Source organism: Ursus arctos, unplaced genomic scaffold, assembly GCF_023065955.2.
Source record: "Ursus arctos isolate Adak ecotype North America unplaced genomic scaffold, UrsArc2.0 scaffold_29, whole genome shotgun sequence".
Lineage (NCBI taxonomy): Eukaryota > Metazoa > Chordata > Mammalia > Carnivora > Ursidae > Ursus > Ursus arctos.
In genome coordinates this window covers 10047321-10108268 of record NW_026622974.1, presented here as the reverse complement: position 1 = coordinate 10108268, position 60948 = coordinate 10047321, and the positions used below count along the sequence as shown (strand labels likewise).

The following is a 60948-nucleotide window of genomic DNA, read 5'->3' as shown; positions in this document are numbered from 1 at the left end:
ATCCATTCCAAAATCACTTAAAGTGGTAAGTTTTACTATTTAGATTGATTGATTTGATTTAAAAACCTTAAGTTCTACTCAGATGACCTATTTCTGGAAGTTTTTGTATTTTTGGTTCACATTTTAAGGTGAGAGGTTAGTTTATAATTATTGACTGTAATTACAGACAGTTTGGTGAAAATTTACCTGTGTTCAGGCTTTACCAGCATTTCTTTCTGCCAATAATCTTTAAGCTGTTTGTTGTATTTCTTGAGATGCCTCCCCAGGGGCAGGGGAGGATATGAGATTATATTTTGTTCATCTAGAGATTTGATCAGAACTAAACAAATATATCCAAGGGTCCTAATTCATTGACCAGGTGGCCACCTTCATGAATAAACTGTTATATTTGTCTATATTTACAGATTACTGAATATCCCAAACTCCAATGTTATCTGATTCCCAAGAAACAATCTTGGAGAAGTTTGATATTCTCATGTCCCGAAGATGGTCCATAGAAGTGACTTCCTAACTGAAACAGTAAGAAGATTGCACTTATCGTCTTGGATGTAGTGAGAGAGGTAACTGTGCAAATTAATAATAATAGTACATTTTATAAAAAATCAACTATTTAGATAATAATTTTCATTTACAACCTACTAGAATGGAACAAATTTTGGGGGTGAAATTGCCCTCATTTAGATAATGATTTTCATTTACAACCCACCAGAATGGAACAAATTTTGGGGGTGAAATTGCCCTCATCTTTTAAGTAGGAATAACCAGTGATCATCCAGTACCCTGTAAATATAGAAAACATGCCCAATCATTAGCAAAGGTAGATAACTGGTCAATAAATCAGATTGTTTTCATATGTTTATTTTAATTTTGATAAATCCTCTAGGTGGATAATACTTCATATTGAATCATAGAGTTTAAGGAGCTTGCCACAGCAACAAAATAAAAAGCAGAATCTGAATTCAAATTCGTATCTGCTTGGTGTCAGAGGCCACACGTTTTTTTTCATTATGCCACACATTATGCATCAAGAGCTCTATAATGTGCTTCAGACCCAGAAATTAAATATCATAGTATACTATTATGGTCCATGGTAAACTCTCAGTAATAATAATAATAATAATAACAGTCATATTGCACGTTATCAAAATTATTTTCCTTGAAGGAATCAGTATAAAAGCATGGTAATAATCTCTACACTCTCTCCTGAAATAAGAGCTTTGGAATGAGGAGAACTTGAATTCTCTCACTTACCAACTATGGGACCTTGGATGGATCACTTACTTCTTTTTTTTCTTTTTAAGATTTATGTTTTTATTTGAGAGAGAGAGAGAGCACAAGCAGGAGAGGAGCAGAGGGAGAGGGAGAGAGAGAATCTGAAGCAGAATCCCTGCTGAGTGTGGAGCCTGTGCAGGCCTGGATCTCACGACCCTGAGATCATGACCTGAGCTGAAACCAAGAATTGGACACTCAACCGACTGAGCCACCCAGGCACCCCTGATTACTTCTTAAAGCTGCAATTTCCTCATTTGAAATATTGGAATAATAGTAACATCACTAGGCTCTATGATTATATACTGCATTGCCTGTTATTATATAGCAATTTGAAACAATCCACTACAAGTTATTTTAGTTCCTGACACACCCTGTTTGGTCTGATTGGACTCTGTCGCTCCCTCTGCTCTTTGTACTAGAAAAGGACCCTATTTGACAGTAACACTATTAAGTGTGGATGCCATTGAAAAGATGGCTCTGAACCTAACAGTTACTTTCCATGCAAAGAAATACTGCTCATTGTTTTGTGCCTGTAGCTGCCCCTTTTAGATTATTCCCAAGTTCAGGACTTGGTTCAAGAAGGTTTTCATTACTGCTTGCCAGACAGGGCTAACTGGGATTGTGTTCTGCAACCCACAGCCATGCCCAGCAGAGAAGTCAAGTAGCTGTAATCAGAACACGAAGTATCACGGCATTAAACCGTGTGTCAGTAAAGAGCACTAGGAAGGAGCAGACTGAGGTCCTAATTGTAGCTCTGTTGAATCTGAACTGAATCCGAATGTGAACGCTCTCGGTCCCAGTTTACTTATCTACAAAATCACAGAATCACAGCATTTGGTACCTACAGTCACTGGGTTCCCCAAATTCTAAGTTACTAGTAATGGACTGTCCAGAAATAAAATATTCAGAGGACTTCAATCATTTATCTGCACCTTCATTTATTCACTGATTTAAGCTTGTTTAGTGCCGGCACCGTTCTTTCTAAACATTAAAGATCCCACAGTTGGGGGCAGGAGGCGGGAATAGCGTCCTTGCTTTCAAGAATTTTGAATTCCTTGAAGACAACAAATGATAAACTAAAAAGTAAATATAGAACATGATGGTAACTTTTAGAAAACTTGAGGAAATATTGTTATCAAGAAGGCAATTATAAAAAGTTGTTCAATTTAGTCTATTAAACTAGTGCCTTATTCACAGTCATTCTAAAACAAAAAGGACAGATAAATATTTCTTTCTTGAGCAAATCAACTAGAATGGGCTATAGCCCAGATGTATAGCCCAGATGCATGGTTAAGAGTCAGTAGCACAGGATCACCTGGGTTAAGCGTCTGCCTTCAGCTCAGGTCATGATCCCAGGGTCCTGGGATCATGTCCTGAGTTGGGCTCCTTGCTCAGTAGGGGGAGTCTGCTTCTCCCTCTGCCTGCAGCTCCCACTGCTTGTGCTCTCTCTGACAAATAAATAAATAAAATCTTAAAAAAAAAAAAAAAAAAGAGTCAGTAGCACAAAAAGGTGGAAAATTTGATTACAGCAAAATAGTTAAAGAAAAGAATACAGACATAAACAAATGAGAAAGCTTATCAGGAGTGAAAAAGGGAAAAAATGGGAAAGGAACGCCAGGCAGTGAATTTTAAATCTATGTTAGAGCTGTGTACCTATCCATTTTTAACTCATTGCAACAATTGAATAATTTATGTATTTCTCTCAGTTTAAAATGCTAGGATCTGCACATAGCCCTCAAGTTAAAAACCAACGCTCTTTCCATGGCGCTGAGACTCCTATGAAACTCTTCTAGGAGAGTGGAAGGGTAAGAACTTATCATTATATAAGAACCTTGAAATTCTTGGTGTGACACTGTTATTTGACCAGCCACACGCAGATCACAGGGTATACTAGGAAACAATACAATTCTTTTTGTTGTGAAAGTATAGATTTCACATTGAAGATTGAACATATTGTATTTCTCTGAAATTTCAAGACAAATCCTTGCTTTACATGAAGGGAAAATCCCTCCTCCAGGCTTTATTGGATAAAACGGATTGAACTGAGAAGTGAAAAGAGAAGGGGGAAGGAACTCAAAGAAGGCAAGCATAGCGTGTAGGGCTGAATTCATTTTAATTATGAAATAGATGGCTGACAATAAGATAGGGCAAATATTATGAGCAATGCCTTCATATTTCTGATTTGCACTGGAAGTCGCTGACTCTGGCTGGTTGCAATTGCGAAGATTTCTATTATTTTGATAATTACTTCCACTTAAAGATAATGAGTGCACTTGACTCTTCTGTCATAGTTCCAATTCTGAGCCTCCTTCTTCTTTTTCTTTTAAATATTAAAATCTTCATGACTAAAGCTTCCAAGCAACATTTTCCTCCAGGACCCAGACCTTTGCCAATTATTGGAAATCTGCACATTCTCGATCTGAAGAGGCCCTATCAAACTATGCTGGAGGTAAAAAATGATTGTTCATTTCACACTTATTTATAATTTTCTGCATCGTTCTTACCCTCATGGGTTTCTTAGCATGCACATACTTAGCACTGGTTCATATATGTATAATGAAGTAATCAGATAGGATTCAAAGTTAATTGAGGTATTTTATCTAATTTTTAGTTTTTTTTTTAAATTCAGATATATAAAAATATTAGTAAATATATTTCTATTATTTAAAGTGGTATTTTTATTCTGAAATATTTTTGATCTGTATCCTTTATTTCAGCCTCTTTGATCTACATATTGCATATTCTATATCCATATTCCATACCCTACATATTTCACTCTGAAGGAACTGAATTATGATCATAGTCTTATTCTAGAAAATTTTAATTTTTATTCAAAACAGTGTGTATGAAAGGCACAATCGAGAGTATGGTCCCAGCAACTGAGACCCAGGATTATCTGTCATTAATTAGCTGTGTGAATTTAAAGAAGCATTCAGTGTCTATTTCCTTGTCTGTACAATTACAGGGCTGGACCAAATACTGGACAAATTTCTCTAATTTCCACTTCAAAGATTTTACCGTTCTTGACTGTGGAATAAGATGGATGGATGGATGGATGGATGGATGGATGAAAGGAAGGAAGGAAGGAAGGAGAAAGAAAGAAAGAAAGAAAGAAAGAAAGAAAGAAAGAAAGAAAGAAAGAAAGAAAGAAAGAAAGAATATTCATAGTTTGCATTTGGCCAAATATTCCAATTTTTAAGTTCAAAGGGCAGATGATTGAAATTGAGTTCTGCTATATTCTATAAATTCTAAGTTTGAAAACCATAACAAGAGATATACTGAAGAGAAAACCATTACGTTGCCTCTGCGGGCAACATCATGGCCATCATCATCTTACATTTGTATTCGACTTCTTATTTTACAAAGGACTGCAAGGATTTCACTTATTCTTTACAACCACCCTCAGAGGAAAATAAGCATGACGTTTTTATCTCAATTTTACAGATATGTGACCCAGAGCAATTAACTTATTAGTAACTAAAATCCCAGGACTTGCTTTTTCTGTTGTTTTAATGCCACTTTACGGCTTTCTCCTATACTCAAAGGTCACACAACAGATTGACTTCTCAGGAGAACAAGACCTTCTCTCAACAGAGTCCTTCATCTAATTCCATATACGCACCCTATTTGTTTCCTAACATTCCTGTTTTTTGCTTACATATTAACTCTCTACTATAATTACTTTAATAGTAATTGCTATTACTATTAATCTCTTTACTATTTAGATCTTCATTTTTAATTTTTACTTCTGTCCTATTGTTCTGTGTTAATTTCACCTATGAAATGTGTTTTCCACACTTCCTCCTAGCCTATGTCTCCATTTTTTTCTTAAAATTTACCTTTCTAATTTTTGTTACTTTTCTGAAACCTGCCGTATCCACTTTATCCAATTTACATACAGTGGTTCACACCTGAGAAACTGTCCTCACAGCTCAAATTCCTATTTTAATTTTTACTTACCTGTAACATTAATTTAAATTATATCATTTCCTAAATTATTGACCCCTTCTGCAATTCCTATTACAATCCTAATGTTATTTTTTAAATTCAAGTGTCTTTTTCTTGTGGTCATCATCTGTCACCACACAACGTTATTACAATAGCATAGACTCTATTCCCTATGCTATACTTTTCATCTCTGTGACTATTTATAATCGCAGGTTTGTACCTGTTAATCCCGTTTATCTATTTCATCCATCCCCCAGCTACCTCCCCTCTGGTAACCATTAATTTGTTCTCCACAGTTAAGAGTCTGTTTCTTGGTTTGTCTCTCTCTCTCTTCCCCTCCCCCCCTTTGCTCATTTGTTTTGTTTTTTAAATTCCACATATAAGTGAAGTCATATGGTATTTGTTTTTCTCTAATTTATTTCACCTAACAAAATACCCTCTAGGTCCGTCCATGTTATTGCAAATGGCAAGAATTCATTATTTTTGATGGCTGAGTAATATTCCAGTGTGTGTGTGTGTGTGTGTGTGTGTGTGTGTGTGTGTATCATATCTTCCTTATTCATTTGTCTATTGATGGTACTTGGGTTGCTTCTGTATCTTGGCTATTGCATAATGCTGCAATAAACAGAGGGGGTGCATATACCTTCAAACTAATGTTTCATTTCCTTTGGGTGAATACCCAGTAGTGGAATTACTGAATCATATGGTATTTCTATTTTTAATTTTTTGAGGAACCTCCATACTGTTTTCCATGGTGACTGTACCAATTTACATTACCATCAACAGTGCAAAAAGGTTGCAATTCTAAAGTTATTTTCCAAAGTCAAGTTTCCTAAAGAAAGAAATATTAAAAGTCCATTTCTCATTCTTTACCTAAACCTTAGTTGGGTAAAAAACACAAGCTCTGCAGCCAACAGACCTGCATGTATATCCTTTTTTGAGCATTGCTGTTCACTGTGTGACTTCTTAAAGCCACAGTACCTTGCCTATATGATGGAAATGATGATAGTATCTACTTTTCTGGTTTATAATGTGCATTAAAAGAGGTACTGGCAATATAGACAGCAAGCAATAAATGAATAAATGAATCACTCTTGTTTTTAATTATCAAAGAAAATTTAATGTTTTTTTGCAGTAAGAAGTGTCACACAGTAGTGCAGAACTACCTAGGCCCTAATATGGTCATAGCATCCCACATAGGGTAGGGCATGAATATGGTGTTCTGGTAGTCGGGGTGGTAGTCAGGAAGTGCTTTGTCTTCCCAGAGTCCGAGGTGGGCATTTTCTAAGACCAAACAAAAATATGATATAGAGAAACTATGAGTCAATTCCATGATGTCAGAGCCCTGCTGCTTGAAATCTGAAACAAAATGGAGCATAAGGGCAATTGGTGGATGATCATAATTATGGCTGAAGCAGGTGTAGCAACCAAGAAGTATCTTTAGTGAACTCGTCCAGTATTGTCAGTTCACAAGAATATAAAACTAATTAATTTGTCAGAATTAAATTATCAAAGATCAAGATCTAGTTCATTTTTATTACAGTACCTTGTTTTAGTTGCTTCTCTTTTTCTTATACACCCAAGCTCTCCCAGAAATATGGCTCCATTTACAGCATCCAAATGGGTCCAAAGAAGGTGGTGGTACTCTCTGGATATGAGACAGTGAAAGATGCCCTGGTCAGTTATGGTGATCAATTTGGGGAACGATCTCAAGTGCCTATTTTTGAAAGACTTTTTGAAGGAAAAGGTAATAAACTCTAAACTTAAAATATATCCTTATGATTAAAATTATTGAATCAGTTGTATCATATTATCTTTAATAATTCCTTTCATGATTTAATTTTCCCTTCATCAATATACATTAGACAATAGAATTTACTTAGAAAATTTATGATTTATGGTTTTATTCTTATTGTACATGATAATTCTATTAAACAAATAATTATTAGCCAGAAGCTATGTGAAAAGCACAGTGCTAGGGAAATACAAAGAGAACAGAGGCCATTAGCTTAAGAGGTCACCATCTAATGGTTGACACTGATCGATCAAACAATAAGATAACGGTAGTGTTATAAATAATACTGAACCATATTTTCACCTGGATAAAGTTGTTGTATTTTGCTTATGTGTGTCTTGGATAAATACCCTGAGGAAATCCAGATGCTATACTTTTATGTCATTCCACTAATATAATAACCCTTTAAATTATTACATTAACCCTTTAATACTAATTTAATAATCTAAAAATGCGAATGGTTTCATCTTGACATTAATTATTTTTAGTGAACTAACATTGGTGTCTAGTAAATACTAGTAAGCCATTTTAATACTTCAACCACTTTTTGAAAAATATTTCTCACGCTATCTTTCTCCAAAATTGTTTTCTTTGAAATATTAGTAAATGTTCTGTGCAAAAAAGCAGTGTCAGTGAAGTGAATTTGAGAAACACTATATATTAAAGGCCTCTCTCTGGACTCATGGGGTGCCGATTAGGATTTGAAAACCTCTGAGAAAAACACCAAAAGTCTATTTAATTTTATTTAATTCAGTTTTCACGCTTATTAGTCCTTGGAACTTTTTTTTTCATGAATTCTAATTAACATGCAGTGCAATATTGGTTTCAGGAGTAGAATTCTGTGATTCATCACTTACCTACAACACCCAGTGCTCATCATAACATGTGCCCTCGTTGACACCCGTCAGCCATATAGCCCATCCCCCACCCACCTCCTTTCATCAACTCTCAATTTGTTCTCTACTGTTAAGGGTCTTTTATGGTTTGTTTCCCTCTTTCTTTTTTTTTTTTTTTTCTTTTCCCCCCTTCCCATATGTTCATCTGTTTGTTTCTTAAATTCTGCATATGAGTGAAATCATATGGTATTTGTCTTTCTCTGACTGACTTACTTCACTTAGCATAATACCCTCTAGTTCCATCCATATTGTTGCAAATGGCAAGAGTTCATTCTTTTTGATACTGAGTAATATTCCACTGCGTGTGTGTGTGTATAGATGATAGATAGATAGATAGATAGATAGATAGATAGATAGATAGATAATAGATGTATATATATACATCAGTCCTTGGGATATTTCCTTTTCTTGGAATTCCCACTAACATCTCATAAAATCAGCATTGAGGAACAACAGTTCATTCAGTTCCTGATCTTTAGCTCCCAGGATCCATCTTCTTTTATTCCTTCTAAAAATTTGTGACACTTTTTGTCTCTTGCCTCTGGCATCTCTGCTCTTTTTCACAATACTTCACACATTACTCCCTGATTTTATGATTATATACAAAATTGTTTTAATTTGTATCAATATCAAGTCTATTTTTTTCCTTAGCAAATAATTCATTTTAAGAATCAAATAGTCTTTCTTTTTAAGTGATTTAACTGGTCATAGGAAAATTACTCTTTGTTCAAAGAGAAAATGATTAATTTTCTGCCCCACACCCTGTCTAGTAATCCACCCAAATGGGTACAAGCATTCTTCAAACCAATGTTGTATAAACAGAAGGAAAATTTAGTGTTTTCATTACCATCAGACCCTTTTGGAGTATTACTTCCCCTTAATAAATTATTTTGCCATGTAACTTAAATATATTTCAAACTTTGGTGCCAGTATTTAAAAGAAGTTTCACATTCCTTATAATGTTAAATTAATGTTCTCCACAATTACATGGCGGGGCTATCACTATTCCCTGAAAATTACAGTGACGTCTGTGGGCCCTTCATATTCTGCTACTGTGTTCTCAAATGTAAATTTTTAAATGTAAACACGAGAGATTTCGAAGAGTCCCATATTTGTTACAAAAGAGTTTTATGAAGTACAGGATCCATAGACAGAATAATATTATATTAATGTAAGAATTAAATGTGAGCAGAATCTAACCTTCGCCAGTATCCTTTCAAAGGAAGGCTTAGCCTCATATGAAGTGGCAACAGCTGCGCAGGAGAGATCTCTCTCGTTGTTTTGGATTTCATGTTGACACTAGCAGTCAAACTCAGAAAGTCCTCCCCTGTTTCTTGCACCTTCATAGAAAAACGAGAGAAATGCCAATGGAGGAAGGGCCAGGGCTAGGGATGGAAACACAGGGAGTAATGCCACTGTCCCCACAAACTGACCATGGAAAGATGTGGGCCACATTGGCAACCCTCTCTCTCCTTATTTTTCTGTAAGTTAGCATATATTCCAACTCTTCTGAGAACCTTGTTTATTATTTCCCTTAGGCATGCACAAATGCACATAGCTGTGTTATTCAATAAATATTTATCAAGCACCTAGTATATGCTACAACAATACGTGTTTCTAGAAATTAGTATGCATAGCACTAATGTGGAAGCTGGGCTCACCTCTTGGTAATTATTTACTCCTAACTTTTTTCTTGGCTAAGTCTTGTGTCTGTAGTCTACATTTTTTCCTAGCAGAAGAGACTTTGTCTTCTATTGTTCATCAATCCCTTAACCACACCTAGCATGACGTAAGCATATAGTAAAGACTCAAGAATTGCTTAGTAAATTTGTCAGAGAAATAGAACTAAAACCAAAATCTTCTCCCAACCCAGAAATCCTCCTCTCCACAAAGGTAAGAAAAAAAAGAAAACAATTTTATTGTTGAATCGGCATCAAACCAAAACGTGATGTGTATCACAGACAATCCCCTAAGAAATTGCAAAAACAAAAACAATCCCACCCTTTTATATAATCAAGCAGACACAACCCATTACAAAAATGTTCTCGCAGGAAACAACAACTAGTCCTCAATAACTAAGAGGGCTTGACAGTACCATTTGTCACACATAGTTCATCCTAGATTCACCCAGTAATTGGAGTGACCATGTGTGTTAAATGTCTGCCTACAAAAGAATAATAAAGTTCTTATATCTTTATGATAGGAGGTAGTTTTGCAACTTGGGGCAAGGCACCCACCAAAGTTAGTCTCCTACCCTCCCACAGAAACTGGGAGAAAGGGGCACTCTCTTCCTTGATGTTTATATTCTGAACAAATGGCCCCCAGGTCCCTGAGAAAACCATTGCTAGGCCATAAAGCTGACAAAAGACCTAACTTTCAGAAGAAATTATACATCATATGATTATATATATATATATATGATTTAAAAAGAGGAAAAAATACTTACAAATCTTCTTAAATAAATGCTTTGAGAGAAAGAAAATTCTCTTATTTTCAACAGGGAGAATAAAGCTTCTTTTAAATTTTATTTGGCCTTGCAAATTCAACGTTAAAAGCTTTGAGGAAATAATTTTAAAACACTTTCGTCATTATAAGGAATTGTCTTCTCTCACGGTGAAACTTGGAAAGCTATGAGAAGGTTCAGCTTGACCACCTTACGGAACTTTGGAATGGGCAAGCGGCTCATAGAAGACACAATTATAGAGGAATGCCAGCATCTCGTACGGAGCTTTGAGTCTCACAGAGGTGCGTAGAATGAACCAAATCACGTCTTATTTTTCGTGAGAAAGAGGCTAAATGCTCTATTTTATTATTTAGACATAATTTTGGTCTTGTAGGAAAATTACAAGAATTTACAAATAATTCCCCAAATCCTACTCTTCTGTAAGATTCCCCAAATGCCAGCATTTTATGCTTGCCTCCTCTCTTCTCTTTCTCCTTTTCTAAACTGTTTGAAAGTACTTTGGAGACATGCTCTCTCTTTATTCCTAAACACTTCAATGTGTTCCCTTAAAATAACAAACACATTCTCTCACATGCCCAAAGTACGATTTTCAGAACTCCAGGAATTAGTATTGACTCAGTAATCCCCTGAACTTATTTTGCCAGATTTTGCCATTGTCCCATTAATGTCCTGAATAGCAAAAGAAAATCCTGACACACGCATTACATTCAGTTGTCATGTCTCTGTTGCCTCCTTTCATCTGGAACAGCTCTTCAGTAATAGGTATGTTTCCGATCTCTGTAAATGATATACAACTAATTCTATGTTATTTTAATATTTTCTCTATTTAATACTTTAATTATTTAACATCTTCGAGTTAAAAGTTTTCTCATTGCCTTAATAAATTGAGCTCCTTCCTTACTAAAAATATGCTCATTTGAATATTATCTTCACTGATACAGGTAGTAATAAGAGAAATGGCCAAAGGTAGACTAGCCTGAGATGAATACAGAGAAGAAACAGAAAGCTCAAGGACCCGCAAGCTGGATTAGCAGTCCCTGTACACAAACAGAGCCCGTTAGCAGCTCGCGGAAAGTATCTACAGGATAACGTCTATTCCTTCCGCAGTGTTAAGCTCCTAACAAATATTAATTTCTCAGGGCTTTGTGTACATAGCATCCCATACACCCTTACATTTATATATTAAAAAGAAAACATATTCTCTACAGAAACTCCCCCCCAGGCCTTCAGCCTCCACATTTAAGGTAGGTGCTGATGTTCAAAGTAAATCTTAGCATTCTGGTTGCTAAAAATGTACATTGCCTGATACATATTTAATAACCTAAATAGTTTTCAATGACAGTGAGGAAAACAGATCCCAGTAACAGAAGAAGCTGAAACAAGAGGCTCTAGACGAAGTTCTTTCAAGTTGAATTGTTTTAATCATCTAGATATCCTTTTTTGTATTTTTGAACTTGATTGTAGCCTTCTAGGTTGATATTTTCTCACACACACACACACACACACACACACACTGAAATGGCCCTCCCTCACCTGGGACATTTTCATTTCTTTAACTGAGTCAATTGTAGATTTTCTTTGATATATGCTTTTAGATTGCCTTGTGGCAATCTTTTAGCCAAATTCTGAATATTTTTCAAGGCTCATCTAGTCTCATCTCTCCTTAAAAGGCATGGTCACCAACAATCTCGTTCCTTTATGAAATCTTTTCTTGACAGTCTGTCCCCATCATTCCAGAACCGGTTTAACACTGTTTATGTGAGTATTCCTAATCTGATTAATGGATTCTCTTGTAGGAAAGCCCTTTGAGGTCACAACAGTAATGAATGCTTCTGTTGCTAATGTCATTGTGTCAGTGTTACTTGGAAAACGGTTTGCTTACCAAGACACCCAATTCCTGAGACTCTTAACCTTAATTGGTGAAAATGTGAAGCTCGTTGGAAGTCCTAGGATTGCGGTAACTGTATCTTCTTTATTCAATTTTACTTCCTCTAAGGTACACTAGGTTGTTCAAGAGACCATGAAAAAGTATTTGTCAGAGAATTGCCATTTCAAAAATGTGCACTTTCTGGAACATTCTGAGTACAGAGATGTGACAAGCCCACTTGGTTAACACATCTTCTAATTCTCCCATCACAAATTACTGCATCAGGGTGCCTGGGTGGCTCAGTCAATTATGCATCTGCCTTCGACTCAGGTCATGATCCCAGAGCGCTGGGATCGAGTCCTGCATCGGGCTCCCTGCTCAGCGGGGAGTCTGCTTCTCCCTCTCCCTGTGACCCACCTCCCCTGCTCCTGTTCTTTCTCTCAAGAAAGATAAAATTGAAGTCTAAATGAGATGCTATTTCTATAATGCTTCCAGAAATACTGGTGTCATCCCCACTATTGCCTGCATTACATATGTATATTTAACTTACTTTGTTGTTTTTTATTCTTTCAGCTTTTCAATATGTTTCCGGTTTTGGGGTTCCTTCTAAAAAGTCATAAGACAGTACTCAAGAATAGAGATGAATTATTTGCTTTTATAAGGATGACTTTCCTAGATCATCAGCATAAATTTGACAAAAATGATCCAAGAAGTTTAATTGATGCCTTTTTGGTCAGACAGCAGGAGGTAATGGTGCTTTGCTCAGGGGTTACCTTCACCTATTGTTTATTATTTGGTTTAATTAGTTGCATCTGGAGCAAAAATATTTCTTGCAAAGAAGAAAGATCACTGGATTCAATTAAGTTAATAATGGTAGATATGTACCCTACAAAGAATGCTATTTACTACATTTTCCATTCTCGAATATTTTCTACTGCTTTTCCTATCACTCTCTGAAAAAAACTAGGACATATAGAAGATGTCAAATGTTAGCTTTTAGAATGAGTACAGTATTCCTTTTATTGCAATCTTGAAAATGTGTTTCAATTGACTAACCCAACAAAGATTATTTAGTGCAATTTTTTAAAAAAGAAACAGTGTTGGGCATATTCTAATCACTCATTTAAAAACTAATCTCCAAATGGCTAACAGCCTTTCCTATTGTTAGAATTATTTATCATCACTAGCATCTGGGATGTGCTTTATTTGAAAACTCTGCACAACATCCTCATAATAAAAAAAAAAAAAATCCACTCTATTAAGGAAAGAATGCCAAGCTTTGTTTTTTTAAATTGATGTTAGGTTATCTGCTATGATTGTCCAGTATAAAATTTTTATCACTAATGATTCCTTTTCCCCTTTCAGGAGAAAGGTACATCTACTGCCTATTTCAGTGATGAAAATTTGGTGGCACTTGTTAGTAACCTGTTTGCAGCTGGTACAGAGACCACGGCCTCCACGCTGCGCTGGGCACTTCTGCTCATGATGCGATATCCTGAGGTCCAGAGTAAGTCTCTTAAGATTCAGGGCATTGCCTGAAGGAAGGTCTCAGACATCTCTTGGGCTGGAAAACGCAGAATTCTATGGCCACACTGGATACCTTTAATTTATACCCTTGAGGACAGTGTGTACTTTTAGTTTCCTTTTGACATAAGAAAGTAGATTTTGCTCTCCAAGCTTCCTGAGACGGTCTGCAGGTGTTCCTCCGTGCAAGTCCCCAGAGGGGCCTCAGCGATAGAGGTCCAGGAGTGCAAGCAGTGCGGAGCAAGGATGAGTCCGAATTCAGAGAGAACTTCAGTTTGATTTTCACATGGAAGGAAAACTGAGAAGACTGTTCCAGCATCCCCCTCACCCCACTCTAATCACTCTGCATTTTATCCAGAAAAGGTCTGTGATGAGATCACCAAAGTTGTGGGGTCAGCCCAGCCTCGAATTGCACATCGAACTCAAATGCCATACACAGACGCCGTCATTCACGAAGTACAGAGATTTGCTAATATCCTGCCCACAAGCTTACCTCATGCAACAACCACAGATGTGATGTTTAAAAATTACTATATTCCCAAGGTAAGGGTTTAAGAAGGGGAAATGAGGGGAGAGGCAAAGGATGTCAGCTGCTCAAAATCACATAAGCACTGAAATAAACTGTCCCAGGCAATCTCAGCCTGACTTCCTTCCTGCCTCCTTCCCTCTCGCTCCCTCCCTTTCCTTTTTCCTCCTTATCTTCCTCCTTACCATCCCACAAAAGGTAACTGAGTGTGTCAGTATGTGTCTACACAGAACAGGGGGTAATTACTCTGTGCCACTTTATAAGGTATTATTATTTCTATGTGGTAGTTGAGGAAATTGGGGTTCAGAGAGTTTAAGCGAGGTGGGGGTGGAAGGGGGGCAGAGTCCCTGGAAAGGTGTGCCACCATTTTAGAGCCCAGTTTTCACCACGCAGGGCCCCTGACAGCAGCACTTCCGGCCTCCCATCCCTCCTCACCCAGAAGCATGCCTAGGCCCTCTGCTTCTCAATCTTATGACCTCTAGATGCATTCTTGTGCTTCCCACTGGCAAACTGAAGACATAGGCATAGATCTTTGCTAAAAGTACAGTGAAGGCAGAAATTGGCGTAGGATCAGAGTTTGCCCATAGCACTAATTCTTTTCCTTAAAGCTTAGTCTGGTCACTGCTTCTGGGCCCATCTCTGCATGAATCCACAGGGACCACTGATTATGTGGACCCCCTCCCCACACTATCACTTGCTACCCTGTGCGGACCCTACAAACAGGGGCAGCATTCATTTTTGGAGTTTCTCTTCTCAGCACACATTAAGCACACTGTTGAATTGAATTAATCAGATTAGTAGCTGATGAAAACAAATATAACCGATATCAAAAAGAAGAAAAAGAGACACCCCCCCCCCCAAGCAAGCTATAATCACGGCAGGATTTTGGTTCTAGTTATCTATCTGGCTGCAAGCTAGGGAGAGCGTTGTATCAGAGCTTTGCCGTACAGGGGGTCTCACATGCCTACCATGCTACTGGCAGCTAGGCGCCTCGGTTTCACCGAGCTCCAATGGAAATAATCTAGCTTAGTCATTATAAGGAGGAAAAATCCACAATGCCCAGGTACATATACTTATAAATAAAAAAGTAAGAAACAAAGAGAGCGACAAAGGGAGCTGTAAAATAAAACCCTTTAAAGCAGTTGTTTGCTTTTCGTGACTCAAAAGCTATACAGATTCACGCGCTCAAGCAGCTAGCCACAATGATAGTGTTGCCCAGCTTTCTTCAAGAGGAAGCTGTGATTAACCACGACGAAGTAGTGACCACTGTCCTTAATGGAGGAGCTGGTTCTTCTTCTTACTGTTTGAGTTTACGTTTTCAGAATAGTCTTTCCTGCATCGCAATTGAAATTCCTCTCCTTGATCGTCCCCGGTTGTCTCAGAGCAGGTGGCAGGCTGGGGAAGGGGGGCAGGTGACTTTCAAGAATTTGCCTTGATGGGCTCCCTAGATGTGGCTTGTCTACCGGCTCAGTCCCTGCGGGTAAAAGAGCAAAACCTCACTGAGCCTCAGACCTGCCAGGAACTGCACCAGGGTCTGTCCTACATAACGCCACACCTGAGGCTCACAAGTCATCCCGTGAGGGCTCTTTAACTCCCTTCACATAAATTTAGAACCTGGGATATAGCAACAGTTAAACAACATGCCGTTATCACATAGCAAACACAGGACTGAGTAAGAACCCGTTTCCAGTTCTGAGTCCAAGGCTTGTGTTTTTTAGGAGGGACTGAACAAAAATGTGGTTGGGTAGGTGAATGTTCCACACCAATCCCAAGCCCCTACACCCCCTCCTTCCAGATTCTTCTAGAACATGCTGCTTCTGAAAAATTACCAACCGAGACCTTCACACATTTTTAAAGAGCCACCTTTTTAAGAAGGAATGTAATCTCTGTCATTAATAGCACTTCTGTTTTTAGGGCACAGAGGTCATCACTTTGCTCACCTCTGTACTTCGGGACCAAACACAGTGGGAAAAGCCAGACACATTTAATCCTGAGCATTTCCTGAGTTCCACCGGAAAGTTTATCAAGAAAGAAGCCTTCATGCCCTTTTCATTGGGTAAGGTATTCTACTTTGAGACGGGTGGTTTGAAAAATCTGGAGAGATTTTGCCTTCTCTGAGGACTGTGCTTCGGTTTTGTATTTTTTTTTTTCCATGTGGCACTAAACATCAGAAATATGGGAGAGCGGAAAGGGCCTTTCCTCCCCAGGCTTTAAATTGGCTGTAAGACATTAGGCATTGGAATGGGAACGGAATGGCATTTTCTTAGGGAATCCTTGAAGATTCCTTGCAGCTAAGGGGGACAATGGGCAACCCGCTTCACTCCAAACAGAAAAGCTTTGCTTTATTTTTATTTATTTATTTTTTTAAGTAGACTCTATGCCCAGCATGAAGCCCACCGCAGGGCTAGAACTCAGGACCTTGAGGACCAAGAGTTGGTGGCCTAACCAACTAAGCCACTGAGGCACCCCTGAAAAGCTTTGCTTTAGTATGTATAAATGCCAGTGTTTCTCTTAGAATTTCTTGGGTAGGGGAGGGAGGGAGGGAGCTTAGGGATGGGGAAGAGAAGGGAGCTTTCCACTGGAGTACACTTTGGAATCCAGGGAACTAAATGAATTTACTCTATAATTTTCTGTATTCTTGAGAACCTGAAATGAATTCTCCATGCCTAGAATCTTAGCAAAACTATACCAAAGGCGGTTTGTCACCTTGTGCCTTTCCACTTACACAAACAATAGGTAAGCGTTCACTCCAGATGCCCATTCAGTGATAGGTAAACAGCAGTCACCCAAAGGATAGACTTTCCTTACCTACTGATAACTAAGGGATACAGAGAGATATAAAGTACAATGCATTCTCCTAATTTTTACACGGAAACACACACATAGGATGATAGACAAGAAAACAGTACATGTGTTAATGACTCCTACTTTAAATAAAAATGTAATATCACATCTGGAACCAGAGTTAAAGGAAATGAAAAATAACCTACATGTAATTCACGGTGTTATGAACTCGATTTTTCTTAATGCTTGCATTGTATTTTGAAAAAAGAAAGCCACAGAAACATAAACAATGAAGGCACTTCACTATATCTAATTCCAAACCCTCATTTTACAAGTGAAGAGATGGAGCAATTCGTTTATCACATAATGTTGGTTGTGGTTTTTTTTCTTGACTTCTTTATCAGATCTTGGATTTATTGATGTTTAGAGAGAAGAAACGATGTTCCCCTTGACACCCTCTTTTCTCCATGAACAGCAATTACTGTTTTTCTGACCAACTTTGTCTCCGGGTCCTCCATGGTTTCTCACACCCCTGGGCCTGGAGGCTTCTTTGGACAATGAGACAAGCAGCAAATAGTCCATATTTTTGCAGAGTGGCCCATCTTCAAACAAGTTTGGCAAAGCTTACCTCAGGAATTCTAAACATCTCCAGATATACTGTGTGTGTGTGTTTCCTGCTTTAGGAAATCTAGGAGTAAGGATACTCTTTTTTTATCATAGACAAACAAATGGGAATGTTCTTAAAATATAACAACCACAAAACTGTCACAGTAAGAAAAAATTTCATAAAACCAACGTTGAGTGTGAAGTCCTCGTGTCCGTCCTTACTTACTGCAGTAAGATAGAGATTCTGGTCTCTGGAGGGCTTATTTGAATCTTTGATCACGATCACTCCTAACTAATTTTACATACAGCATTTCTTTTTAAGATAGACAAGATCATTTGCTATGTTTTCACCTATTAATCCTTAAAAGTAAACTAAAACGATACATGCTTTGTCTTTTTGGGCAGCTAGACTCTTATCTTGAAACTGAATAAACCTAAATATAGGGTAGATAATTCACACCTTCAGTTTCATTATTTATCGTCCATTTAGATGACACCACTCAGTCATACATTTCATTCTGGGCAGGTGGGAAGATCTGATCCCAAAAGCTAGATTAAGTGGGCTCACCGTGGGCTCCCTCAACACCCTATCGTAGCTTGTGACACTGTATAATATTTACCTAGTTCCTTGTTGGGCACACCTACTGGGCAGTGAACCCTTCCAGAGCAATAGTCTCAGAGCCAAGCTAAATTAAATACCTGTATCTTGTTGACATTGTACATACATTGGTGGATCGGATTGTTAGCTTTTGTTTAATAACCATTTTCAAACAGAGAGAAGTAGTATGCATTGCCTTTCACCCCTAAAAATCCTGCCTCACTACTAGGCATTGTGAAAAAATGCCCCCACTACCCTTTGTGGAGTTCATCTGTTTCCTGGAGTCCCGTATAAACCAAAGTACGACTTTCCTTGAGTTGTAAAATATCTACATTTATTTTATTTTTTTTTAAAGATTTTATTTATTTATTTGACAGAGGTAGAGATAGCCAGCGAGAGAGGGAACACAAGCAGGGGGAGTGGGAGAGGAAGAAGCAGGCTCACAGCGGAGGAGCCTGATGTGGGGCTCGATTCCATAACGCTGGGATCACGCCCTGAGCCGAAGGCAGACGCTTAACCGCTGTGCCACCCAGGCACCCCTAAAATATCTACATTTAAATATTGTTCTGAACATTGACGTCTTTTGTGACTCACTACCTGAGAGTTATCTTCCAAATTAGATAAACAACAACAAAAGAGATCTATCTGGACTGTCTGCAACATTTCATTGGCAGGAAAGAAAACAAGGGGCTTAGGATTCACAGACTCTGGGAACAGGAATGAAAAGACAAGGTTGGTTCTTCTGAAGGACTGGAAGCAGAAATTTTTCAAAATACTATTATCTCAATCAAATATATTATCTTTGTTCTACAATGTAACCACAAAATTCATTAAATTTGAGCCAGAAAAAATGTACCATTCTCAACCCAGTATATCTTAAGAAATATATATAACCCATTAAGTCCCCCCTTGTTTCAATAAAAACTTACCTAGAAGACTTCCTTCCTCAATTTTACTGACTCTACTTTTCAGATATCTTGACATTTTCCCCAATAAGTCATCTTCCAAAAGTAGTATGAACCAAGTCTCTTCTTAAAATGCTTCAGCATGACCTAGTGTCTTCTTAGCCTCTGGCCTCAGGTCTTAGGCTCCATGACTCATGCTCTATGCTCTGGTCAGAGTGAAATTTTTTTAGCCCTGAAATACTTCACAACCCCTTCCACATCTCACTGCATCTTTGCCTGGTGGACTTCTCACCCTGGGCACAAGAGCTGAGATATAAAGTTCTCATACAAAGAAGTCCTCCTCCCTGACCTTTGCCTCAAATCACACTGGGTATCTTTACTATCTGTTTTCATGACACACTTGGCTTGACCTATCGTAGCATTTTTCACACTAAAATGTTAATGTTTGTTTAGCTGCTTGTTTCCCTCGTGGGAGCTCATAGGAAGAGTTAGCATATGTACTTGATTTTGTATTTCCCGGGCTTTGGCAGAGCCCATGAGGCTCAGAAGAGTTGAAGTGATGAATTCACACATTCTTAAGTAGGAGAAATCACACGAGGACAGCTTTTCTCTTTGTCCAGATCGTGTTTCAGTTTTCCGTGCTCACGCATCTCATAACCCTCCACCACGTCCATCTCTCCAGGTCCCCGGATGTGTGCTGGTGAGTCACTGGCCAAGATGGAGCTTTTCCTGTTCTTCACCAGCCTCATGCAGAAGTTCATCTTCCAGCCACCCCCCGGGGTCTCCCATCTGGACCTGGACCTAACCCCGGACATTGGCTTCACCACTCGACCAATGCCTCACAAGCTGCGTGCTGTGCTCCGGGCCTAGGCTCTGCATTGCAAGTTACAGCCAAGGTTCTTGATGGGGTCCTTTGCACCAACTCCCTTTTCTCCACTTTGCCAGCTGTGATATTCTGCCAAGCACTTCAGCTTTATTTAAACAGTCAGCCACATCATTGCCGAGGGTTCTCATATTAGGTCAGACTGAGTTCCTGGGCTAATCAATGTAGTGGAAGCATCCTTGCTGTCATTCTCTAAGACAGAACATGTGATAACTAGAACCTTCACTTCCTGCTCTAAGGTCTTGCTTTCAAACGCAAACTGTCCTTTTCCTCCAAGGCATATGAGACATGTAAGCATTACCAATCAGTGGTTTTAATTGTTGCGGGCAGGATGACTATATAATGCTTTGTTCTAATATGCCCATGAATATCTTCAAAACAGCGATGAAGAAAATTCAACCTTTAAGTGAGGATTGCACTAAACGTAAGACACATAAGACATTGGTTTCATTCTGTGAATAACCAAAAATGGTTGGTTAACTACACATAATATTGCTTACGAGGACTGCCAGTCTGCTGAGGTCAGCACACTCCTGCTCCTGACATAACTAGGATTTGCAGACCCCACTTCCCTGTGGCGGGTGCTACGGAGTCCCGGTGAAGGCGTATGCAAGAACCACGGTGGCTGAACACCAAAATCAGTCAGTTGTGATGAGGTTGTGGAATGTAGGGGAGGTTCAGTGGGGTGGAGTCTGGAGCCGGCGACCAAGAAAGAATTCTTGAGGCGTCTTTGGTGCAAAATTTGTGGTATATTAAAGCCTGGAGACAGGACCCGTGGGCAGAAAGAGCTGCTGCCCCGGGTTGTGAGGGGCGGCTAATTATATACCACGGGGTTGGGGGAGGTAAGGAAAAAAAGGGAGGTTGAGAAAGTACTTTCATATGTTAAAGAAGACTCGCAGGACACTGGAGGCCTTGCTATTGTCAAGTTAAGGTTGTTGACCCCTCTAGAAGGTGTTAATAGTAAGATAGTCGGGAGATCCCAGGAGAACGTTACTTTCCTCCTATCACATGTCCTTGTCAATGGGCTTCAGGTTTAAAAGAAATTCCATTTTATTTACATTTCCTTCTGCCTCAGCCTCCCTCAATTTTATGGTGGGGGTGGTAACGTTAGGGCTTCAGGAAACTGAATTATGGGTCTCTGGAAGTTAGGCTATTGATAAGAAAGCTTCTTCCTTGTCACTAGGACATGTGTAAACTGAGGGAGACTCAGGTCTTGCAGGACTGTGATCTCTGTCAGTTAACCATTTGTTTTTCCTTCCCCAAGCTTTAGCGCAGCCAGGAGTGCCTGAGGAATGTCACGTACATCCATCCCATGGGGCGGGGGAGGGGTTGCAGGGAGTCAGTTTCTGCTTTGTCCTCAGCTTACCTTCTGTTCCCTCATCAGTTGCCCTGAGACACAAAGCGTCTTCGGCCTTCAGGAAGTCAAATGTTATCTCCCCGTCATCAACATAAATGCTTCTCTCCCGCTCTTATCTGATCCCTGTCATGGCAAAACTGGCACTGGATAAAGTTAATCCATCAAGCAAGACTTTGAGGCTATCGTCATAGAGGAAAGCCCGGAACTTCGTCTGAACTCAACTCCACTGAAATCTGGGGGGCAGGGTTTTTAAGTGTTGTGGTGAGCTAGTAGAAAAGATGTTAGTGGGGAGATTGAGCAATAGTCTAGGACCCCTACACTGAGTTACTCCCTAATGCGCACATTTTTTTCTCTAGGATTAGGTCGTTAGTATTTCCGAATTATCCTCCATTGAAGTTAGGCTCCTACCCTTCTACCGAGACAAGGAGATAGCTGAGTTAGGATAAAGTGAACAAAACAACAACAGCACAGATAATAATAATAACGTAATATAGCTAATTTTGATTTTTAACTTACTCTTTTAAAAAATCCCACGAGGCTGATATTATTTATCTGGTTGTAGAACTCTGACCTACAACTTGTGGAGCAAGTAGTTTGGGAACCACAGCCTCTGCTGCCAACAGCTCAGAAAGATGAGAACTTGGTCAGTGACGGCCAGCTTCCCTATTCTTGTACCTTTCCAGCTCAGGACACACCAGAGAAAGCCCTAAACCAGTCACGTAAAAAGTTTCTTTAGCTAGCCCACCTCCAGCTTCTCCATGCTAACAGCTTCCAACCAGAGCATATGTGAACCCTTCCTTTTTCACTATTGTCAAAGAAAAAATGTACCAGACAGATGAGAACAGGCAAGGAAGAATTTATTCAAGACTTTATAAATAAATTTAAGCATTTATTGCAATAGGAGAGAGAGACCGAACTCAGCTCCCTTGAAATAAAAGGTGGGGGGAGTTTTTAAGTAGTGGGGTAGGGTAGTGGAAAAGTACTGGAGGACATTGTAGGGGAGGTTAGTCAATTAAATTAATCCATCTTGTTTGCTAATTGATACTTATTAAAGTAGGCTCTTACCCTCTCACCCTGTCTTTCTTGATTGTAATTTCTTACTCTTTCCAAAGTAAACTGCACTGTTTTCTCCTCTTATCTTCATCTAGCAAGGTTATAAAGATTTACTCTCCCTAATTAAAGAGCAAAGTACTGACTAGAGTTATAAACATGTCAGGGTGTCCAAGAGTCACAGTCTTTGTTTTCTCATCTGAATCAGTTTATTCACGTCCAGTCTCCACCTTTCTCCCACCCCCTTGCTGTTCATTAGCAGAGAGTGCTCAAGGCTGACGAGTCCTGACTCAGCCCGCCGAAGTGTTGGAACTGTGCTTTCTTTAATGACTTCCTGCCCTGCTTCCCTCAAGGGGTTTTTAAGTAAGTATTGTCTCACCTTCTGAGATAATAAAAGAACCACATTTCAGAAACAATTTGAACTCCAATTGAATCAATGTTTCATTACAAAACTTTAGAATAGTAAGACTCTTTAATATAACTTATAGATTTTTAGAGCTCTCCTTGCCAATTCACAAATCAATATCTGTTTCACTCTTTTGTCATCTGTAAATGCTTTTGCAACTCTACAAAGTATCATCTCCATGGCACTGTTAAGGACTGTTAATGAATGGGGAATAGAGAGAAAATGAAAACTTTCTAGGTTTTGTAAGTGACAAAGTAGGATATAGAACGAAATATGGCATGTATATATAACACTTCTCAAACTTTAGTGTGAACCACCCAGGGATCTTGTCGGAATGCAAATTCTGAGTCAGTAGATCTGGACTGGGGTCTGAGATTCTGCATTTCAAAAAAAAAAAAAAAAAAATTCTTAGGGAGGCTCATGCTCCTGGTTCCCCCTGAATAGTATCAGTATATCTCAGTTTATAATACTCAGATTTATAGCTTATGCCAAGAAAATGTATGTATATAGGTACGTATATACACATAAAAAATAGAATAAAATACACATAATAATAGAGTAAATTACATAAAACAAGGCTGGAAATGTACCAAATATTAAGAGATTTGGGGTCATGGGTGAATTTTTCTTTTACTCCCAATTTTCTTTTTTCCTAGCAAAATATTTCCTCAAACTTTTCTTCAGTGAATACAACTTTTTCTTTTAACAGGAAGATTTGTCTTTCTCCTTTTTCTTTCTTTCTTCCTTTTTTTTTTTTTTTAAGATTTTATTTATTTATTCGACAGAGATAGAGACAGCCCGCGAGAGAGGGAACACAAGCAGGGGAATTGGGAGAGGAAGAAGCAGGCTCCCAGTGGAACAGGGAGCCTGATGCTGGGCTCGATCCCAGAACCCTGGGATCAGGTCCTGGGTCGAAGGCAGACGCTTAACGAATGAGCCACCCAGGCGCCCCTGTCTTTCTCCTTTTTCCTAAGCAAAGAAGCACATTAAGTATTGGTGATAACCCACAAGAATAAGAACAGCAACTCAAACGTAAGGAATCTCGAAGGTAGTGGACGTTGTGGACAAAGGTGTTCAGAGAGGTCAACACTTGTCTCATGGTGGTTATGTGGTATTTGCCTTATGGTCGGTCGCTTGAGTGGCCAGGTGGCTTCTGGAGGTCCTTGCTATGATTCATCCACCTACGGCAATTTTTGATGGTCACATTTTTCCACAAAGTGGGAGTAAGACCAAAGAGCAAAGACCCAGACATTCTGAGAGATTTCTTCATTTTGGGGACACTTGGATTTCACTTTGGATTCACTCCCAGGACACTGTGAATGGGAAGAGAATCCTCAGGTTCCTCACACAACCGGGTTCTGCTTGGATCAGGAAAAACCTGTGAAGCAAATTCAACAGGACTTCAACTTATTACTTCGTATCAGGGAGATAATCAGTTTGAAAGCAATCTGTAAGTACATTGTAGGCACTTAACAAGGAAGTTGGTGAATGCTTTAAAAATAACTTTTAGGGACTCCTGGGTGACTCAGTCTGTTAAGCGTCTGCCTTAGGCTCAGGTCCTGATCCCAGAGTCCTGGGATCCAGTCCCACATGGGCTCCTTGCTCAGCAGGGAGCCTGCTTCTCCCTCTGCCTGACGCTCCCCCTGCTTGTTCACTCTCTCTCTCTCTCTGACAAATAAATAAACCTTTAAAAATAAAAATAATTTTTACTTGAGATAAAATTAACCTAAACATCTTTGGACTAAGAGTTAAGCTGACTTGAACAAATACATTTTTGAGAGAAAGGAGAAAAAATGAAAACTATGCCTATTCTGTTTTTCTGAGACAACAGGGCACCAGATTTTAAAATCCCAGAGGGAAAAATAACCTGACACCTAAAGAAAGTATTTAAAACTCCTACTGCCCACGGGGGGAACTAAGCCGGCTTGAAACCTCCTCAAAGACCCTATGAAGCAATGTGTACCTTAGGCCTTTGAATCATAGGATAAATATCACAAGATGTGGGGGTCATTTCTAAGAAATTTAAGGATGTATTTAGTGTATTTATGTATTTAGTGATCCATTAAATGCTGGGAAAAGCTCTCCAGCTTTTTTTCTTTCAGGAATGTAGAAAAGAGTCAATAAAAAGGGCTGGTTTGGGTTGTACAGGATCCCTTGTGTTGTATGCCTTCAGCTTTTTATTAAATAAAAGACTAATGCTCACTTTGGATGAAAGTGAACTAAACAATTACAACACCACTAATAGTAACAGTTAACTTTGAGCATTCATTATATGTGAAGCATTATTTTAAGTATTTTTCATTTAACTTAATCCTAGGGAAAAAACCTTAGGACGTTAATACTATATATTATCCCTACTTAACAAATAAGGACACAGAGGCACATGGAGATGAAACACTTGCCCAAAGTCACAGCTAGTAAGAACTGAGACAGTTCTAAACCCAAGAAGCTGAACTGCAGAGTTGGCCTCCACACACAAGGCAACCAAATGATGTTTTGGTCCGTGTTAAGGAGGCTTTTCTTGCTGACTATATATTCAATGTTCCATCACCTGGGGGCACATAATGACTCACAGCTAAATTCATCACGTCAGGTCTGAAAACTGTCTGCCAAGAAGTTTAACTTCACACAGGGGCCAAAGTTGTTGGAGGAAAAGATAATTCACTTTATGGGGCCTATGTTACCTTTTCTACAAAGTAGCTCTGAATACAGATGAGGTCAGGTGCTGTATTCCTCTCTCAAGTGTGGGTCTCATAGTCCCAAGAACTGCTAGTGGTGATCCTCCAGCCAAAAGGCCTTGCAGGACTCATGGGCATTAAGGTATTTCTAGTACTTCCATAAACATGAGTCAGAAAACCCAGGATGCCCTGTCATCTTTTGAATCCTTACAAGTAAGTTGCACTGAAGGCCGTTCTCAAACCTTTAGAAGGGAGAAGATCCTATTCTTATCTACTTAGTAAGCCGAGGCAATTGCTAGCTGTGTGACTTACCCAGGCCACATGACCTCTACACGTAGGTTGGCTCATCTATAAAACAGGGATGTATCTTACCTATCTTGTCTGCCAGGAGGCAAGAGGTGGATCAGATTATATTTGAGGACATTTCAAACTCTAAACTGAAAATAAAGAGCACAGAGAGAGGAGTGAGGTGGGGGCACTGTTCAACAGTTAGTCTTCAAAAGCCAGGTCCCACTTAATTTGGTTAATTCTTGCAGTAACTAACTACTCCAAAGTCAAGCAGTTCATCTCTGGAGGGAATGTTTTGCTCCTCACAGATCTCCAAACCAGACCACACTCCTACAGAGTTAATAAAAATGGTGTTTAATAAAAAAAGAGGAACAAATAAAAAGACTTATTTCAATAGAACCAGAAAAGACTTTTTTCCCCCCAAAGCATCAAAAGATGTATTTTCAACCCAATTTTGAATACAAATGTTATTAATAAGAAACTATGGACAGCAGTAAAATATACAATTATTTTATGGCGAACTATACATTATCTACCTTTAGATCAGACTTATCTGCCATATTTAAAATATTAAAATAAATAAAACCCAGATAAAAAGCATTTTTACTAGACCAGATACTTTAGGGGTAGTAAAGCCCCTTTAAATGGCATTTAACCTTCAAAGCAAGGTCATCTGTTCTCCCCCTCTTCTTTTCCCAGTTTTTTCTTTTTTTTTTAACACTTAATGAAAAAAAGGAAAATGTGCACATCATAAGAAATTAAAAAGGAAAGATTTTGTTTACTTGCTGCTTTATTTTAATTTTCCCATTCCTTTTTACTTTCTTTTTCAGCTTTAAAACAAGCCTCTCTCCCCATCTACTCCCACTCCCATCGCAGAGCACACCTCCAACTTCACTTCTGAGTTTAGGTCTTAAAGAGAGAGCGGGGAGGCAGGGATTCGTATTGCAAAAGGCCCACATTTTACCAATTTGAAAATACCTTTCCTTCCCCTCTTCCAGTGACTTAGGTCCCCAGACCGTCACAGTATTTAAGACACAAAGGAGGTATTATGTTGCTCACAGATCTTCATTCTGTCTGGCCCAGCCTCTGGTCCCTGCTGTTGGTTAATTACAGGTTGGCGTTCCCGGAAGAGCATTTTCTTAAGGATTATTGCTCATCCACCAGCCCGCAACATTCCTCAGGCTCCTCTTTCCTGTTTCATATCCTCCGGCAATCCAGTCCTTGGGGACCGTGAGGTGATCTCCCCGCAGCGTGGTCGCGGGGCGCCTCTCCCTACGCGGGGACAGCCGGGGGTTCTCCGGAGTCCTGGCGCCCTACAGCTTCGTGCTTCACTCCCTGTTGGTGCGAAAAGTGATCGCGCTCATGGAGTGCTCCTCGGTCCGTGCGGTCATGTGGCCCTTCGTCCATTCGGTCCATAAAACTTCTTCTGTCATCTGATAGTCCACAATCCGCACGAGCACGGACTTGGGTGGGGCTGCGGGGTCCCGCGGCAGGGCTCTGAAGGGAGCGTCTACACGGCTGCCAGAAATTCGCTTTTCTCGGGGAAAGAGAGACGGGCAGTCGGGTTCCCGGTCGTCTCCGTCTGCCTGGAAAAGGTCCTCCCCACCGATCAGTTCTTCCCGTGCAGTGTCCCCTTGAGTCCCCAACCATCTCTCTGGGTGCAGAAGAAAGAGCACTTTCTCTCTGACCGAGGGCTCACAGTCCAGGTTCTCAGCTGCCGGGCTGTTCTTGGCAGCGCCGCCTCGGCTTCCGCTCGCCCTCGCCCCTGCTGCCGCCCCCGCCCCCGCTGGATTCCGGGTGCCAGGAGCCAGGGGAGCCCAGCGCCCCAGCTTGCGCGGAAAGGACCCAGCGCGCCCCAGGATGCCCGGAGCGTCCGCCAGATTCGTAACCCCGCGGGGCCCCGAGGCCCTCAGCCCAGTAGGGGGCTCATTCATTCGTTGGCTCTTGAAGCGGTTCACGCAGCAAACTCCCGCTGAGCTCGGGAAGCGCGGGATCGGCAAGGTTTGGGTTTTTTTTTTTTTTTTTTTTTTTGGCACGCCCTGCCGGTGCTGACCCCGCCTCCTGTCGCTCGGCGCCTCCCAGTCCCGTCCGCCTCAGCCTTTCTAGCCTTTTAAAGACAAAGAGCCTGACATTCCCGCAGTCCCTCCTCTTTCTCCTTCTTACCCTCGCCCCTAGCTCTGCTGCTTTTGTCGTATTTCTCATTCTATGCGATCTTGCATCTCAGCTCTATTGTAGTTTCCACCTTCTGTTTTACTCGTGCGCAGAGGCTCAAAAGACACCTCGCACAGCGCCCCCCTGAAATGCCCGCGACGAAGTGCCCTCTTCTTTCCCAGGACGCGCCTCCCCGGTGAAGGAACAAGGAAGTTTTCTGGTTTTAATTATCTGATTTAGTCAAATTCTTGTGAAAAGGGTTTTGTGTCCAGTCCAAATCCATTCCCACCTGCTGCCAAGATTATGGAATGTAGATCTAGGGAGCAGACTTTGAGAAAACGGCTTTTGGTTTGTTTCTTTCTTTGGGATGTCAGGGTCTGTGGGACAGTGGTCGCTCCTGTCTTCACATTGGTTATCATCAATGCTTAGGCCAGGAAGGGTAAGTTTAGTGGTTTGGATCAAACAAAAACAAAACAAAAATAAATCGCTAGATGAACGTCTTCAGGATTTGAAGTTCTGTGTTCACCTCGTTTTTTAAATTTACTCCTTCACTCCTTCCACTTCCTTTCTCTTTAACCCCAGCGGTTAAAAAAAGTATGTCTCTCAGATTCTGGAAGAAAATAAAAAGTGTGTATCTCTGGGTAGACTTTTGGAATCTGCTCACTGGCGAGCACACTGACACACTGATCTTTGGCAGGGGTGAACGGGGGAAACTAGCTAATGGAAAAAAGGGAAGCTTCGTTTGGGATTGCCAGTCCATCTTTAGTAACAGGTATTCGTTTCACTAGAAAACGCTCACTGTTTTCCTATCTACTTTAGAAAAATGACTGCAATGGTGGACATTTCTTCTCCCATATGAAAGACCAAGTAGTGTGGTGAAAGATATTTTGGAAAGAGAGGACCTTCTGACATTTGCCATATCATATATATGTATGTGTGTGTATATATATATGTGTATATGTGTGTATATATATATACACACACACATATGATTTTTATATATGTGTATATATATAAACACACATATACATATATATATATATATATATATATATATATATATATATATATATATATAAACACACAAGTTTTGAAGGAGTGAGAAAATCTAGGTCAGATCTGGCGGACCTTGGGCTGGTTACTGCTAAATGGCAGAGTTTGTGTTTTAGACCGGAATTGTTCTAAGCACTCTATATATTTAAATTCATTTACTCTTCACAACAAACTAAGCAAGTAGTGCTACTACTATAGTCTCATTTAGAACTTTGAGGAACAGGGAGGCTAAATATTTGTGCTAGGTCAAGCACCAATAAACAATGGAGCCAGGATTCTAGCACGTTTAAATGCCTCCTCCTATTTCCAGTCACTCTCATTTTAAGCCTATGACTTCATGTTCTTTTCTGTTCATTTACTCAACCAGTAATTACTGAATGTGTGATAAATGTCAGCCAATATTCTAGATGATGGGGACCTCTGGGAGAATGAGCCAAATTGTTTGTCCTCTTGAAGTTTTCATTCTTCACACCCTTGTCCAAAAGTAGGATGTAATAATACCTTAACTTTAACGTACACAAAAATCATCTGAGGTTTAATGCCTTACTCTGCTCTGAAAGATTCTGTTCTTAAGAGTTGGGGTAGCACTCAGAGTCTGGATTTTGAGCAAGCCTCCCAGTTATTCTGATGCTAGTGGTCCATGGACAGCGTTAGGAGAAACATTACCAAAAAGCTACAGAGATAAACTCTAGGCTTTTTTTTTTTTTTCCTGCTTTCAAGTGGTAATAACACTGCATTTTCCTTCCTTGCAGGGATGTCGAGAGAATTTCAATGAAAGTGTTTGTATATCAAGGGAAATGTAATGTAAACCACAAAATTTATTACTTTTATTATTTATTTATTTATTTATTATTTATTTTTTTGCCTTTGGAGATTGTGAGGGATTAGAGTGGGAATGAGGAATGGGGAAAACCTATTTGCTGAGAAATGAAACAGATTCATCTGTCATGTTGCACCTGAATTTTGACATGTCAAGAAGTTTGTATTAATGCTTAAAAGAATTTTCACAGGAAATGCAGAATAAGTTAAACTTCAAAGAGATAAAGTCTAAAAAGAATATAAAACAGAAACAGGTAGTGTGCCTCCAGGATAGCGGTGTCTGCTCTGCTTTAATATCTCAAAGTGCCTAAAAGGCTAAATTGAACCCATTTACTTCCTCTCTGAGTTGCCTACAACACTTGCAAATATGCAGCCATTGATGGATAGTAACACAATTTCTATACCTAGGATTGAAAACATGGTGGCAGACTCTATACCCTAGTAAGGTCGAAAGAAGCTTGTCGTTAATAGCCCAATCTCCCAGGGACCAGCCCCTCTCATTTGGCCAATTAGATTCATAAGTTATTCTAAATACTGATGATATAGTATCCCTCTCAGTTATTCTAGTACCTCGGCCTTTAGAACGTTTACCCTCCACTTGCAGATCTAACCCCTAATGTGTCTGTGTCGGGAGATAGGGTCTTTTGGAAGTAATTAGGGTTAAATGAAGTCATAAGGGTGGGGTCTGATAGGACTCCAGCCTTACAAGAAGAAAGATCTGTCCCTGCTCCCCACCTTCCGGGTGAGGACACAGCAAGACTGTGGCCATCTGCAAGTCAGGAAGAGAACTCTGGCCAGAACCTGACCATGCTGGGATCCCAATCTTGGACTTTCAGCCTCCAGAACTGTGAGAAAATAAATTTCTGTAGTTGAGCCACTCAGTCTATGATGTTTTGTTATGGGAACTTGAAATGACTAGTATAGCAACTTTAAATGGTTCAAGGAAAATACGTTTTATCATAAGGATATTGTTGTTAAGAAGACGAGCTGACACATTTGCTAGGAAAGCAGAAGGAGCAACTTTAAAATGGGTAGGGAACCAAGCTGTTGCAGAGAGATAAGAAGTTGGCGCTATACGAACAGATTCCATTGCTGGACTGAATGAACAACTCTCTCACTTGTCCTTGTGGCATTTACTCAGGAGTCAAGTTCTCACTTGGAAGTACCCAACTGCCTGAGTTTAGGCAACTTACTTACCCCTTGACAATGTAGGACAGTAAAAGGAAAGATATAGTCAAAGAAGCCGTCTACAGTGGAAAAGCAAACAGCTGGTCTACCACCTGTACAGTAGGGAGAGCTAATACTCCAATAGAAAATCATGGTATTGTTAAGAAGAGGTAATAATAATAATAATAATAATACTGATGTCTACCACACTGTTATAAACGGAATTTGGATATGAGAGTGGCAAATAAGGCATTCTGGATATGACAACATTATGAGCAATGATGCAATTGTATATATAGAGGTGTGTGTAGAAAATAGTTTTATTCTTGACATTTCTCTTCTCACAAATCTAAAATACTCTGTGACTTTATTCCCATGGCTTCAACTGCAACCTGTATACTAATGAGTCTCAAATTTATCTCTTTTATAGACCATGACACTTACTTCCAAAATTGTAGTAGATTGTATTATTGTCTCAAATTATTTACTTCCTTTTCCTGAAAGAGGATCGTATTTCCTGGCTTGTTTATCATAGGACTTGCAATGCTCCCTCTACGGGAGTGCGCTTCCCTACACCACTGATGCTGGCTTTGGCCATGTGACTTGCTTGGGCTCCTAGGATGTAAACTGATGTGACGTCAGGTGCATCTGAGCAAAAACTTGAGAGTCGCTGCAAGGTTGGCTCTGGGCATGCCTCTGATGAGCGCCGCTGCCTCAGCTATGATCAGAGAATGAAGACAGCAAACGCAACAGAGCTGCAGCTGATACGTGTTCTAAACAAGAAACAACCTTTTGTTATTAAACAAAAAAATGGGGGGGTTGTTTCTTACCACAGTCTAACCTAGTGAAATATGTTTCTCCTCAGTTTTCTATTGGGCATACCTTCTGAATGTTCCATGATTCCAAAGTACCTCAAATTGAACACTCCATTTATTCTCTTAAATTTGCCCTCTTTTTCTCTGTTCCTTATTTCAAAAATAAGTAAGACTGGTGATTCTATTGTCTTCATTTTCCCTCAGAAGCTACCCCGACCCCACATAGTTAATATTTAACCAATTGTTGCAGCTGCCACGTTTTTTTTTTTCTTCTGTCTCTTCCTCTCCAATCCCTGAAACTACAAAAATAATGTCAGACTCTTAGGCGTGGCATAAAAGATCTTCATCATCCTACCTAGCCTATCCCTGTATACAGTTGAGTGAATAAAAAAAAGAAGGACGAACAAGCTGCTCAAATGAACACAAAGTACAGGTTTGAAAATCATGTGAGGTTATTCTATATAAATAAGATCCAGCCTGGACCTTGAAAACTGTCAGCCTTTGAAAAGAGACTTCTATCATATTTCCTTCGAAAGCTACGCTTCTCATGACCTGGAGAACTTAGACTGTGCAAAGATCACGCTGGACTGAGTCAGTGGACTTTGGCAGGTCATGTTCTCTTGGGTGAGTCTCCCAATGTCTCCAATCATATGTTCTCATCTGAAGGTATAAATAATGTCTGTCCCACTTGCTTCCCAAGGCTGCTGTGGAGATCAAATGAAAGGATCCTTCTGGTAACATTTTGGAAATTGTGAAGCCTGAAACATATATTTAAACAATTTTAATTCCAGTATAGTTGCCATACAGTGTTGTATTACTTTCAGGTATACAATATAGTGACTCAATAATTCTATACATTCGTCAGCGCCCATCAAGATAAATATACTCTTTAATCCCCCTCACCTATTTCACCCATCTCCCACCCACCTCCCTCTGGTAACCATCAGTTTGTTCTCTATAAGGAAGAGTGTTTCTTGGTTTATCTCTTTTCTCCTTTGTTCGTTTGTTTTGTTTCTTAAATTCTACATATGAGTGAAATCACATGTTATTTATCTTTCTCTGACTGCCTTGTTTTGCTTAGCATTATACTCTCTAGATCCATCCATGTTGTTGCAAATGGCAAGAGCTCATTCTTTCTTATGGCTTAGAAATATTCCATCATCTATATATATATCACATCTTCATCCATTCAACTATGGATGGACACTTGGGCTGTATCCATATCTTGGCTATTGTAAGTAATGCTTTAATAAACATGGAGGGAGCATGTATCTTTTCCAGTTAGTGTTTTCAAATTCTTTAGGTAAATACCTAGTAGTGAAATTACTGAATCTATTATCTATTTTTAGTTTTTTGAGGAACCTCCATACTGTCTTTCACAGTGGTTACACCAGTTTGCATTCCCACCAATGGTGCACAAGGGTCCTCTTTCTTTCTTTTTTTTTTTTTTAAAGATTTATTTATTTATTTATTTGACACAGAGAGAGAGAGAGAGCCAGCAAGAGAGGGAACACAGGCAGGGGGAATGGGAGAGGAAGAAGCAGGCTCCCAGCAGAGGAGCCTGATGTGGGGCTAGATCCCATAACGCCGGGATCACGCCCTGAGCCGAAGGCAGACGCTTAATGACTGAGCCACCCAGACACCGCAGGGTTCCTCTTTCAACACTTGTTTCTTGTGTTGTTGATTTTTACCATTCTGACACGTGTGAGTTGGTATCTCATCATGGTTTTGATTTGCATTTCCCTGATGATTAGTTATTCTGAGCATCATTTCATATGTCTTTTGGCCATCTGTATGTCTTCTTTGGAGAAATGTCTGTTCATGTCTTCTGCCCATTTTTAATAATTTTTTTGACATTGAGTTGTATAATTTCTTTATATATTTTGGATACTAACCTTTTATTAAATATGTCATTTGCAAATATCTTCACCCATTCAATAACTTGTCCTTGAGTTTTGTTGATTGTTTTCTTCGCTCTGCAAAAGCTTTTTATTTTGATGTAGTCCCAATAGTTTATTTTTGCTTTTGTTTCCCTTGCCTCAGGAGACATATCTAGAAAAATGTTACTATGGCCAATGTTAGAGAAATTACTGCCTATGCTCTTTTCTAGGATTTGTATGGTTTCAGATATCAGATTTAAGTCTGAAAAATATTTTTAATTTAATTTTTTAAAGTTCATTTTTGTTTTTTAGAACTGGGAATCTAAAGCAAAGCTTTTAATGAGGTCCTCAGGGAAAGATGCAAAGGTCAAGGGCTAGAGCTAGGGAATGAGAACCAGACTCATCATCCGGGAATAGAGGAGCAAATGTTGGTAGTTATAAATGAGGCATGGGGGGAGTGGGGAAGAGGAAGAGTGAGAATGTGGCAATTCTGTGAATATCAAGCAGCTTAGCCCAGGGGACTGAGATAAAATGGAAACTGAGGCAAACTTTTAAAATGAGATCTTTGTTTTTAAATTTTGAGTGACCAATATTTGTGTTCCTAGAAGAAGAAAAAAGAGCCTTATGTTTACTTAATATGTAGCCCAGAGACTAACTTGCTATATATATATATATATATATTTAAAATTTTTATATTATATATATATATACTTAAATGAAACATTTATGCATATTATCTTTTCACTCCATAAAGAGGTGGTGACCTCTAAATGATGTTGGCCAGGTACTTTGAAATTTGGAGTTAAAAGATGAAGCATACCAGGTTTGTCAGTTAACTGCAAGGGCTGACTCATGAAGCTCTGAGTAGTAGCTGCTTAAAAGAGATTTTGAAATTGCAATTCAATGTCAGCTGCCTGCATCACCCACAGTTTTAAAGTATATTCATCGTCATTCTCTCCTGTCAAAGATCAAGATATAAGACTGAGCCCTCTCATTGAGTGTGACTAAGAAACTTATTAAACAGGAAATTGAATCATTTGTGATTGAGTCAGCGTTTAATGATGATAATGAAAACCCATGTTCTTTGTCGTATAACCATCTTGAGCATAGACAAAAGTTGACCTGTTCGATAGCAACATATACTGTTTTCCAGAGATAATTTAATCTTTGACTCAATGTGAGTGAATTAATGTTTATGAATTATTTCAAATAAAATAATCACGTGAGTTAGTAAATTAAAGGTCGTGATCTTTATACCCAATCTTGATTAGGTTATAATAAAAACTTTTAAGGGGAGGCAAGGCAATTTTTCTTCCCATTATATTATTATATTAATTAAGGTACATGTGACCCAGGTAAGGGTATGACAGCTATGGAAATCCTCAATATTTTACATCCAGAGAGACTTCATTCCCCAAATAGCTAGCTGTTATAATGTGCTACATTATATCAACAAAGCAATGAGTGGGTAGAAAATACCGAGTCTCTTGCTTAGCAAGTCTGCAAACAAGTTGATCTGGAATGTTCGTGAACTGAAAGTAACTGTTAGTAATAATCTCTCTTTTTCTGTTATACATACTTCATAATTCACCTCTCAAGGGCAAGGTTTGGGTTAAATGGTAAAGTAGGTTCAGTTGGTCATTAATAATCTCACCACCCAGCTCTACTCCACCCTTTTCCTCAGCTCTTATATTAAGGATAATCTTATGTTCTTATTTTCAACGCCATAAATTCATTACGAAAGCCATGGAATTTAGCCTTCCTTCAGTTTTTTAAAAATTTAATTAATTAATTTTTAAAGACTTTTTTTATTTTAGAGGTAGAGTGTGCAGGGTGGGGGGACACACGGGGAGAAGGAGAGCCCCAAGCAGACTCCATATTGAGCATGGTGCCTGATGCGGGGCTCAGTCTCAGGATCCTGTGATCATGACCCTAAGATCATGACCTGAGCTGAAACCAAGAGTCAGCCGTTCAACCTCAACCCACTACGCCACCGAGGGCCTCCAGGCCTCTTTCAGTTTAATACTCCTGATAGCTATCCTTTCCTCTGACCATTCTTTGTGTCTCTTCTTCCTCTTCTCTGCACTTTCTCTTCCCTTTTTGCTTGTTTGTTTTTGTCCTTTATGTAGCTTCTTCCCTACTTTCTAATGTGATATAGAGCAGAATTAAAGAGTGTGAGTGGTGGTGTTACCTCCTCGGATTTAGTTCCTACTCTTGCCATATTAGCTGTGGGACTTTCAGCAACATACGTACCCTTCCTTTGCCTTCCTTTACCTGAAAAGTGGGGTGAGAATAGCACCAATCCCCTGGGGTTGTTGGGATTGAATTAGCATATGTCAAGTCCCTGGAACAGTGTCTACCACACAGTAAATGCCATTTCCCCTAGAATGAATACAAGTGGGGATTTTCCTTTATTTCGTTCACTGCAATGTAACTATTACTGCCCTATTCCCAATACCAGAACGGTGCCTGACATCATTGTTGAATTAACTAGTTTTCTATTTCTATCATATTTATCTCCTCCCCCCCCTTTGGAGCCCTGCTTCCTCTTTCTTTCCTTGTTGAGGACTCTTTGTTTCTACTTCCACATTCTTGCCTCTCAGGTTCCCGTCATCTACTGCTGACCTAAATTGTCACCTATGTCTGGGTTTAAAGTTTTTGAGTAACTGCAAATTCAATATTTCTTAATAATCACTAGTCATGGATTTACCAATGAGAAGGTAAAAAAGAAACCCTTAGTCAAGACAAAATGAGAATAACATCTTCAATGTAATATTTTATATTAAAATATTATATTTAATAAAATCTTTTAAAAAGATAAATATTATATTTAAATTTGTGGTGACTTTTGTCATTTGTACAGTTTGAGCTGCCTGTAAATCTGCCACTTTTTACCAATGGTTTTGATTCTAACACAAAAATAGTTGGAAGACTAATATAATAAACAGCTGCTGTACCCATCACCTTGATTCACTAATATTTTATCACATTTGATCTCTCTCTCTCTGAGTTGGATTTTTTCTGCATTCCAAGTTCATGCATTGTTTAAAAGGCAAAAGTATATAAATGGGATATATTCAGAGAAGTCTTATCCTCATTTCTATGTCCATTACTTAGAGGTCACTTAAAAAAGTTAGTTTCTGGCTTAATTTCCCTGTGTTTCTGTTTGTAAAATAAGCAGGTCTGTGTTGATATGTACTACTTTTCTCATTTTCCTGCTTGTATGGTATAAGCTGTAACTAGTTTCTCCTCATGTGTATTTGATTACTTATCAAACTCAAAATTTTTTCTTTTATCACTTTTGAATTTGGAGTTTCTGAATTTAGGAAGGTTTTTCTCACATTCAGGTCAAAGAAACAAACCCGTGTTTTCTTCTAGTATTTGTATGACTTTTCTTTTAAAAAGTCTACTTATTTATTTACTTATTTATTTCAGATCAGGTTGGAATTTATTCTGGTATAAGGTGTGAGGTATGAATCCAATGTTATTTTACTTCTTTTCAAATTGCTATCCAGTTGTCCCTTTAAATAAATTGCCATTTATTTAAAATTCTGTCTTTACCTCAGTGACCTGAAATGCCACTTTTGATCTTGTTTTAAACTTTCCTAGATACTTGTGGTTATTTCTGGACCTTTAAACTTTTTCTGTCTCATTGTTCTGCATAATCACGTACCATTACTATACTATAAATTATATAATCTTTTTGTATGTTTTAATATTGGTGGGGTTAATCTCCCCTTTTACTCTATTTTTTGGGGGGGATTTGTATTGCTATTCTTATGTATTTATTTTCTACGTAAGCCCTAGAATAAACTTGTCTGTCCCAGGGAACCTGCTGAGAGGAAATAGAGCAAAATGCAGCAAAAATTCCAATGAAACAATTCAAGAGTTCCTTCTTTGGGAAATCATTGAGAACTAAATTCTGACATCTAGTGTTCGCTGAAATCACTGCATGGTAGTAACCCAATGTCTGATATTCTTATTATACTATGACTATATTATAGTATGTTACTTCTTAAGGGTGTTTAAAAGCTAGAGCGTATTTTGCCTTGGAAAAATGTCGATCTGTTAGCAAAATAGAAAGCTGAACATAAATCAATAAGAGGAATATCTAAATGTTAGCTATTCTTTTTTTGTGATTTTTTTTTCCCCCACACAAGGGCAGGAATAAGAGGAAGTGGAAAAAAATTAACGTAGGAGAAAAAGAAAACGTTCACTTGAGAAGTGAACGAAATTGAAACAGGTCTGATGACATACATGATACCAGCACTGCTGAGGTAGGAGGGGGTGAAGAAAAGAGGAGGGGCTGAGAGCAGTTACTTGCCCTCTTTTCTCTCATTCTTCAGGTATAGTAAGGGCCCCGATAAGATAGTAAAGCAAAGGGGTATCAGCAATTGGGTTTTAGAGTTAAGTTTTCTATGAGAGATTGAGAAACATGGGCTATTAGAAACTTGGGAAAAGGGAACAATGTTGTTGATTCTAGTGGTACTGAGATAGCAAAACCCTTCCATCTATCTTTGATACTTCTACTATTTTCATTTTTCCTACCGAAATAATTTTAATGCAAACACACCAGCCTAGAAGAAAGGAATCATCTTTGTAGTTGGCGCTATGCTATTCCATCTTATATTCCGTTTTTTTTTCTTTTCTCTGTCCCTAGTGTTTACTGAGGGTAGCGACAATAGATACAAAACTTTAAGTTTTGTCACAGACAACGTAAGGATATTTAATTATAGTTACTTCATGTTCTTTCTCAAAATTCAAATCACCCAACAAAAATTAGTGATTAAAAATGTAAAATAAGTAGAATCAAAACTTGTAATATTAAATGAGATTCTGTTTTAAAGGATGTGTAAATATCCATCCCCCCAGATTGCACTGTCTTACCTTGCTCCCCAAATTTGAGCAGATTGAATTCTCGATTGTCCTGCTATATTTCCCCCTGTTGGTCTTAGGCAGAGTGAATATTCATTCTTGCAGAAATTCACAGACACTTGGAAAACAAGACAAGTACCTGTCTCAGGAGAGCTGAGCACGTTACCTATGCCGACTCCTTTCAGCATCGTGTGTAGTCGTAGGCACACACACCATGAAATCCTTGCCATTCACCAAAGACTCCTCTCTTCCCAGTGAAAGCCTTTGTGCTGCCTTCAGAACTATATACCTATATGCTTACTCTCCTCGCAGCTGAATTTTAAATAGATGATACAGACTTCACTGTAGTTGCTTTGCATTGCTTTGCATTTAATATTATCACACGTATCTTTTCTACATCAGCAAGCAGGTTTCTGGGGTCCTGCAGAGTTTCACTGAAGGGCTGCCCTGTATTTAAGCAGTGAGTTACTTAAACTATTTAGTTTATTTTTTAATCTTTATGAACAATGTGTAATGAAACCCTTTTCTAGAAATCTCTGTATACTTGCTATTATACCAGGAAGACACATTTTTAGAAGTGGAGTTCTTGGGTCAAGGGAATATGCTTTCTTTTTTCCCCGGGTTCCATGCCTTTTTTTGTTAATAAATATTTCATATTGCAGTGTAACGTCCATACAGGAGAGTGCAGAAATCATAATCCTATAGCTTGCTGAGCTTTCCCAAAGTGAACATATTTGTATAACTCACCCAGGCCAAGAATCAGAATATTACCAGAAACTAGAAGCCACTTCCATCCTCTTCTAGTTACTATTCCAAAGCCTAACTGCTTTCAGATTTCTAAGGCTGTAGATTAGTTTTGCCTCATTTTGGACTTTATATAAACAGAACAGTACAACATGTATTCTTGTTTCTGGCTTCTTCTTCGTACATGTATTAAAAATATTTGATCGTCCATCGTGAAGTTTTTATTCCTTACATATTCTTGGCCTCTCAATGTAATGTGACACCACTGACCATCCCTGTTTTGATATTTTTCTCCTTTCTGTTCCATGACATCATCTCCTGGCTTTCTTCCTTCGCCTATTCCAGAACCTTCCCCTTCACTCAACCTAAAATCGTATATGTCCTCAAGGAAGTCCCAGGAGACCTCAGCCATATGCATGGCTTCTGTTACCATTTATATTCCTATGACTCCTGAATTTAAACCTCTCTCACAGACAGTTTCCCTGACACTCAGATATCCAACTTGGCCCCATCACTTAATAGGTCTCAAAACTCAACGTGCCCGAACTGAACAAACAATCCCTTCTGCTCCCAATTTCTCCACACCTGGTGCTATTTCAGTATTTCTTATCTCGGTGGAAAAATACCACCGGCCACAGGTTTCACAACAGAGACAGCTGGGAGTCATTCTTGACATTTCTCTTTCAGTATACCCTGGAGCTGCAAAATCCCGACAGCTTTTCCTCCTAAATACCTCTGGTAATGGTTCACTTCTCACCAGCATCATTACCAGCATTCAAATCCAGGCTAAACTTGGATCATCTCTTGCGTAGACCATTGCAGTAGCCTCCTGTCTAATTTCCAAACAGATGAATACTCCGCTTCAGACTCTTCAACAGTTTGTATTATACTGAAGAAGTTTCTTAAATCATCGTTGAGGACCCAGCCCCTTCCTACTTCTTGAGTCCCTCTTTTCTCCTTGCCTTTCTCTTCTTCCTCCAGAAATTGCTCCACACATTCCTTTAAAGGGTCAGAAACAGGGTTGAAAGTTGAACAATTATATCCAACATGGCTATCTGGAAGATCAAAGTAAAAAAAAAAAGTTACAGTGAAATTTGATTAAAAAAAAAAGTCTCTTTCAAAATATACAGCCCACTGTGGGGTGGTGGTGGTGGTGAAAAATTCAGAGAGCAATGAGATAAAGGAATAATCTTCCCCAAAGAATTTCAAGCTGCTTCAGAGTCCAATTAGCATAATGAGTAAACAGTACTGGCTTCAGAATCTGACAAAACCTGGTTCTGACCATGACGTGGCCACTTAAAACCTGCATAAGTGTTGGTGAGTCATAACACCTCTGAGCCAGAATTCCCATGATAAGATAATTCCTATCTTTTACAAGGATTAAGTTACATATATCTACTCTTTGGCATAATTATCAGCAATAGTTAAACTTTAAATTAACTGTAGGCAAGTTATTATTAAGAATAAAGTAAGGCTATAATATTATTGTCATATACCAGGCAGGAATAACCATGTTTAATCAATGCTAAAGATAATGAGCATCCCTGGGGCAGAAACTAGACCATATTCTCCCAAGAGCTTTATGGACTCCGATTACTTGGTGCTCTTCCCTATGGAACCAAGGATAAGTTTCCAGGTAACCAGTAGTCAGGATGACCTAAGCATATATTCACTCCTAAGGAGGGTTGTTTTTTTATTAAAATGATTCTCTCAGTCAGTATGTTTACCTCTCTCAGAGCAAACACCTAAAGTTGGATCTTCCCTTATCTTTGTGGTTGGAGTTTTATGGCCTCTCTTCAGATAAGAAAACAATATTTTCTCTATGGCTAAGTCAACTTTAAACAAACAAGAGAAATCCAACCATTGTGTCTGTGCCTGCTTTTATTACAAATGGAAGAACACAGTTGGTGATGCTTATCTCTTCCTCTGTAATCCTTTTTTTTTTTTTAAAGATTTTATTTATTTATTTGACAGAGATAGAGACAGCCAGCTAGAGAGGGAACACAAGCAGGGGGAGTGGGAGAGGAAGAAGCAGGCTCATAGCGGAGGAGCCTGATGTGGGGCTCAATCCCACAACGCCGGGATCACGCCCTGAGCCGAAGGCAGACGCTTAACCGCCGTGCCACCCAGGTGCCCCTTCCTTTGTAATCCTTGAAAGATACATATACACAAAAGCAACTGAAACCCAAATTTGAAAAACAAAACAATACTCAGGATAAAAGACTAGTGGAAGTATTTATTTAATTATTTAAGCATTTAAATTTCTTTTACAAAAAAGGATACATGATTTAGTGACAAAAAAATAGATTGAAATCAAAATGCCAGCCTTCTGGCTTGACATCTAACACTGATTATCTGTGTTATCATGATAAAGTCACTTATTTTCCCAGATCCTTAAATTTTTCATTTGCAATGCAAATGCAAATTTTCATTGAAATTCTATGAGTTTATATACATGCATATATAAAATATGAAAAGAATGTGTATATATTTGTGCATCTATGAAAGCCTGTTTATATGTGCAACTGCAGACCCACATTCACGCCCATATATGTATCTTACTTTCTTATGAGAAAGCAGGTTAAAAACACGGAAGCTGGACTAGGAGATAGGTAAGGTCCACTCCGATGCTGACATCATCTGTTTCTAGCGTTTAAAACGTCCATATCTTCATTCCTCCATCCAAGACCACCGAGCAGTGGGAACTTTTTAGAAATGCCAATTCTCAGGCCCTACCCCAGACTTCCTGAATCAGGGATGGTGGGGAAGAGGCTCTAGCATCTGTGTTGCAATCTGCCCTCCAGGTGATTCAGAAGTGCACTAAAATGTGAGAACCGCTGCGTTTGAACATTCCCAGGGAAGAACGATAGGCTAGAGTTGTAAGCAGCAGTGGAAAACCAGTAATTAAAGGGGAAAAGCAGGATATTCTACAGAGAACCTGGATCGGAAGTGGTAGGAAGAGTTTAGAGAGACGTAGCAGCAGGCACAAGGGAGTGTGATTTCTGGTAGCGGGGAGCTGGTGTGGCGGTGGGAACACAGAGCAGAAGGCCAAGCAGCAATAAGAAAGCAGAAAGTGGTAGCCACAGGCTCACGCGTTAAGTCATCGTTCTCATGCAGTCATCTCTATAAGAGGGCTGAGAACTGCTGCCTTCAGAACCTTTTTCCTGCAGTGGATCCCAAAGAAAGACAATTAACCTCTTCTCAGCCATAGCTGTCTGGGACCCCTAGTTATTTACTGTAGAGCCCGGACACAGAGAGACTGAGGGCTGCTCGGGCTGGTCCCACATGCCTTCTCCAGGCCCTTTTCGACAACCTGAGATTCTTCTGATTCCAGTTTGAATATTCCCCTCTTTGCCAGCTAAGGAGTATGCATGTTCAGGGAAAGGTAGAAAATGCCTGGCGTTTCAATGGGCTAGAGGTAAACTTAGCCAGAGAAAGTTGCAGGGGTGAGAATAAGCCTATGAAAGCGACAAGGCAAGAACTCAGCACGGACATTCTTCAGGAGGCTTATGGATGCCGTGTTGTCATCCAGGACATTGCCCTGACAGGGGAAGCCCCGGCTTCGCAGCTTCCTGGCCAGTGTGAGGGCCACCAGCCGGCTATAGCCTTTCCTGCGATGCTCTGGCACGGTGTAGCCGTGGCACATGGTGGCAAACTGGTCTGTGAGCGACCAAGAGACCGGGTTTCCCTTGTCATCACGGACACAGACACTGGGGAAGCAAGAGATGAGTTTCATGATGTAGCGGAGACACTGTTCGTTGCCGCCCCGTGACCAAGTCCTGTTGAGTAGATCAGCATCGGTAATACTCAGGTAAGTTAGTCGTGGGGAAGGACCCCTTCTAGAAGAAAACAACACGAGAAAAAATGGGAACTCGGGATCATATGACTACAAACAGCTACTTCTCTTTTTGCACTGATTCAAACTGAGAAACAACCCCAGAGATGTACTTAGCCAATACTAAAATATTTTCAATGAATTAGAATCTGACACTTCCCGCTTATGACCATCTTTCAGGGTTTCATTTCCAATAGGACAGAATCCTCATTATATGAAATTTAAGTCTTTCCTTCTAATTTTACTCCCGTCTCTTATCACCTTCATATAGATTAGGGCGAGTATTTCATTTTTCTGTAAAACAGTTCTCAGACTTGTTTTTATTAAGTCCTGAGTCTGTTGACACCCTCTCTGAAGCCTTGAACAAGTCCAGATTCTTGGTCCCCTTGGTGTAAAAAAAAGAAAAAGAAAAAAAAGAATTAGGATAGAACTTCTATCTTTATGCATCCATGGCCAGAAAAGAAATACAAATTGCTTAACGTTCTAGGCATATATAGATAGTTGCTCAAGAAAAGCTAGTCCTTCTAGACCTTCCCCTAAAAGGTCTGGAGAAAGGTCTAAAAGCTCATGGTATTGAGATAAAGACAAAGATAGGAATTGCTGCAATTTCTAAGAACTGAGGTGAGTTACTTAGTTGAAGCCTATCGTGCTGGCTTTGCTTTCAGAATTCTTGAAATTATCAATATCATAAGACCATCCCCCATGGGGCGCCTGGAAGGCACAGCGGTTAAGCGTCTGCCTTCGGCTCAGGGCGTGATCCCGGCGTTACGGGATCGAGCCCCACATCAGGCTCCTCCGCTAGGAGCCTGCTTCTTCCTCTCCCACTCCCCCTGCTGTGTTCCCTCTCTCGCTGGCTGTCTCTATCTCAGTCAAATAAACAAATAAAATCTTTAAAAAAAAAAAAAAAGACCATCTCCCATGACTGCTAATGTCATTCTTGCTACGATCTTTATAAAGTACAGTTTGTGTTTTCTTTTTCTTAGTGGTTCTGCAGTGTTAGCTCACTTTCTAGGCATACTGTGGGGTCTGGCACTGAGCCAATAATCTAACTACCAAGCAGAGTAAAATAAATACAAGCAACGACTTGATAGAATTTTTAATTTAATTTTTTGAAAATGAACTTTGAAACAAAGGCTGAGAAGCCCAAGGCAAAGAAGCCTCAGGCAGAAATGTCGCTGCAAATAAAAACATTGCTAAGGCAAGTGTTTCAGGAGTAGTTATATTAGTGACTATGACCTTATATCCCAACGGCAGGCTATGCAAAATAAAGGGTATACAAATTTGGGTAGTGACGCAGGTGTGAAAGACAGTATCTGCAGAAGGGAGCAATTTAAAGCAAAATCTGATTTTAAAAGACCTTACCGGGGATAGAAAAAAATTTTAAATAACATCTCAAGGATATGATAGTAAAAGACTGGGAAACTCTAAAACTCTAAAGGATACATGTCTGGTTTTTTCAACAAAAAGTAATGTAAGAAAAAAATATGAAAGAGGAACCTCTATGTCAAAAGAAACTTAAGAGATATTAACCAATTGCAATGTATGAACTTTATTTAGGTGTTTATTCAAAACAAACTGCTAAAAATATTATGCTAATTTGGGAAATGTAACTACTAACTAGTTTAAGGAATATTAACAAAATCTTAGGACATTCTGCAGCACAGAGTTGATACAGCAGGCTTGAGGTCTCTATCTTTAGAAAAGCCTACTTGCCAGATTGGGCCTTGGATGATATCTGGCAATTTGGATTTCTGCAGCAGTCCTGCCATTCCCAGATCTGGTATGAGTTGGCACTTAATGTGCCTACCTGTTTGTACAGCCAGTGTGGTTTATGATGAACACCTGCTTTCCCTCTGGGAGTCTAGAAAATTGGTATGTGCTAGGCAGAAGGTGCCTCCAATGAAAAATCCTATACATGTTCTCACGACTTACTGTTGGGGAAATTAAGTGGGTCCTGTGTGACTTCATTGGGGAGGACTCTGGGAAGCTTGTGCCTGGTTTTCTCTGGACTTTGCCAATGCACCGTTTTCTTTGCTGATTTTGCTTTGTAACCCATATATATATGCTGAGGTCTGTGGGTCCCTCGAGCTAATCAATGAGCCTGTGGGTGGTCCTGGGGACCCCTGTATGGAAGTGATATTAGTATAGTGTTTTTTCTTTAAGGAATCCTTATCTTTTAGAAATATATATTAAAATATTTAAGAATAATGGGATGATATCTGGGGTATTTCCTTCAGAACTGTTAGTAGATAGGGGTATGCATGAAACAAGATTAACCATATATTGATGGGAGAGGTTCCTTATTCTACTCTCACTCAGCCTTTGTATGTGCTTGAAAATTTTAATAACCAAATTAAATAAAAGAAAAATAAAGTCCAGTTGCTTTATGTGACTTAAAATGCTCATTCTTCTTTAGGTTTAGTCTTGTTTTACTCAAAAATTCCTTCAACATATTCCATAGAAGAAAAATTAACATTCACTGAGGTGGGAACCTTTCAAGTATCATGTTTCATTTGTTTACAAACTACATGTAAGGAAGACATATAGGTTAATTTGCAAAAAGAAGAAATTGATCAAGGCTCAGAAAGATTTAGCAGAAAGGAAGGTAACTAGCAAATGTCAGCGCAGGGATTCCCCAGTAAGAAGAATGCAGATATTCACTAACACGTTTTTTGAAGATTGGACTCTGGCGTCAGAATGTGGAATTATTTCCTGGCTCTACAATTCACTCCTATGTGTTATTTCAACTTCATTCAGAAAGGTAATTATACAGTACTTTATAGGGTTGTGGAAAGGGTTCAAGAGGTAATATATTTGTAAAACATTCAGAGCCTGGCATATAAGAGCTCCCTATAAATCAGTTATTTACCCTCATCCCTGAAACATGAAAACACACTAAGCACCTTGGGCTCAGACAACAGAGGTTATTTAGAATTATTTGGAGGCGGAGCATACCAAGGAATGATTTTTCTGTGTATACTGTGAAAATACAGGAATCCTGAGTTCACATATCACTATGCACAAAGACACTGATTTGATTTTGCAAGAAATTACGTGCAGTCAAGCACAGCAGAAAAAAATAAACACACGTACAGACCCACAGACACATACACACACAGACATATCTAGGCTCTGTGGCCCTACTCCACGTACCCAAATATTCCTTAATAATACCATATTTCAGGTACTGCTATCTGTGCTTCTATATAGTAAGTTCCATCCCACATATAGAAACTTGGTCTACATACAGAGAACTGGTGTCTGGCAGAGTTGAACGAGGAGAAAATTCAACGGCCTTGAAGGAAGTTAGCTTTACTCCTAACTGCTTTGAGTTGGCAACAGCTTTGGAAACATCGTAGAGTTCATTCTGCAGCCCTGTTCATGGAGACACATAATGAAAAAGGTGCGTATTTTATTTGAAAACACAAAAAAGAAATTTGTTGCAGTATTTTTGTACTAAGTATCATCGATGCCACCAGTTTGCCACCTTGTATTATCCTAACCACTATATATTTATATATGAGTTATTACAGCTACTCCCAGCCTGATTTTCAAATATTGTGTGGGATTTTCAAGTCCCCATCATGTTGTTTCTCACAATCAAGATCTTCTATGAACATTTTTTTTTGAAGATTTTATTTATTTGACACAGAGAGAGATAGGAAGAGAGGCAACACGAGCAGGGAGAGTGGGAGAGGGAGAAGCAGGCTTCCCGCTGAGCAGGGAGCCCGACGAGGGGACCCCAGGATCATGACCTGAGCCTAAGGCAGATGCTTAATGACTGAGCCACCTAGGCACCCCTTCCATGAACATTCTGATGGGAATATCTGTTAGGAGCTTGGAATTGTTTATGGAATTTTCCTGATTGTTCTGACTTCTCAGACTGATCTTAAATTCTTTAAGGTAAGAGAAATTTTATAACACTAAAAGTCTACAATCTACCATACATCTAGAAGCATAAAAGAACTCAGATTTATTTGGCATGGCATTCTGACTTAAGGAGCCCTCCAGCCTCTTGCTAGATGCTCATTACAGAAATACCAAGGTATAAATTTAGTGTTGGTGAGATTTATCCCAAACCTGCCTCACTTGGATCCTACTCATTTATCACAGCTATACTCTGTTATCTATAAATCTTCATTCAGTACTTGTGTAAAGCACTGCGTTACAGAGAGACACAAGAATGGTAAGTTCTCTGGTAGAGCTCGCCGAGCTGGCCGCATGGCATGTTAGCTTCTGTTTCCTTAGAACTGACTTGCTCTGCTTCTCCAAAATCCTGTCAGCTCTAGCCTTTCCAGTGTGGGTCCTGATTAATGGAATTCTCTGGAAATTGACTTTCCCACTTCCACCCATATGGAAAAGCTTGTTTCCTCCTTCCAATAAGTTACTTCCTCTTGAAGAATACATGACTACATGAACAGGAAGTCATGTTGGTAGAGTCTGATATCTGACCCTTGGCTCCTTTCTCAGGGAGTTAAGTCTAAGAAAAGATAAGCAGGTCTTCAAGTTAATGCTATTAAAAATTATAGATGCTGTGGCTAGAATTCCATATTATAATCCTGAATTCCATCAAAGTAATTCAAGAGACTATGAGAAAAAAACAGCTCATGCCAATGAAGGGTATGGATGGTAGCTCAAACAAAATTTCTTTCTCTTAAATTAGACTGAACTAATTCTTTCTAAAAGTCAGATTAACATTTCTTTAAAAAAATTTTAAATTATAAAATGTAACATAGGAAACTTCATAAAACAAATGTATAGCTGGGGCACCTGGGTGGCTCATTCGGTTAAGCATCTGCCTTCAGCTCAGGTCATAAACCCAGAGTCCTAGGATCGAGTCCTGCATCGGGCTCTCCACTCAGTGGGGAGACTTCTTCTCCCTCTCCCTTTACCTGCCGCTCTACTTGTATGCCCTCTCTCTCTCTGTCAAATAAATAAATAAATAAAATCTTTTTTAAAAACCACAAATGCATAACTTAATTATTACATATTTTAACTACTTCTAAAGCCACCAAATAGAAATTTACTAACCGTCTCCTATTTACCATTCTCCCAATCACAATTGCCTCACTCTCCTCTAAAAATAACCACTATCATAATTACGACAATTATGTCCTTGTTCTAAGTTTTATTATGCAAGTGTGAGTCCTTAAACACCATGGTTAGATTTTGTCTACTTTTTGCCTGGTGAATCTTTTAATCTACGGGTTTTCTTTCAGTGCCCTCTCCCCCGCCTTTAAAAATTCTTTCCATTTATTCGTTAAAGAATCCAGTTCCCTGGGTTGAGTTTCCATGATTTGGATTTTGTGGATGATTTCTCCATGGTTTGTTGACCATGTCCTTCTGTCCCTTGCGTGGATTACCATTTTAACAAGTGATTTTCTCCTTGCTCACAGAAGGAACTTTCACTAAAATTGTCCTACCTTCGTCCACCTTACCTCCTTAGAAAGGGAGGAGTCGCGAATTGGATAAGACAGAACTCAGACCATTTATTGGACCACAGTTAATTGGACCATAGTACCAGCAAGCAGGCTTCTGAAACTTTTAGGTCAGTGCTCATGTAAACAAGTCCTCTCACGTCAATGCAACCAGTAGTGAACAAGAGAGCCTGGCCTGTCTGGATAGCTGTATGCTTTTCCATTCCCTGGGCTCTCATGGCCAACACAGAGTCTGGCTCTTCCTAGTAGGTTAGTGGGTTAACCCTGATTTAATACTGTTTATGGATGGCTCTTAGATTAAACATGACAAGCCATTCCCATCAGAGTGCGCCATCGCTCTGAACACCCAGCACTGATGTAGCTCCATTGCCTACTTTTTAATCTATCCGGGCAGCCCAACCAGGAGCTCTGCGGCGCAAGATAAAAGATGGGCCATTTCTATGGCAGTAGATAGGCTCTTGGAGTTGTTCATGATTTGGAGATGTTATGGGAATAGCACTTTTTAGGTGCTTTGGTTAAAAATAGTAAAGATATTGATGACTTCTTAAAAGCTACTCATTATTCCAAGGAAATTATAGTTCTTACCAGAGAAGCCTATGGCCAAGAGGCCACATCAGAAGCCAAAGGTAATGCCTACACTGATTACGTGCTAAATAAGGGCCTTTACCACTCCAGCTATTTTAGGTGCTATTAACTCACATCTGTCCCCACCTAACTTCAGGAATGATGATTGTGTCAATTTAAATGACTGTGACTGACTCATGACGAACAGCTCAGCCTGCTGGGGGAAAAATACTGGCAATTACAAGGATGTTCTCTTGTTAATGATGGCTGCAGGTGATTTGAAGAGAATCGGCCTCTAGCACCACAATCTATCCAACTTTTGCCATGATTTTTCACACCAAGAAAGAAATATACTTATCTCCACATTAGAGTAATAATGGTGAGAAAATTTTCCTAGTTTGGCTGAGTGGTAGAACCATGTCTCTTGTCTAACCAACATAACTGGGGTAGATCTGTGAAAGAGACAGTTTAGAACTTCCACTATAACGCCTTTGTGAGCATTTCCCAATGGATGTAATGAAAGAACCCAAGTCTTTAGGTTATGAACATGCACTAGTCATCGTTGGCAGGTACACAGGAACTTTTTCCTTGTGAGAGAGCTTCAGATGTTTGCTGCTGAAAAAAATTACCAGACTTTGTATTTCTAGCATGGAGGACCCTGCCTTCCTGTCAAATGACCAAAGAACTCACTTTCAATGCCACAGTTAAAAACAGGAACTTCATTGACTGTATCACCCCTGCCCCCCAATCATTATGAAAAGTTGAATAAGTGATCCGCTGAAGCTGAAATTGTCCCTGCACGCTATTAGAAATTCTTAATGAAATTCGGTCTTGGCCAAAAGTTCTTCCACTAGCATTGATAACCAGGCGATTATCTCCTCGGATTTCAAATATACTCTTATCTTACTAAATCATGTCAGGATATCCGAGGCAGATCAGTTAATTATCTCTTTCCAGAATCACCTGCTTTAGAAAGAAGAAAAGACCTACCTATTGGCTTCTACTTAAGTTAGAGTCACTTTAAAAGACTGTGACAAGGGGGCACCTGGGTGGCTCAGTCAGTTAAGTGTCTGCCTTTGGCTCAGGTCATGATCCCACGGTCCGGAGATCGAGCTCCACACTGGGCTCCTTGCTCAGTGGGGAGCCTGCTTCTCCCTCTCCCTCTGCCTCCCCCACTTGTGCTTTCTCTCTCTCTCTCTCAAATAAATAAATAAAATCTTAAAAAAAAAAAGATTGTGACAGCAAATGATTAAGAGTAATAAAGAAAATTATGCTGTGATACTCACTGATATCCATATTACAGTAAAAGTGAGGGGGAAAGTGTCACTTGAAAGCAGCCCAATTTAAATGGCCTCTACTTACCCCAAAGGCCAAGCCTCATTAGGAGTAAAACAAGTGTTCTTATAAACCTGTAATACATAAATTGTAACTATATAACATGTATACACATGTATCTGTGCACTTAAGTATATATTGATCATATATGTGAAATATGTCATATCTATCTGATGTGTATAACAAAAATAAGGAAAAAAAAGACCGCCTAGTGTCTTGCACTTGATCTCACCTTGTATTTGAAAAACTTGATCCCAGTTGATAACATCATGTTCTTCCAATAGCCGTTGGTAAGCCCCGACATCCTTGTAGAACACCGCATAGGCATTAGTATAATGGTCCAGGTTATCTGTCTCAGCCTGGGACAGAGACATAATTGTAAAAACATAAATTTATCCTCTAGGTAACTCAAATATTGGATAGATTAGATACATTGGCTGCATATGTCTAGATCATTCCCATTGCCAAAATTAGCCACCTATAAACAATGGCTAGATGGGAATATGGCTAATATACTATAGTGAGGGAAAGAACAGAAATTTTGGAAATTTGCTTGATTATTCTTCTGATATTTGGGAAGTTTTAAGATTATTTATTTCACATTTTTCTGGGATTTTATTTATTTAAAAATGGAAAGGGTATAACTTAATGGAGCCACCTACAAGAATTAAATAGAACTCTCAGAACTTTCCTAACATGGTCAGGGCAGCACATTTCACCACATGAACTCTTTGTCCTCACAGAATGGAGTGATATCATCCTTTTCAATCTTCTTATGTATTTACCCACGTGATGAAACTCATTGGTCACAAGGAATCCTCAAACCAGAGGGAAAACGAGTATGCACGAGTATGTATGCTTCCCCTTCCAGAGACTATGAAACACTAAAACACTTTATTGAACACATTTAGACTAGCTATTTTCCATATGTCGGAAACTCCAAAGTCAGTCAAATTAGAAGCTAACGGTGAGGGGCACCTGGCTGGCTCAGTGGTTAGGTCTCTGCCTTAGGCTAAGATCATGATCCCAGGGTCCCGGGACCGTGCTGTGTGTCAGGCTCCCTGCTCAGCTGGGAGTCTGCTTCTCCCTGTGTCCCCCACCTTGTGCTCTCTCTCCTGTGCTCTCTGTCAAATAAATAAAATCTTAAAAAAAAAAAAAAAAAAAAAACCTAGGGGCGCCTGGGTGGCTCAGTCATTAAGTGTCTGCCTTTGGCTCAGGGTGTGATCCCGGCGTTCTGGGATCGAGCCCCACATCAGGCTCCTCCGCTGGGAGCCTGCTTCTTCCTCTCCCACTCCCCCTGCTTGTGATCCCTCTCTCGCTGGCTGTCTCTCTCTCTCTGTCAAATAAATAAATAAAATCTAAAAAACAAAAACAAAAAACAAAAAATAAAAAAAAAATTAAAAAAAAACAACCCTAATGGTGAAATATGTAGCTTCTTAGGCTAATATATATGGCTGTGATTGTTATAATATCCCCTTTACCTAATCATTTCTTTCTAGTTGATGCCAACTCTTGCGTTTTTAGTGGTGGTGTTTTTTTGTTTTGTTTTGTTTTGTTGGCTTTACAAATCTATACCTCTTTCTGTCGCCGGGTGATAACAGCTTTGAAGTCTGGCCATGAATCCACTACCACTTCCTTTTGAAAGGGATTCCCACGATTCATGTTCATCACTGCTCCATAAACCTGAGCCAGAGAACCCAGAGAGACATGCCAATCACATTACTAACTCTTTCAGTTGCATATTACTGTTTTCACTTCTTCCTGTACTGTATAGTTGTGGCCACAAGTGGGGAAATTACATGTACGCACATATATACAACATGCACACATACAACTTTTCTCTTGTTATTTCGTCACTGTACATGAAAACTGGTAAAAAGTCTAGGAAAGCCTATGAAAACTCTCCCCAAACTTAGGTTTTTACCGTATAGCAGTGAGAGGCACCAAAACAGCAAGCTGACTAGATGGCATATAGGCCAATCATAAATACTTACAGAATGAATCAGAATCTGATGTATGGATTTAGGGCTCATGATAGCTTCTAAAATTCCACAGATAATTTTGATGCTCAGCTGCTTTTGAAGTTTATTATATTCTCCGAAAATAACCTGTTTAATGCAACTACTCCTTCAACCCTGAATTACAATTAAACATCACTGAGCGTAACGCCCCATCCCAAAAAGAGCTCCCTGCATTTCAGATTTGAAGGGGCAAGATCCTCTAAGTATTCCCTGAGGGTCGTAACTATGTCTTATTCATTATTATTTACATGGAGTCTGACTTAATAGATCAACTTTTTGTTGACTAAACAATACTGAATATTAGAATTCTGATTTGTGGTCTTTCGTATTTTTTTTTTCTCCGCTAAGAATCAAAGATGCCTGCCCTATAAAATAACTTCCATATGCTATGGTGCTTAGAGAGAAGAGAAAGTTGTGGCGGTAACAAGGAGAGCTGAGCTACAGGCTGGTGTTCATAGCAGCCTTTTCATAACAGAGAGTAACAGAGAACAATCTAAGTGTCCATCAACAGTGGAAAAAAATGAATAAATTGTAGTATATTCATACTAGGAATGAAAAGCAGAAACTTAGGGGTGCCTGGGTGGCGCAGTCGTTAAGCGTCTGCCTTCGGCTCAGGGCGTGATCCCGGCGTTATGGGATCGAGCCCCACATCAGGCTCCTCCGCTGTGAGCCTGCTTCTTCCTCTCCCACTCCCCCTGCTGTGTTCCCTCTCTCACTGGCTGTCTCTCTGTCAAATAAATAAATAAAATCTTAAAAAAAAAAAAAAAAAGCAGAAACTTAATGGTGAGCAAAAGAAGATAGATACAAAAAGATACACTATGTGATACAATTTACATTATATTCAAAACAGACTAAACCAAATTATGGCTTTAGAAGTCAGGATAGTGGTTACTTTTGGGGAGCAGGGAAAGGGAATGTTTGCAAAAGAGCATTGGGGGGCTGGGAGAAACCATGTCCAAAGTAATGTTCTTTCTTGATTGGAGTGCAGGTTATACAAATATCTGCTCTATGAAAATTCATTGAGCTGCATAATTATGTTATGTGTACTTTCTAGTATGTGTTATACTTCAGTGAAAACCAATTTAAATTATAAGGGCGTTGGAACCTACACTTTACCTCTTTTATCACATCTTGATTCAAATCACTCACTTCAATGCCTAGAACATTATTCAACTATCTTCTTTCTTTCCCAATCTGAAACCTCACTCAAATCTTCTTATAGAACGTACCTTTGCAAATTTAGTCTGGCTAATACTATTGTGTGACATGGATCACACTTAGTGAAAAGCTGAGAACTAAATTAACCTGGAAAGGTCATGCTTGCTCTGTTTAATTATTAAATTTGGGGGCTGCCAATCCTACATATACATAGTCATAAGTTTATTAAAATGTTTATTCCTATGAAGAAACCATACATCTTTATTTAAAAATGGAGCTTAAATAGGATTGGAATGTTTAGAAGGTTAAAAGGAAAAAACTTCTTTCCAAGATTCAGATTGTGAAAAACAACAACAACAACAACAACAACCCATGACTTGTTTGTAAGAGTTTTGCAACCAGCTGAAAGATTTGGCATTGGTTCAAAACAATGAAACAGACTTTTTTAACAGCTATTTATTCAAAGGGTGAGTGTTGAGAGGTGATGGGAAGTGGCTGGGGGAAGTAAGGATGCTGGAGGAATGAGCAGTTGGAGTTTGTGAAGGAAATTTGGAGGGATATTTAATCACTGAAATACTAACATGAGGTAGGTGGGGGGATGGGTGAAATAAGCAATGGGGATTAAGGAGCTCACTTGGGAGGAGCCCTGGGTCATGTGTGGAAGCACTGAACCACTAAATTGTACACCTGGAATTAATATTGTACTGTATGTTAACTAACTGGAATTGGAATAAAAACTTAAAAAAAAAAAAGAAAAGATGGGATTATAAAATATATAGCCATAGCCTTCAAAAAAATGGAGGAAGTGTGAACAACAAAACAATTTTCTCTTTATCTTTTTTATTCTCTAAAGGGCATAGTGTAACTGAAGAGGTATTTTGAAAGTATGGTCAGAAAACCCAAGCCAGACATTATATAACAATGTAATAATTGAAGTAAGATAAAGAGATTCAAAGATAAAGAGACTCTGTGTACAGAAATTGAGAAATTTGGAGTGCCAAGCTAAGCAGCTATTAAAAAGAAGATTATACGAGGAAGGTGTTGATTTGTGCCTACACGTTTCATTTCTTTAACTCTTACTTCAAGTGGTGTTATGATAAGCAAACCTTTCAAAAATAAAAACCAACCGTGCAGTTTGGAATCTGATAACTTACATTTAAATCTGAACTCTAGCACTTAGATATGGGGAAGGGATTTAGTAACATCATCTGTAAAATTATAATGTAAATACCTGCCTATGCAGAGGTATTACTATTACAGAGGGGTTAATAGGTTTTATAAAGCTCAAATGAAATAGCGTGAAAGATATTTTTAAAAATCATACATACTATTCATAAGTGAAATAAGTCAAGCAGAGAAAGACAACTATCATATGATTTCTCTCATCTATGGAACATAAGAACTAGGAAGATCGGTAGGGGAAGAAAGGGATAAAGAAAGGGGGGGTGATCAGAAGGGGGAATGAAGCATGAGAGACTATGGACTATGAGAAACAAACTGAGGGCCTCAGAAGGGAGGGGGGAGGGGGGTGGGGGAATGGGATAGACCGGTGATGGGTAGTAAGGAGGGCACATATTGCATGGTGCACTGGGTGTTATACGCAACTAATGAATCATTGAGCTTTACATCGGAAACCGGGGATATACTGTATGGTGACTAACATAATATAATAAAAAATCATTAATTAAAAAAATAAAATAAAATAAAATAAAAAACAAAAAAAAACCTTGTAGGCTCAGGATAAACCCACAAGATTTAATGTGTTTATTACCAACGATAGATTAATAATAATAAATTGACAAAAATAAAAAAAAATCATACATACTATTCAGATCAACTCAACTAATCTGAATTCAGAGGCCCTTAAAAATAAGAATTGAACAGGTGAGGGTCAATAAGTAATTATTTTATAACATTGCCAGTGACCCATCAACTACAGTTTGTTGAGTAATTATTTTGGGCAAAGCCCCATGGCAAGCACTATGGGAGGTGTCAAAAAAAAAAAGATCAACATCTACACCTGGGCATCTGGTAGCTAAGTTCCTGCAGGAGAAGTGGTAGATATGAAATCAAAGGAACTGAGATTTAACAGATTCTCTACTTGCTTTAACCTTTTTTGGACTCCAACTTACTCATTTCTAAAATGGGTCAATAGACATCTTACAAAGTTGTTGGAAGGATAAAATAAATTGAAATTATCTGTATGCTAAAGTACTATCCAAATATAATATTTATAATGTAAGGGTCCATCATTTGTCTTGAAGATTATAACATCTTAGGTGACCCTGTAAAGGTTGCCAAAACCTTTTTAGCTCTTTCCAGCAAGAGTGGGCCAAACATTTATTTACCAGTCTGTCCACATTCAGTATGGGACATTGCGAGTCAGATTGTCCATTCGGTACTCTTTTAGCCATATGATCCCAAATGATCACTCAGATTTTCCCTACCACACATAGTTTAAGCATGATCCATAAGGCAAGATGACGAGATTTAATCAACCCAGTACAGTGCTCTAAATCGCTTTTGTTAAAGTTTAGTGTAAATAAAGATTATCCAGGGTGTGTCCTAAAAACACAGGTCTCTGTTTTTAGAAATTGTGATTCATTATATCTCTTCTGGGTTATTAGCAGCCACTCACATTTGCAGTCAAATGCTCTTAGCGCTGAGCTATACCCCCCTCCAGTCACATTTGAAAATCACTGTTGTAGGGCTACCTCCTTGGTCAAGAATCTCAGCCCTCAAAGACAATTTCTTTGCATTCTGCATTTGTTTCTCCAAGTGCTTAAAATATTTTTAATCTCCCATTTATTTGGAATCTTTGATTAATGTCCTCTTCCACAATAGCTCTGAGTTGTCAGCAGGCCCTCATGGACTTTCAGAAGACTTTGACAGATAGAAGCTTAATGACCAACAAAGCCATTGAAATAAACTTCAAAAATAAAGATGTTGAAATAGAAAAATTTTATAATGACTCCTGTACCTAAGCTCCGTCGTGAACCTAGGTTATGTTCTTATGAGCAATGCTACTTAATCCATACCCTTCTGCCATTAAAAAAAGTGTTTAAAACTCACGTTTACCTTAGAAATAACCTAGTCCAGCACCACCTAAATTTTCCTTGAAGTCATCTAGAGTGACTGTCAAAAAATAATTATCACAGCCGTATCCATGATGCATGGAATCAGGAGGGGACTGGGAAACTGTATGCTTAAATAAGTTTAATCACAAAGTGCTGACATCAGGGGCGCCTGGGTGGCACAGCTGTTAAGCGTCTGCCTTCGGCTCAGGGTGTGATTCCGGCGTTACGGGATCGAGCCCCACATCAGGCTCCTCTGCTATGAGCCTGCTTCTTCCTCTCCCACTCCCCCTGCTTGTGTTCCCTCTCTTGCTGGCTGTCTCTATCTCTGTCGAATAAATAAATAAAATCTTTAAAAAAAAAAAAAGTGCTGACATCAGAAAAACTTGGGAAACAGCCATAAGTCTGACATTATTTCCTAGATTAATAAAATAAATGAATAAAAGAAAGCTCTTGAATGTAGAATACCTTGAGTGATTCAGGGAAGTGACTCTTCAACATTTTTTCCAGCATCAGTAATTTCGTACAACAGTTGAGCACCAGCATCTTCTCCAGAGCTCTAGCAATTCCACACCTACTGAAAAACCTGAAGGGATATGTTTAGTTTTTGCTTGCTGACATTTGAATCTCCCGAGGAACCTCCTTGAAGTCCTGTTTTCACTGGGTGTCATTCGGAATGCTGTTGCTCCCTCTGATGAGGGAAGAAGAAGGAAGATGAGAGACACTGGGGCGGGTAAACCAGAGAACATGTGGAAATAGGCAATGTTAATATCCTAATCCTGGAAAGAGGTGAGTATCCATGCTGGGTTAAGTCTTCCTATGATACACATTCACTGTACACTAGACTCTACCTTTCAGACACAGTAACAGTTGTAATTTCACATTTATTTATGTTTTCATTAAGTCTGTCTCAAGTAGACTAGGAGGTGCAGGAAGGAAAGGACCCGTGTCTGCTTTGTGCTCCGTTGTATCCCCAGCACCTACAGGGCCTGGCACATAGAAAAAAGGGCATTCTAAGTAGTTGCTGAATGGATGAGAGGAAGCTCAGAGTCAGAGTCTTAGGGTAAGTAGGGAAACTTCTTTTTTCAATGTGGGACAAAGACCAAAGACATGAGTGGGTCAGGCGTCAGGTGGTTATGCGGAACAATTTGCAGGGAAACATCTAGGTTGAAGGTGAAGAATCAGATGTGAGCAAAGGCTGAGGCTCATTTTAGTTAGATAAAATTAAGGAACGAATAAGGGACTTACTATAATGTATGCAATTCAGCCATTCATATGCAGTTGTGTTTTCTAGAATTAGGGGCTCCATATCCCCTGCTTTTTGTCCCCAAGAAAACTTTTTTTTTTTTTAAAGATTTTATTTATTTATTCGACAGAGACAGAGACAGCCAGCGAGAGAGGGAACACAAGCAGGGGGAGTGGGAGAGGAAGAAGCAGGCTCTCAGTGGAGGAGCCTGATGTGGGGCTCGATCCCAGAACGCCGGGATCACGCCCTGAGCCGAAGGCAGACGCTTAACCGCTGTGCCACCCAGGCGCCCTCCCCAAGAAAACTTTTTTCCTGACATTCCAATCAGGTCTTGACTGAAATAAAAGAAAATTATTTCTCTATATTTGATGCGGCAGAGTTTATCCGCTTACTCGTAGCAGCCAAGCACTAGGATGGCAAAGATAATTCAGCTAGACATGAGAACCTGGTGCTTCGGAGACTAAGTGCATTGCTGCTGCATAGCACACTTTCCAGATAGAGAAAGCTACTACTTGATTTCACCGTGTGGCAGCTCTGTGTGACTATAAGATACTCAGAGTGTTTGATTATGATTTGCTTAAAATCCACCATAAAACTCCATCATATGGTTTATGTGAGTCTGAATTTCTATGAAGCATATTTCTTGTGATCAAGCCTTGTGGGCTCCAGTTTGCTGAGTGGTACACCAGCGGTGTTTGTAATTCTCTCTGGGAGTCAGAAGAGATCCTAAGGGCCAGCACAAGAAAATCAGCCTCCTGGACCCTAGTACTCCTAGTCTGGGCCAATGTGAGAAGCTTTGCAAAGATCGAGTTTCCAGAGTTCAGGCTGAGCAAAGGAAGGAGAGATGTAACCATCATCTTTTCATGCTTGTATCTGCTTGACATTTCACTTGCTCATGCGATCGCTAAATAAAATGTTAACTTTTTAGTAGATCCTCATGTTAAATACATTAATTTATTGTAATTCACTATTTTTGAGAAAATAAGATATATTTATTTCATAGGGAAACTGATCATGTATCTCTTATTACATTTGATGTCTAGAGATGTTTTTATGTCCTGATACATAGCAAAATAGTGAACGCAAACAGTAGGAATTCTAAGTACTTGTTGGTGATTGGCTTTATTGCCTGGTTTGTTCCCCAAAGTACCTAAAACCACTTATAAACATAGGTAAAATATATGAAGAAAAATTAACTTTAAATTAAAATTCAGGCAAGGGAAGATAGAGGTAAAGACCTAATATGGGGTCAAGAGTGAGGCCAGCAGGCGAAGCATATGGACTTTATAGTCCTACATACAGAGTCGATCCTCTTTATTTGTGGATTCCATATTTGTGAATACACTTACTTGCTAAAATTTACCTGGAACCCCCCAAATCAATACTGACAGTGCTTTCACAGTCACTTGTGGACATCTTTGAGTCTCTAATACCAACGTTGTCAGCTGAAGTTGCAGAAGCTGACTTCTCCCTCCAGCTCTTAAACTCTAAACAAGCCTGTTATGCGATCTATTTGTGCCCCATTCTTTTGTAGTGTTTACTTTCTGCTGGTGATTTCACTGTGTAAAAGGGCCCCAAGCATAGTACTGAGTGCTGTCTAGTGTTCCTCTGTGCGAAAACACTGATGTGTCTTACCTAGAAGATATGTTACATAAACCTCCTTTAAGCATGAGTTATAATGCTCTTGACTGTGAGTTCAATGATAATAAAAAATCAACAAGTATTCAATAATGTGTCTTTAAACAGAAATAGACATAAAAAAGGTTATGTGTTAGGGTGTCTGGGTGGCTCCGTGGGTTAAGCTTCTGCCTTTGGCTCAGGTCATGGTCTCGGAGTCCTTGGATTGAGCCCCACGTGGAGCTCTCTGCTCAGTGTGGAGTCTGCTTCTTCTTCTCCCTCCATCCCTCCCCCTGCTTCTGTGCGTGGGCTCTCTCTCAAATAAATTAATAAAATCTTCAAAAGTAAATTAAAAAAAAAAGGTTATGTGTGGATTTCTGATGAAAACATTGTGACCAGAGGCTTGCAGGAACCTAATCTTATGTCTTCCCTACAGACGGTGATCCCTGTGACTTTGTTGAACATAACCACCACAAACAATGAGAATCAAGCGATTTGCAGTAGGTGAGAGCACGTTTTGTGCTGTAAGCTTTCTAGCAGCCAACATAAGAGAAACAAACATGATCAGTGACATGATTCGGTTTGTCCATAAGATTATTCTTATGCTCTTGGGGCGCTCAGGTGTCTCCGAGGGATGAGCACTGGCTCTTGATGTCAGCTCAGGTAATGATCGCGGGGTCCTGGGATCCAGCCCCCACGTCAGACTCTGTGCTCCACGGGAAGCTGGCTTGAGGATTTCTCTCCCTCACTCTCTGTCCCTGCCCCTGCTCCTGCTCTTTCTAACTCACTCTCTTTCTCACTCTTTCTCTCTCTAAAATAAATAAATCTTTAAAAAATATTTTTACGCTCTTTACCACAGCATTTGCTTGACTTTTCATTTGTACTATCTCTAAATGAAATTCTCTAACTTCTAAATAATCAAAACCCTCCTTGATCTGGCTTCAATATGCCTTTCTAGACTAAGAAGCTCTTTCAATTCACTAATTATGCAGGGTGACAAATGTTGACAAATATTAAAATCAGAGAGACATTTGTCCCATGGGTTCACAGAGAGAGGGCACTATAATTAATGAACAATGGACAATGTTCTTTCAGTAAACAATGATGAATTTCATAAGGACCTTTCTTTTATGAAATACAAAGATAGATTTAAAGGCCACAAAACAGAATGAAGAAATTCTCACAGATGCAGAAAATATATTTTACAGGTTTTTGAATTATATTAGAAAGTCAAAATGACAACCATTAATTCTGAGAGTTATAAGATCAGAGTGTCATAATCTGACCAATCAATTATAAATTCTCCATA

The 60948-nt window shown here is 39.2% G+C and overlaps 3 protein-coding genes across 3 annotated transcripts; 1 reads left to right on the top strand and 2 right to left on the bottom strand.

Moving 5' to 3' along the window:
* Positions 1-3613: 3613 nt before the first annotated feature.
* Positions 3614-20182, top strand: LOC113261365 (cytochrome P450 2K6-like). The gene is made up of 9 exons (XM_026507519.4): positions 3614-3721; positions 6805-6967; positions 10507-10656; positions 12172-12332; positions 12816-12989; positions 13608-13749; positions 14125-14309; positions 16207-16348; positions 19868-20182. Exons 1-9 carry the CDS (start codon positions 3614-3616, stop codon positions 20053-20055), a joined length of 1413 nt encoding a protein of 470 aa, XP_026363304.2. The 3' UTR covers positions 20056-20182.
* A 2111-nt stretch (positions 20183-22293) lies between these two features.
* On the bottom strand, positions 22294-27839 carry CUNH6orf141 (chromosome unknown C6orf141 homolog). The gene is made up of 2 exons (XM_026507274.4): positions 25932-27839; positions 22294-24259 (listed from the first exon to the last, which is right to left on the bottom strand). Exon 1 carries the CDS (start codon positions 27779-27781, stop codon positions 27176-27178), a length of 606 nt encoding a protein of 201 aa, XP_026363059.1. The 5' UTR covers positions 27782-27839; the 3' UTR covers positions 22294-24259; positions 25932-27175.
* Positions 27840-42775: 14936 nt separating this feature from the next.
* On the bottom strand, positions 42776-57322 carry GLYATL3 (glycine-N-acyltransferase like 3). The gene is made up of 5 exons (XM_026507280.2): positions 57245-57322; positions 52099-52206; positions 50756-50882; positions 46435-46561; positions 42776-43190 (listed from the first exon to the last, which is right to left on the bottom strand). Exons 1-5 carry the CDS (start codon positions 57320-57322, stop codon positions 42776-42778), a joined length of 855 nt encoding a protein of 284 aa, XP_026363065.1.
* Between the last annotated feature and the right edge of the window lie 3626 nt (positions 57323-60948).

What these genes read in the sequence shown, in the direction of transcription:
- LOC113261365 (XM_026507519.4), top strand. Translation starts at nt 3,614, where the DNA reads ATGACTAAAGCTTCCAAGCAACATTTTCCTCCAGGACCCAGACCTTTG. An exon ending in CCTATCAAACTATGCTGGAG is followed by an intron (nt 3,722 to 6,804) that starts GTAAAAAATGAT and finishes TATACACCCAAG; the next exon opens with CTCTCCCAGAAATATGGCTC. An exon ending in GCGATATCCTGAGGTCCAGA is followed by an intron (nt 13,750 to 14,124) that starts GTAAGTCTCTTA and finishes CATTTTATCCAG; the next exon opens with AAAAGGTCTGTGATGAGATC.
- CUNH6orf141 (XM_026507274.4), bottom strand. Translation starts at nt 27,781, where the DNA reads ATGAATGAGCCCCCTACTGGGCTGAGGGCCTCGGGGCCCCGCGGGGTT.
- GLYATL3 (XM_026507280.2), bottom strand. Translation starts at nt 57,322, where the DNA reads ATGCTGGTGCTCAACTGTTGTACGAAATTACTGATGCTGGAAAAAATG. An exon ending in TCACCCGGCGACAGAAAGAG is followed by an intron (nt 50,883 to 52,098) that starts GTATAGATTTGT and finishes TCTCTGTCCCAG; the next exon opens with GCTGAGACAGATAACCTGGA. An exon ending in TCAAGTTTTTCAAATACAAG is followed by an intron (nt 46,562 to 50,755) that starts GTGAGATCAAGT and finishes CTCCATGAACAG; the next exon opens with GGCTGCAGAATGAACTCTAC.